Here is a 60,948-nt window from a genome sequence, read left to right as displayed (position 1 = left end):
TTTCAACAACAAAATAACACATCCCGGAAAACTAAACTTGCATCAGTTTGATTATGACCAAACAAAAAAAAAGCAGAAGTCAAACAAAAGTCCAGTTTTGATGCCGAAACGTTTAGAGTTTAGCAAACCAATCAAAAAATTTGACAGGTTATTTGCTGAAACTACGACACGTTTAAAGAACTTGAACAACAACAAAAATATGACCAAAATATAAATGATTTTTTTGAAAATAAATATAAATGAAATTTTTTGCATCTTTATGTTGTAATTGACTCACCGTTCAAGTTTGATTAGCGTGTTAAGAATCGTTAACATGAACAAGAAACAAGTTGCCAGACTTAGAAACAAGCTGTCAAACTTGAAAAACAAGCTGTGAGACTTGAGAAGTTAGTTAGAGACTTATAAGGTTTTATAATGTTTTATAAGGTATCCTGTTGAAGAGAAAAAAAGAGAAAAAAAGACTCTTGAAGATATTTTTTTAAACAATGAATATTGTATTATATTGTGTATGAGGCAACTTGTCTTTAAATGCTTGTACTCAGATCCACAATTAAATCAATGAAAATATTTTCCTCATTCTCTCTCTCTCTTTCTCTCTCTCAAATTCAAACATTACTCTCTCTCGTGTTCATCTTGTTCTTCATTTTCTCTCATGGTATCAGAGCTTTAAGCTCCTATACCTCTTACTCGCTTCCGCAAACACTCTTACTTTACTTCTCTCTTCCTCTCCAACCATCTAATTTCTCTGTTCTTGCAAGAATCTGTCTTTGTCCACTGGATAATAGATCTACTTTTGCTAGTGCTCATTTCTGTGGATCTGGTTCCACAGTTACTTAACTCAAACCAAACTCAAAAAGAAGTGATGGAGCAATACAAGCCTGTTATGATTCCGGTTACTCTAAAAGGAGGTAACTACATTACCTGGTCTAGATTGGCCAAAACTGCTCTTGGAGGACGAGGTCTATGGGAGCACATCACCACGAGTGAGGCACCAAGAAAGATCACCCAAGGAGCTGACGGCAAGGAGATTGTAGTGGTGGATGAAGGCAAATGGGGTCAGGAAGATCTCATGGTGCTGTCTTCCTTGCAAGGCTCGCTTGATACTCCAATAATGGAGGATTACTCTCATTGTGAGACCGCAAAGCAATTGTGGGAAACTCTTCACAACATTTATGGCAACACTTCAAACTTGACCAGGATCTTTGAGGTGAAGAGAGCCATAAATAACTTGCAACAAGAGGAAATGGACTTCACCAAGCATCTTGGGAAGTATAGCCAGTTGTGGTCTAAGCTTGACATGCTCCGGCCAAGCACAAACGACCCCAACATCATTGAAGAAAGGCGTGAGCAAGACAAAGTATTTGGACTGCTTCTCACACTCAACCCGAGCTTCAATGATGTCCTTAAGCACATATTGAGAGCTAAGGAGCTCCCAAGCTATGATGATGTGTGTGCTCAACTCCAAAAGGAACTCGGCTCAGATGGTTTGCTTGGTGGAAAAAGAGAGCTATCTATGGCCAACAAGGTGGAGAAGGTGGAGAATGCTGCAGCCAACAAAGCCCACTTCAAGCCAAGAGGTGGTGGAGGAGATAAACAAGTAACTTGTGAACATTATAAGAAGATTGGTCACTCCAAAACCAACTGCTGGATTCTCCATCCTCACCTCAGGCCAGCTTCATCTAACAAATACGATCAAGGTCGAGCTCATGAAGCTAGAGCTCAAGAAGGTTCTTAGCCAAACTATCCTACTATGCACATGGTAGAAGATGAGAGAGACATGACAACAACTACTCGTGTGGTTGGATCAGGGTCTCAAGCCACTTCTCAGTCATCCAATGAGGATACTTTCATCCGCAAGTCTGACCTTGAGGCTCTTATAAAGGCCCTCAATGCCAACTCTGGTAACCTTAGTAGTTATGCTTTAAACTCTATTATAAATGCATTTGAAACCACTAGACCCTTGATAATTGACTCATGAGCTTTACATCATATGATTAGGGATGTAAATCTCATTAGCAATGTCAAACCGGCTCTAGGGAGTGTTCTAATTGCAAATGGAGATAGTATACCTATTACTGGAGTAGGAAACCTGAAACTGTTTGATAAAGACTCTGAAGCACTTTATATGCCTAGTTTCACATCAAATTTGTTATCTGTGAAAAGAGCTAGTAATGATCTTAATTGTAATGTGATTTTTAGTCCTAATGAGGTGTGCTTTCAGGATATTGAGACCAGTAAGATGTTGGGAAAAGGTGTAAGCAATGGAGAGCTCTATGTGCTTAAAGACACCAAGCTTAGATTGGATTTACCTTATGCTTTTAAATCTACTTTTGTTTTAGCAAGTGATGAGTTATGGCATGCTAGATTAGGCCACCCTCATTCTAGAGCACTTGGATTGATGTTACCTAATCTATCGTTTAAGAATGAAAAATGTGAGGTTTGTATTCTTGGCAAACTTTGCAAATCTGTTTTTCCTAAATCTATCACTATCTATGAGAATTGCTTTGATTTAATTCATTCTGATGTTTGGACTGCTCCATGTGGATCTAGAGAAAACCATAAATACTTTGTCACATTCATAGATGAAAAATCAAAGTATATATGGCTCACATTGATTTCAAGTAAAGATAGGGTCTTAGAAGCCTTTATAAACTTTCAGAACTATGTCACTAACCATTTCAACTCTAAGATTAAATTTTTTAGGTCTGACAATGGTGGAGAGTACACAAGCTATGCCTTTAAAACTCATCTAGCCAAGCAAGGAATAATCCATCAAACAAGTTGTCCATACACACCACAACAAAATGGTGTGGCTGAAAGAAAGAATCGCCATCTCATGGAAGTTGCAAGGAGTATGATGTTCCACACCAATGTTCCAAAGAGATTTTGGGGAGATGCTGTAGTTTCCGCATGCTATCTTATCAACAGAATCCCAACCAGAGTCCTCAATGATATCTCACCATTTCAGGTATTGAACAAAACGACACCTCCGATAGATCATTTGCGTGTGTTTGGGTGTGTGTGTTATGTGTTGATACCAGGTCAACAAAGGAACAAGCTTGAACCTAAGAGTATCAAGGCTATGTTCATTGGATACTCACACACGCAGAAGGGATACAAGTGTTATCTACCAAATTCAAGAAGGGTGATGGTGTCAAGGGATGTAAATTTTGTGGAATCAAAGGGGTATTATGATGAGAAGGACTGGGAAAACCTTAGAGATATCTCACATGGTCCATCAGATAGGGCTAACAACCTGAGAACCATTATGGAGAACTTAGGAATCACTTAGCCTATGAGTAGTGAGGTCCTTAGAACCTTTCCATCCCCACTAGATGATGTTCACAATGAAGCAGTAGCACCAAATTCTGAGCAAGTCCAGCTTGATCCTGAGGGGGGCAGAGAAAATGACTCAGGGACATCCCATGATCAAGATGGACAAACAAAAAGGATACAGATCAGACTAGTGAGGAACAACATCAAAAAGATCAGGCTAGTGAGGAACAACCCCAAGAAAAGCATGGGGAGCCAGTGGTACAAGACCCAGTGGCAGAAGACCAACAAATACAGACTTTAAGAAGAAGCACAAGAGTGAGAACACCATCTCATTGGATCGACACGAGGGTGTACTTTAACAGCAATGCGGTCGCACATCCCATACAAGCAACCTGCTCAATGGCAACCTTTCCTCCACAACACCAAGTTTTCTTAACCAATATCGACCAAAACTTCATCCCAAATACCTATGAAGAAGCAATGGAAGATGATGAATGGAGAGAATCAGTGGGAGATGAGATGGGTGCTATGGAAAGGAATGATACATGGTTTGAATCGGAGCTACCTAAAGGCAAGAAAGCTGTGACCAGCATGCTACTCTTCACCATCAAATACCTTGCTAATGGAAAACCAGAAAGGAAGAAGACAAGGTTGGTTGCAAGAGGGTACACTCAGGTCTATGGAGAAGACTACCTAGACACCTTTGCACCAGTGGCCAAACTGCATACTATAAGGATCCTACTCTCTCTGGCCGTGAACTTGGAATGAGACTTATGGCAGATGGATGTCAAGAATGCTTTTCTACAAGGAGAGCTGGAGGATGAGGTGTACATGAAACCACCTCCTGGTATGGAAGACATGGTTAAGGCAGGAAATGTTCTAAGGTTGAAGAAGGCAATCTATGAATTAAAACAGTCACCAAGAGCCTGGTATCACAAGTTGAGTACAACTCTCAATGGAAGAGGGTTTGTAAAGTCAGAAGCTAATCATACTCTATTCACTCTCACAAGCAAGCAAGGAATTGTGGTGATATTGATCTATGTGGATGATATCATCATCACAGGAAGCAACAAGAAAGGTATCATCTCTACAAAAGCTTTCCTTAAATCTAGCTTTGATGTTAAAGATTTAGGTGAGCTAAAGTACTTTCTAGGGATAGAAATATGCCGCTCTAAAGAGGGGATTTTCTTATCTCAAAGAAAGTACACATTTGATCTTTTAAATGAGGCAGGAAAGCTTGGAGGAAGAATAGCTAATACACCACTTGAAGAAGGGTACAAAGTCTTGCGTGAGGGGGAGTTTGATGATACTCCATTTGGCGATTTCAAGCTCTATAGAAGGATGGTTGGGAAGCTAATCTATCTCACCATCACAAGACCAGACATCTGTTTTGCTGTGAATCAAGCTAGTCAACATATGCAAGCACCAAATGTTCATCATTGGAATATGGTGGAAAGGATCATGAGATATCTAAGAGAGGCTCCTGGTAAAGGTGTTTGGATGGGTTGCAATAAGAGTACAGAGATAGTGGGATATTGTGATGCAAATTGGGCTGGTGATAGAGTAGACAGAAGGTCAACAACATGCTATTGTACTTTCATCGGAGGCAACTTAATCACATGGAAGAGCAAGAAGCAAAAGGTGGTATCATGTTCAAGTGCAGAGGCAGAGTATAGGGCAATGAGGAAGCTAACTAGTGAATTCATTTGGATCAGGAACCTGCTAAGAGACTTGGGTATAGAAACAACAACACCAATCACAATGCATTGTGATAACCATGCAGCTATCCACAGAGCATCAAACTCAGTATTCCATGAAAAGACTAAACACATTGAAGTTGACTGTCATAAGGTGAGACAAGCTGTGGAGCAGAAGATCATTTTACCCTGCTATACTAGAAGTGAAGATCAGTTAGCTGATATCTTCACCAAGGCAGCAAGCACTAAAGTCTGTGAGTTCATTCATCCAAAATTGGGACTCATAGACCTCTCATGCCACTGATATCTCCTTCATGAAGTGTTCTACTCTTTTTCCTTGACTTGGGTTTTCTCCCAAAGGGTTTTACCTAGTTGAGGTTTTAATGAGGGAATACTTCATGGCTTCCAAGCTTGACTTGTTCCATATGGTCAAGCTTGAGGGGGAGTGTTGACACGAAGCAGAAACAAGCTGCCAGACTTGAGAAACAAGCTGCCAGACTTGAGAAACAAGCTGCCAGACTTGAGAAACAAGCTGCCAGACTTGAGAAACAAGCTGCCAGACTTGAGAAATAAGCTGCCAGACTTGAGAAGAAGAAGAGAAAAGAAGACTCTAGAAGATATTTTTTTAAACAATGAATATTGTATTATATTGTGTATGAGACAACTTGCCTTTAAATGCTTGTATTCAGATCTACAATTAAATCAAGGAAAATATTTTTCTCATTCTCTCTCTCTCTCTCAAATTCAAACATTACTCTATTTCTTGTTCATCATATTCTTCATTTTCTCTCAAGAATAACAAAAAGGTTTAATTATGTTCGACAAACTCATATATAAAACAATAGAAAACACAGGGAAAAGAGCTAATTAGTTAACAAAAATATAAAACGAAATTAGAAAAAGGATTAACGATCAACATAAAAAGATCTTTACAATATATCAAAATCATCATCATCAGAAGAAGAAGAAGAAGAAGAAGAAGAAGAAGAAGAAGAAGAAGAAGAAGAAGAAGAAGAAGAAGAAGAAGAAGAAGAAGAAGAAGAAGTTTACAAAAAAAAAAAAAAAATCATCAGAAGAACCAAGAGTAGAACCCACAATCTTTTTAACTTACACGCTAGAAATCTGTCATATTCATATGCAAAGCGTCTTTCCTTTTGTGTCCAATTTGATGCGACATAACACAAAAACCTTCAACAAAAAAATCTCTATTAGACACACCAATCCCAAAATCGAATAAAACAATAAACGTATAGGGGCTATAGGTAAGACTATAAAAGGGAAGAGGGAATGTTTTTCATGTTTTTGTATCTCTGACTGATGGATCCGTTTTCAGAACAATTCTAATCTATTTGTATTGGTTCTTAAAAATAAATCAACTCTAAATAGTGTTTAAGTTTTACTATAATCATTTATTAAGAGTAAAATGAACTGATGAACCAAATATATGAAATAATAAAAATGGTTATTTTATTTTTAGAATGGTTTGATTTTTTATTCAGTTTTAGAGCTAAAATCAAATAGATTTGAAAAAGATTTTACTCAAAGAAATTGAGTTGAAAATATAATGGGATTAGAGATGCTTTGAAATGATAGACTTATTCAATATATATATTTCATTAATTCTATATATCTATAAGCTGTAGATTGTTTATTAAGTTTTTAAAATTTATCGTGCATGGCGTAGGAGCAATGACGTAAAGATGATGACGCAGAGGAGAATCCTCTGATAAGGATTCGAACTTTAAACTTTAATTTTAAGCATGTGGTTCAAAACTCGGAAGGCAGGACCATATAAAGTTCATATTGTCTCGCCATGCACTGCTCCTATAAGGCTACACACGTATGTACATGTCTGGTCTAATACTTTGGAGATCCATTTTTATTTTATTTTGATTCAATGTATCGCATAGTCTTTGCTTAAGGCCTGTGATATTCCCTCTACAGGGATATCTTGTTATCGAAAACTTCAAATTCAAAAGATCTTAACATTAACATATAAATAGTAATGATTATACTGTAAACAATCCAGCAGGCTCAGCCAATTGAGCATCCTGACTTGAATAAAAATATATTCAGTTCTAAGATCTTGTTACACTATATACATATAACTTTACAAACGGTGAATGTGTGTCATCTGATCTTATGGAAAGACTCTTGGTCTAAGAGGAGGTTTACTTAAGCCTAAAGTTGATCATGTGGAAGTCACGTGTGTGGGCTTCTTTGGTTACATTCAAGTGAGGTCATAAGGGTCATTATCTTCGGCTGGATATTCTAGGTTTTGAGATCATCGTCCATCGTGACGATCGTAAGAGCATGATTAACCACAAATCCAATTAGAGTTGCTTAATGATTATTTTAGTATATAATTGTTGATAAGCACTTTAGATAAGAAACACCCAAATTTTGTGCTTCAATGCTAGTTGCTTATCTAAAGGTTCTTAAAAAAATTACTTTGGGTTAAAATTGCACAATTGAAAGATTAGGGGTCAATTAGAAAGGCCTGTTCTGCAAATCTTATAGTTTTGGGGTCAAAAAATAATTATCCAAAGACAAAGGATCGGACTTGAAAATAAGCCAAGAATGGCCATTGGAGCTCACGAGCTTTCTCTCCCGGATCTGGAGCACAATGGTGGAGGATCCGGCGACGGAAAAGCTTCATTCCATGGCGGAGGAGAGCTGAGACGGGTTACCTGGATCGAAGGATAGGAGACGAGCTGCAGAGGGCCTACGATGACGTCTCTGTAGCAGCGGAACATGTCGGAGATGGAGTTCTTGACCTTGGGCTGGATCTTGTACCGATCGAACCAGGCGGATCGAGCCAACTCGACGAAGACGAGAGGGAGAGGATCGAGCCAATTCGACCAAGATCCAACACCTGTCCCACAAGCACCCGGTTCTTCTACCTCCTCTTTAAGCACCGCTTTTCACATTTATCCCATTTTTCTTTTTTTTTTTAAATCTTTATTAAGCTAAGCATTCCCCCTAAGCACCCTGGTTGAAGATGGTCTAACAGAATGTGAGGAGAGGTCAAGATGAGATGAGAGAGCGAGAGCAATAGATGAGAGTGAGCTAGAGAGAAATGTGATTCTCGGTTTATCTAAGCTCAGAGCTTGTTCTTCTTCCTCTATTATACTTGTTGTAACTAGGATTAGATGTAATCGGAAAAGAGGAAGAAGAGGAGAGAAACGTCCGGTGAAGTACACTGTAATCACAACGTTTATAGTGGATTGGCTGAGAGACCGTTTCTCTCTCCGGTGATGTATAGCGGCTTCTCCACATCGGAGAAGTGCGGTGAACACCGGGTAAACAAAGTCTCATGTGTTCTTTATTTCTTTCTTGCTTGATTCCTCGATTGATTAGATCCAGTTAGGCTTGAGGTGATTATTGAACTGAGCCAAGATTATAGGATGAATCCTCAACAAGTGGTATCAAAGCCTCGGTTTAGGGCGATTCAGGGATTCATCGGAAACGGATCAAGATCGGTTCTGAAGGAGAATCAGAGAAGGGTCGGAGGAGTTGAAGTTTTGATCGCACTGTTGTTCGAGACTGAAGAATCTGCAGATGTTGCAAGATATGCAATGTCCAGTGTAAAGAAAGAAGAAGACGACGTCTGTTTGTGGAAGACGACGACGTCCGAGACGGAGGAAAGAAAAGGAAGATGCAATCAGAGCGGATGGTTTCTGATTTTGTGAAATCATATGGTTCAGTAAGTTAAGCTCTCTCATCTCTAGAGTTATAAGATCGTGTGAGTTCTGGATCAAAGAGACTTGTAAGATATGGTGTGGTGTTCACCTATGATGCAGGGGACGGCATATCATTGACGTCTCGCATACCAGCGGCGTTTCAGGGACGGGGACGGCGCGGGGACGGTGTGGGAACGTTTCCGAAACGTTTCAGAGAGGCTGGGGACGACAAAGGTTTCTGGGGACGGCATGGTTAGGTTTTGGAAACGTTTCCGAAACGTTTAGGATGTATAGTCGGCATAATTTTGTAAAAGTTTGATTATTTACTTTTTCATACTCTTTTTATTTGGATAACAATTGAAAAAAAAAGAAACACGTCTTGTATAAAACAATTAGGGTTATAAACTTTTAATCCATCTTCTCTTACTCTTAATCAAGCTCTTATTCTTCTTCTTTCTCACATCTAAGAAAAACACAGTAAGCATATCACAAACTCTGGTTTTGGTTTTTCAATGCTCACGTAAAAGAAAGTCTTAGACAAGATTAATATTAGATAGTATTTGGTTTGTTTCATGTACGTATGTGTTTTGGTTTGTACGTAAAAGAAGAGTATTAGACTTCTTTATGTTTATGTTTTTCTTACGTGTGTTGTTTATATAATACAAGCTTCTCACAATTTTTTTTTCTTTAAGATATTATAGTGATTTTTTATTTTATTTAAGATATTATTATGGTGTTTTATTTTATATGAGATTTATGCTTTGGTTTTAATATTCATATATACACATTTATATATATACATATATATATATAGACGTACCCATGCCGTATCCGTATCTATAAATTTTAGATTTAGCCGTTTCCCGTTCCCGCCCCCGTCCCTGTATCTGTCCCCGTATCCGTCCCGGTGCAACATAGGTGTTCACAAGACTGAAGTGTAAAGAATCAGATGAATCGGATATGTGATGTTGTCCTGCAGTTCTGAAACTATTTTGATGCTGGTTGTTTGAGGTGGATGTTATCTCAGGTTACAGATCAGGTCAAGGTTAGGTAAACATAAGGGATGAAATCTTGGTGGATCACAGGGAAATGTATGGTATCTTTGCGAAGAATGATCAAGACTCAGATTTGGTGTCAGATCGTGTTTTGTTCAGCTCGTTTGTGTGGTTTCAGAATGTTCAAAAGAATGGCAGTTGTGATGCTTATTAATCTCATGGTTAAGGGACGCCTTAGGAGTGAGATGGTATGTGTGTGTCAAAGGCTGTTCTGGATATTATTAAAGGTTTCAGGATTCAAGTCAAATAGAATTGCAGGGAAGTAATGGAACAAGATACTTTTGGTACTTTGAGGATTCAGGGCTGGTTCAGTGGGTTCAGAAACTTTGAGTTGCAAGTTCAGTCTCACAGGTTAAGGATCAGATTTTTGTTAATTTGAGAAGCTCAGGTGGTGATGATCTAGGTTAAGAGAAGGTCACAAGGATCTTGTAGCAGCAAGGATTATTTTCTGCATAAACGGATCAAGGCTGTCACATATGGCGTTGAGTGACATAATTCGATGAAACGGGAAGAGGCAGCTAGAGCAAAGTCAAGGTACATAAAATTGTAGGATCTGGTCAAGTGTAGGAGCTCAGAGCCGATAATGGAAGCAATTGAGGAAACAGCAGAGGTTCTGTGTTAGTTCAATTTCAAGAGTAAAAGTCAAGCTCATTGGGACTTGGGAGCATGGAATGAGAAGCTTATGTTTGTAAGGAGAAGGCGTTTGAGGCAGATTGCTTTAGAGGTATCAAGTATCAGCATGAGTTTAAGAAATCAGACATGTGTGTTCAGGTTGATGTCCTCTTAAGGTTCATGTCCTCTGGTTTGTTAATTGACACACATGGACTGAGTACTGACACGAGGAGTGGTGCAGTAAGATGGTGTAGCATTCAGAGGCTAAGAGAAGTTGCATTCCAAGATATTAAGGCAAGAATCAAGGCGCCATACTGGTAGTAAAATCAGTGGAAACGAAATCAAGAAGAGGAATCTGGTTTCAGGTTTATTTGGCTTTATCATGAGTCAAATAAAAGGTAGCTTGGGTGAGGTACTGTGAGCGAAAGAGGCAAGCTCGTGGTAGAGGTTTTAATTGTCTCACTCAAGGCGTTTCTGCAGACGGTTAGAAGTAATGATTTCTTAAAGAGAAAGACTGATAGAATATCAGTTACAAGGAGCCAAAGAGAAGAAACAAGTTTCTGGTCATGGCTCAAGAAAAATAAATCTAAAGACCTGGTTATGGTCTGGACAAGGAGGCTACAAATTCAAGACTTTGTAAAACGTCTCAGTTTTGGCTCAGGTTCTGTTTTTGGGAAGTTTCAGAATTTTTTTTTATTAAAGACATATTGAGGTTTCTTCAGTGATTAAGATTGTTGGAGCGTATGAGACAAGTGCAGAGGCCACAGGTTCTGATAGGTTAAATTCAGAAGAGTTTCACAGGGTTTAAAGTGTTATGTGAGGATGTGTTGTTGACAGAGACTATAACATGTTGGAGCACAGTCAGTTTTGTGATACAATATCAGATTGGGAAGCTTGGAAGAAGCTTACAACACTTGCTGGTTCTGGTACTAGTGACTAAAGTTGAATGGCTGCATAATGAAGATATATATATTTTTTTTGATAAGGTCTGGAATATTTTTCAGAAGCAAGAAGCCATGTTTACAGTCAGCTACACAAAGCAGTTAAAGGAATCAAAGAAGAAAGTGCAGGATGGTTATAGGTCTGAGAAGTGAAGCTATGTGTGAAGAAACACATCGTGGTTTTGAAAGTTTATTGTTTCAGGTAGAGCAGTGTCATGTTTCAGACAGTGTTCTCAGGTCTACTTCAGTTTGAAAAGGTTTCAAAGGTTCTGCGGATGAGCTTTCAAGAGCTACAGAGATTCAGGTTGGGTTTTGTGCAGTAAGAAGAGTAAAAGAGAGCCAAGTCAGTGTCAGCAGGTTGAAGCTCAACAAGTTATGGTCAGATGGAGTAAAAGGGGTTCAGCTTGTGGTCAGAGATGTGAAGAGGATGTCGGTAATTTCAGTATAGGTTCTCCACAGAAAGCATGGACTACAAGGACATCAAAGCAGAGTCAATACAGGTATGATAAATCAATATATAAAATACTTGTGAGGTGGTCTTTTGCAGGTATTCGTAGGGACTAGAGAGAACAGTTCAAGGTGGAGCTGTTTGAGTCAATTACCAATCTGAACAAGTTCAAAGAGTTCTCTAAGAGTAGCTACAAGGAGACAAAGAGCAAGTATTGCTGGTACTGTCACAAGAGAGCACAAGAAGGTTTGAGCTACTGAGAAATGAAGTTCTTGGTAACGTCTGGAACATGCAGGGGCGTTTGTATACCAAGGTCTGGTAAGGTTCGCAGGTCAGCGAAGCACAGGTTCTTTGCTACAGTAAAGGTGCCTTAAGAGTAGTCACAGGTTTTGTGACTATGAGACAGGGATAAAGAAGTCAGCAGGTGGTCAGATTGTTGTCTGAAGTTCTGTTGAGGCAGATTTGTTTGAATAGGGTTTGAGCAGAGAGTTTCTACATCGAAAGTCTTTTTAACCGGGTTGAGTTAGGCGGCGTGTTCTCCTAGTCAAAGCAGCGGTGCAGAGTGATGTTCAGGTTGAAAGTACATACAGATTGGTGTAGAGGAAAACTTCAGGATAAGCAGTGAGTATCTACTAGCTGTTGAGGTTGTCTACAAGGGTTTTTTGAGTCAAAGTGCTTCTGGTTTGAGGCAGCGATGATTCAAGTTCTGCAGGAGTTTCAAGCAAGCATTGTTTCAGGTTTTGGCAGATTATTTGAAGACCGTAATTGCAGTAACAAGTCAAGCATCATAAGCTGATCTATACTAGTCAAAAGAGAAAGCTTATGGAGTGTATGTTAAGTTGCTGGTGAGTGGTTTTCTCAAGTTTCCAGGCCAATGGAAGATCAATGAACAAGTTTCGCGTGACACAAGTCTGTGGAGTGCTGGGAAAAGAAACTTAAGCAGGCATGTGTGTATTATTGGCACAGGAATGGCATTGTGATTCCCATCACAACAAAGTTACATGTCTGGTTCATTGATGTTGATTAAGTGGTTGAAGACTGGGAGTTTTAGATACTGACTATATATAAGTCTATACTTATTTGGTTTATGAAATTATTTTGCTATCCTTAATCACTCTCAGGAATATATATTTTATCCTATGTTTGTCTCTTTTTTTGTCAAGTTATTCTATGTTTGTCTACATTCAAATAAAAAAATATATACATGGAATCATTTGGTTCATAAGGGTAAAGGATGTGTGTGTAAATAATAAAAAAATGCTATATGAAACTGTAAAAAGTAAACTGTTTAAAAATGCTATAAGAAAATAGAGAAAAAAAATAAAGGAGTAATCTGTAAGACGTCTATACCATTTGCAATGTAAAAAGGTCAAAAGTTCTTCCATTAACCGTAAAAAGGTGAAATTCAAAGTTGGAACTTGGAAGGAAGTAAATGCAATAATGCATGTTGCCTAAACTCGGACACTATGGGAGTTGACTTTGATTGGTCGGAATATATAATCTCACAAAAGCAACAACGGTCGAACCTTTTGTGAAGGGAACAATTTTTAAAAGAAAGTAAAACATACGCATACACAATAGTGGAAGCAGATGAATATTAAGAAACCCAAATCAAAGATGACCGGCGATGATTAAGGTTAAAAAGTCCAACCCCAACCGACACTTTTGGGAGGAAATACAAAGACATCGTCAGAGACCCACTCCATTATTATTCTATTATGTTTTGTCAAATATTGCAACACACAACACGTTTGGACTTCAGAATCAAATGTACAACGTATGGGGTTTAGCCTCTAGACCACAGTAAATGCCTAGTGTATTGCTGAAGGGAAGCAGATCCAAAGTGTTTGTGTCGCAAATGGCTTGAATCCCCTTATTGCCTTCTACAAAGCATCCAAAACTTGGGGGCATGGTGTATCTGTTATGAGTTTGATTTATGTTGAGAACAAAATTAATGTTATCTGATCAGTTTGGATGTGTTGGCCCAAACAGTTTACATGATTTAACTACTCAGCAACTTTAGTTGGAAAACATTCCAAATTCAAATTAAACAGTGTAATATCCAGGCCATAGCAGTAAGTACGCTTTTCCAGGACTCGCATAAAAAAATCCAAAACATATCACATAACCAAAGATTGCAACTAGGTGTCTGAAAGCTCAAATCAAATGGCGTGTATATCTCCCTGTTACTTCTCGCCCAGAAAACAATTGATAAGGTGTGTAAAGTGGCCAACCAGAAAATATTTTTATTGAGGTCATAATTTTATTTTTATTTTAAAATATACTTTTAATATCAGTTAAAAGTACTATTACATAAATCATGAGAGATTTAAATTTTTTTGAACTTTTAAGAGAAAACCAAAAAAATACAGTGCTAAAAAGTATTTTAGTGAAAAGATCTTTTATTTGTTATACCAGTTCCGAAAAAGAAAATTATTATTGAAAACTTTGCAACAAAAGTAGAAAATGATCTTAAATGTAAAACAAATAAAAAATTCAAAATTTTTAATGTTTAAAGAAAATCATTATCTGTAGAAAATATTTAAAACAATGAGAAATGGTCTAAGCTAAAAACATACAATCAAACATCTAATAAACAATGGAAAGATAAATAAGTTTGAACAAAACCTAGTTTGACCCATATGTTCAGCATAAAACCAGATTTTTAGGCCCATAATTATGTAAAGAAAAGGGTAAAAAAGAATGTCGACTGGGTGCAGCCAAGGCTTGATCGTGGGAAAGGGGGGTACAAGGCAAAGTTTTAAACCAACTGAGCACATGATATTAACGTATCTAAGCTTAAATATTATTTTCTTTATATTGGACTGGGGTCAGCTGAACCCCCCCCCCCCCTTTACCTATGTAGATCTGCCCCTGGGTGTGTATATGATACAGGCACAAAACCGAACCTCACAAGAATAGATTGATGGATCCAAACTGCTGGTCATATAACTCTTTCAACTTGGTCAGATGATAAACTTGAAGAGGATTTGCGGATTGAAGGTTGATTGAATCTCACAATCTGGTGGTCTGATGGAAGGATGTGACTGACTCTCTAAGTCTATGATGAATAAGCTATTTGACTCTCTCAAACAACTTAATTCACAGAAAAAAAAACAAATCAATTCAAAGACAAACTTTGAAAGGAAATTAACACTTTTACGTATAAACTTAGATGAAAGACGTGCCTTACAAATGGTGATGTTAATGAGCTTATATAATGCTCAAAATAAAAGAAATAGTAGAATACTTGCAACATAATTAAAACTAGCCGTTTGGAGTGGTTTGGAGGATTTGGCTGAAAGAAAGGGATTGTTTGAGTCTTGATAACTTAGGCATGAACTGATGACGCCTTGGAATATCCTGGTTCACTGAATGTATCTTCAAAGCTCCAAAGAATGATGGAAAGAGCCGTTGGAGATTTTTGACAGAAATGCTGCTTGAATCCAAATAAGGTAAACTGCTCCCCATTCTTATGCTCTTGATCTTCTGTGATTTAATGCTCTAATTATGTCTCCATGCTCCTCTGGTAAGTGTAGAATGTCTCATGGTCGCCATATGTTGTTTTGTTAATGATCAAACCAAATAATTGTCCAACTTTCCATATATGGCTCCGGTTTGATTTAATTGTATTTTCCAAGGATCCGTCTGATCCAGTGTGTGCTGGTGCTTCTTAAGAGGTTATGGAGTGCTTTTAGAAGTAGGACAAAGTCTCCTGGACGTCAACATTGAGTTTGACATATTACATGCTCCAGATCTTCTAAATAAGGCAAGTCAGACCACCTTTGACTTGAAAATGACATATTTTCTTTATCGTTAATCCTTTTGATATGAAACCACGTCACGTGCTCTTGTTAAGTGTAGAATCCATCATAACAGGTTTCATGAGTAAAATTCTCCTAGTTTGTAAGATATGGTCTTTTGATTGCACATATGTCATGGCCGGCTTTTTTTTAGCGTTTCACAGCTTCATGTTCTCCACTGATTTTTTTTTTCTGGTGTCTTTTTTCCATGGTTGATGCTGATTTGATGTCCTCATCAGTATATAGTCAGAGATATCGTTTCGTCATTCATGTCCATTATCTTACCTCCTAACCAGTGTTTTGAAACTCGACCCGGACCGGCGGTTGAACCGGTAAACCCGGTGATCCAAGATAAATCCGGTTTGGATTTTGTGAAAAACCCAAAATTTAAAAACACCCAAAAACCCGGAAAAACTCGGTAAAACCCAAAATCCGATACCGATTGAACCAATAAATAAATTTTACTCTTTTCCTTTAATTTTTAATTATGTTTTTAGATTCTATTTTATATTCTAAATTTCCAATTAAAAATTCACTTTTCACTTATTGCCGTCTTCCACTTCCTCTGCTGACCTCCACTGACTCTCTATCTTTTTCTTATTTTATTTTTTTTGCTTTTCATTATTTATCATATATAATACCTATTACACAATATTATTTGTGATTTTTAGATTTGGATGAAGATTTCACTATGTTCCCTGAACAAAATAAAGGGAAAGATGGTAGAGAGAACCAAAATTTGTTTATGTGATTTGGTGTTATTTTATTTTTGTTATTGACAATTTATTACAATGATGTTTTGATATCTTCTCAATTTGCATTGTTTTAACCATTCATTCTTGCACATGTTGATCATTTAGGATAGCATTTAGATATGTTTAGGTTGCATTGCATTACATATGTCCTTATTAGGTGATGGAGATTTCAAATGGTGACTTTGGAGCATCTAGAGATGGTTTGGAAGCAAAATTGGTGATTCTCGAAGAAGAGACGCAGAGGTTAAGTGTCCCAGCGGCCTCGTAACGTCCCAGCGGCCTTTTGGCCCATCGAGAAGCCGCTGCAAGCGCTGGAGAAACGGAGACAAAGTGTGGCAGCGGCCTTGTGCAGCGGTGTCCTGGAGCCGCTGGAGACGCTCGAGAGATGAAGACTCGAGAAATGGAGAGAAGTATGGGAGCGGCCTAACACAGCGGTGAACCGAAGCCGCTGGAAAAATAGCTCATCCCCTGCCGCAATTGTACTTGTCGCAGCGGTGTGATGCAAGGAAGTGAAGAAGCCGCTGCGAGTGCCTCAGCGGCTAGGTGGAGCTGTTTCATGTGGCCGCTGCGAGTCAAGAAAGTCAACATATTTCGTGTTTGACCAGATAATTACCAATTTGTGTTTTTGTTAACCCAGGTTTGTTGGGTTAAACCAAGTTCGACTTTAAGCTACTATAAAGGTCCTTCAGACCTAATTGTAGGATCTTATCTTGTTTTCTATCTAATCACAAAAGAACTTTTAGGTGAAATATCCTATCTTGATCATTTCTCTCTTGTGATTGCTTGATTATCTTGATCACTAATCATGATTAGCACCAAATCATCTTTGATTCTTGGGCTCATCATGGGGAGTAGTGAGTAGTCATTTTTGGATTCATGATTAGAGAGATTAAGGGTGATTAAGCTAGATCTAAGGTGTTTAGGTATAGATCAATCTTATTCCTTGCTAGTAGAGGGCTTTTAATGCAACTTTAGAGTTGGCCTCTCTAAAGTTGAGCTCTAGGCATTTCATACCCGAAAGGTGTTTGATGAAATGCCTGAACCAACTCTCCTAAGCTTTTAACATCCTTTACCAAAGGGATTTGTTGTTAAAGGTGTTAAGATGACTAGTAGACTTGAGATTAATGATTACTTAGATAACATTCAACCAAAGGAATTTGATGCTTGAGTTATCTAGGTAAATGAGCATTCATCTAGGGATAGAGTTTGCTTAGGATTGTGTCTAGGCCTAAGGTAGATATAGATTGGTTAAAAGTTGACACCTTTAGGTTGAATCTTGATCACCCAAGATCAATTCCCATAGCCCATGAGTTCTCCCTTCTTATAAGAAAGAAAGCTTTGTCCTTTATTGCATTTTAGGTAGTAATCTAGTTTCAAATCATCTCAAAAACTGGTAGCACTTAGATTAAGCATGGTCTTGCATTCCCTTTGCATCATAATCACTTAGGACTGGTTTGACATCCTATATATTACAACATTTGATTTGGGGCCTTGAAACCCCTATCATCATGTTTTACTTTTGGTTTATTTTGGATTTGAAGTTTAATTTATTATTCACATTGGACATTTAAATGTTTATGAATTTTATGTCTTGATTTTTTTTAAATGTCACTAATCTTAACTTGTTACAAAATTTTTTAATAGTCTAAACTATTTTGATATTTTGTATATTTATACATTTTATGTTTAAAAAAGACATTTGAGAAAATATTTAACTTTAGTTTATATATTTTTATTTTCGTAACTAATATATTATTATATAATAAAATAGGTTATTTATTAACCCACCGTTCACCCGCGGTCGACCCATTGACCCAATGACCCGGTAAGTCGTCCGGTTTGAACAAAACTACTATTCTGATAAACAAGGATGTTACATAAGTTCATATGCTTAATTACCCATTGTGTGTTGTACTATTCAACGGGAAATAGTTGATAACAAAGATAACGAGTTATTAGATGATGTTTATCAAAACTTGGGATTAAAGATGGAACATGATCTGGAACACTCGAGTATGATGTGGTGGTAATATATAGTAATGCTGTCAGAAATTAAAGGACGTACGTTACGTAAATCTCTTATGGTTATGAAATAGAAATATGATGTGATTCAAGACGTAAAAAAACGGTCACGTTCCTTCGCGTGTTTGTTTGCAGTTTTATATGTGGAGGACAAAAACTACTAGAGATTCAGTATGGAGATTGAGAAAGAACAATACTTGTCGTGCGTGTGATCAGAGTTTTGAAAGCCTGTGCTAATGTATGATCAAGTTTTAATAAACTCATTACGAGTATTCTCCATTGAAGTGAAGGTATTAAATACATAAGTCAAGTAGACGACTAGGGGAATGTACAATGCACCTAGACGCAGGGAATAACAAGTCTTTCTCACAACACCGTAGCTGCTCAACGCCAGGGCGCATAGTTTTTTCATTTTAATTTATTTTTGCCTCCTACTTACTAATCTAGCATTAAGTTTTTCAATCCATTTTATCTTCACCGTCTCCTCTTGTATTGTTTACATTTGTTTTCACGTTTTGTCGTTTGATTTGTCTTAGTTTTGGCTTGTGTAATAACTTAACCCTGTTCATTCTTCTTTCATTCTTTATTGATTGATATTTTTATCTCGCTTATCTCTGTGTTGCCACTAATTTGCTCGAATCATTTTTCATCATCTGCTTCGTATTCTTTTCATATTCATTAACTATTGTCTCCAATCTCTTTAAATCCTAAAAATCATACGTGTTCTTTTGTTTATTAAATCACATATTAAATATTGTTGAAACTATGTATTTATTCTAGTAAATCCTTACGTTTATAACTAAGATGATATGAATTAAAGACTGATTATAATTTAGTTGAAATTAAAGTTTAAAGTAGAAGTTATTAAACTTGCAATCTTTCTTTTTGTCATCCAAAATACCTTTAGTCAAATCAATTATATTGATTTAGAAAATCCATAAGCTATTTCAATCCCAAACAACCAAAAAACAAGCACATTTGTTATTGACACTACGACGGGTTTCCTTTACTATAAACATAATTGCTTATCACAACTTTTAATAAACCCAAATGTGTTTACAAAAGCTACTCATATAAGAGATTCATACTCATTTCTCTTTCTCTAATCATCTCCTATGTTAGTAGCTATCATAATACAATCATCATACAAAGGATATATCTCTTAGTTCCATATAGAACATGCAAAATGACTGTTTTCTGCAGACTCCATGATCACTGAGTATTATAAATATCAAACTCTGTCTATGGTCTATTTATACGTCGAGGAAATGCCTCGAAATGTAGCTTCCAAATAATGATTTCCAGGTCAACACATTGCATGTTAACCTCTACAATGGGATCAACGGATCTGCAGATACCGCTACATGTCGAGTCGAACGCAGCTACACATATGTTCCCTGCTTGTGTCTTTCATTCACAATCTGCAATTCTCCAAAGAACCAGAATCAATGTTAAATGAGGTAAAAGTTTTAGAGTCACAACAGACTTTGTATAGCCAAGCCCAATAAACCACGCACCCAAAGTAACATCCCCACTTGCCTATTTGTGCAGAAAATGACTTGATCATTATATAGTAGCACCGATAAGTTAGATGGAGAATGATGTATGAATGCAAAGTAGACAAAACAGTTAAAATCTTACTGATTATGGGAAATATAAGAAATCAATTCTCTTGAAATGGCGCATAATTGTTCAATAGCGTGTCATAATTACTTGTTCCTGTTCTCACCAAACTTCCAATTCTAAATGTATATATAAATCTATTAGAGTTATTGCCAACGCTCTGTTGCGATATTTGTTAGCTAAAATAATCCATCCAACATAATAGGAAAAAAAAAACCAACGAAATTGTAAAGCTAACCATCGGCTGAGATGCTTTTGCTGTCCTGACACATTGCAAGCTTAGTGATTTCACTGTCAAAAGCAACAAACTCAACATTCATATACATCCGAGACATTTATTTACAAATGGTTCCTAGCACAGAAAAGCATATTATTATGTTATGGATGATAAGTTTGATGCATAAATACAGTTTAGAATTTTTTTCAACTGAACATTTGTGCCTACTAAATTACCTTACAACACCCACTACATTGTGATTTTGGCATGTTAAAGCTGAGAATCAAAATTGGAGCTTGCGTTAGCATTTGGAACATGAAATATAGCACCATCAATTTCCAATGTTAATTCCATTGATAGTAGCTGTGCAAAAGAACTCTGCTAGTAAGGTAATCGTGATTAGTAATTCTTTACATCTTAGTGCCGTGCAACTTCAAAACGATAGACACTTACAATCGAGGGCTCTCAAAGATGGACTGCAAACCATCTAATGATATGCTTACCTCGTCGTATAAATAATCCATGTCACTTTCCTCCCACGGGTAACGTTGCTGGTGCAGCTCAATTACCTCCACCTCTTCCTCGTCATTAGGATGCTCTGCAATATACCCTTTGTATGGTTCAAATTTATGTCGCTAGAATCATCAGAGAAATAAATATAAAGTACCCTCCAAATCTTCTGGATCATCGACATTTTCTTTATTCAATGATCTTCATTCAACCTAACAACCATCAAAATAAAAAGAATGTGAGGCACATAATCTTCGAAATCCAAGTTTAATGAATGAAAAAAAAATTCAGGAAGACAGAAAATGTCAAACACTCACTGGCTTCTTCTTCTTTTACTTATTGGCTCCTGTAAATGAACTGTTAAAGCCATCATTATTTGCAGGAAAAAAAGATTAAACAAAGCAACTGATGAAAAAAACAAATATGTTTCACCGCACATAAACTCTTCTTGAACAATCAGGCAACATATAGTATGTCTCCCGTGTGACTCAGCTGAGTCCTCGATGACATCCTGAACGACAAATGTCTTCTTCTTCTTCTTCTTGGTTAGATCAAAGGGTGCAAGCTAAGGATGACCAAAGAAAATTAAAACCACACAATCATGATTGATCAGACAAAATAAAACAACCGATGATGAATTTATTAAAGATGGGGAGATGTAGAGACTAAAGAAGATAAACTAATTCATGGAACTCAAAGAGTCAATCTGTGTTTCTTAGATGAGTCATGAACCGCTGATTAAAAATTGAAAGCTCTAAACTTCCATTGAAGAGAACGCTTACAGACCAAAGAGGTCTATTGGGCCTTTTTTTAACGAAGCCCATTTCAAGCCCATTTCAAAACGTGAGTTATAAAGTATTTATTAAATCATTAGATAAAAAAATTAAGTGTGGATCCCACAGAGAAAACCGAAGAATCAAAAGTTTTCGACCTTCATAAATATATATTAGTTTCGACCATTAATGTACAAAGTATCCTTTAGTTTAGTGGTATAAATGTTGGTGTTTATAGATTTTTCCGTTAGGTCACTTCCAGAACTTTCACCAAACGCCAATCACCACCGTCTGATCTTAAATTTACACATGTACGCTCCAGATTTCATGGTAACAACTAAACCTCTCGCCTATAATAATCCCCCGTTGAGCCACCACATTATCAATCACTAAACACAACACAACAACACAAAACTCTTTTGTCTCCATCACACTTCTCTAAATCCTCTATAACCACGTGCTTCTCACCATGGCTCCGGAGCTTACACAGCAAAAGTTTAAGGGGTGTATTTTTGGAGTTTAAGGAAATTAAAACTTAAAAAAGTTTAAAAAAGTTTACACAACAAAACTTTAAAGAATTCATTTTGTTTAAGGAAATTAAAACTTAAACTTTTTTACATTTTGGTCATTTTGATATTTGAGGTCTATATTTGTCATAAAAAATTTTTTAGGTCTATATCTTAGGGAACAAATACTAATGGAATTTGTAAAATTTACAGAACAAAAAACATCAAGAAACCAAAAACAAAAATAGGAAGTCTGGTTAGTAACTCATGGCTTAGTTACTGTAAGTACTTATGGCCAAAGAGTTTGTATTTTTTTTCTTTTGTTACATGTGGTTAGTGGTTAGTGTCGTATTAAAGGGATTGCCGGATTGGTCCGTGATTAGTGCTCAATGGTTCATACAAATACTTGTGGTTAGGTTAGGAAGTAGGGGATGGAAGTTGTGATTAGTTAAGCTCAGAACCTGTGGTCAATAGGGTCTGAGGTTTTGTGGTTAGAGGCTGAGGATTTGTGGTCAGGATTAGAGGGGCTGTGTAGAAAGTCTGAAGTTATGTAGTCTGAGTAACTTTGGTGGATGTCGAATGACCTTGTGTACAAATCTCATATCCACAAAATAATACATCTATCCATAATTTTATTTGTGGATACAGCTAAAACCAATATATTGAAATCATAGTGGTGGATGGTGGTGGATGTGAACACACATTATGGCAACTACTTGTTCCAACTTTCAAATCTACTTTATAGGGATCAATCAAAAGCTATGTTCTAAAGTAATCAAGAACACACAAACTTATAAAACTGTTTCTTTGTTTTATTATCTTTCTTTGCTTTCTTAACTTTCTTATTAGATCTCTTACATTACGATCTCTATATATAGCAATAGGTTTCCTTATCTTTAACCTATTACATAATGATCTAGGAACCTTATCTTTATCCTAATCCTATTAGTATAAGCTATCCTTCTTTTCTTAATGAATAACTTATTACATAAGTAACCTTTGAAGCTTATCCAACATTCTCCCTTCTAAGCTTCAATCCATTTTCACTTAGGTCTTGTACTTTGATCAGCTCCCTCATCTCTTTGAACTTGATCCTTGCAAGTGCCTTGGTTAGGATATCTGCTTTCTGTTCTGTTCCGGGTACGTGTTCCACGTCAATCTCGTCTTGCTCGATCCTTTCTCGAATGAAGTGAAATCGCTTGTGAATATGTTTACTTCGACGATGAAACACATGATTCTTGGATAGTGCAATTGCTGATTTGTTGTCGACACGAATCAATGTCTTTTCAAGTTCTCTGTTCGTGATCTCACTTATCAGGTCTTGCAGCCACACAGCTTGCTTCCCAGCCTCCGTTGCCGCCATGAACTCTGATTCACAAGAGGATAGAGCAACCGTGTCTTGCTTCTGTGAACAGCAAGTTATTGGCGTTTCTCCTAGACAAAACAGATGTCCTGTTGTGCTTCTACCATAATCAGGATCAGTGTTATGACTACTATCACTATACCCAATGAGCTTCTTTGATCCTCCTAGCTTGAATGATAAACCATACCCGAGTGTTCCTTTAAGATATCTCAACACTTGCTTCAGTGCATTGCCATGAGTGGTTCTTGGCGAGTGCATGTATCTACTCAAGATACCTTCTGAGAATGCCATATCAGGTCGTGTGTGCATAAGGTATCGAAGGCAACCAATTCTTCTTCGATAGAGTTTCACATCAATCTCTGGCTCGTTCACTCCTTTAGAGAGTTGTAGACCAAACTACATCGGTATGCAAGTTGAATTGCATTCATCCATTGCTGCCTCTTTCAATATTCTTCTAGCGTAGGCCTCTTGATTAATCATCACGTAGTCCGAGCTCTGTCTTACTTCGAGCCCAAGGTAATACGTTAGTAGCCCTAAGTCAGACATCTCAAAGTTCTTCGACATGTCTTTCTTGAAATCATTGATTTCCTTAGCCGAATTTCCAGTAACAAAGAGATCGTCAACATATATAGCCACTATCAGAAGCTTACCTCTACTTTCCTTTCGATACATTGAGATTTATTTTGAGCACTTCTTGAATCCAAGTCGCTTGAGTATTTGATCGAGTTTTGTGTTCCATGCCCGTGGTGCTTGTCTTAGTCCATACAAAGCTTTGGAGAGTTTGAAAACCTTATGTTCTTCTCCCTTCTTTTCAAACCCTTCAGGCTGTGAAACATAAACTTCTTCGTTTAACTCTCCATGTAGGAAAGCAGTTTTGACATCTAGATGATGAATCTCCCATTTGTTTGCAGCCGACAAACCAATTAGAAGTCTTATCGTTTCTAATCGAGCTACTGGAGCAAAGACTTCGTCAAAGTCGATCCCATGCTCTTGTACATAACCTTTAGCTACAAGTCGAGCTTTGAATTTGTTGATAGACCCGTCTGCATTCCTTTTTACCTTAAAGACCCACTTGAGACCGATAATCTTGACTCCTATTGGTTTATCAACCAAGATCCAAGTATTGTTTTTGTTAATAGAATCAATCTCATCTTCACATGCGTTAGTCCACTGCTTGCTGCCTTTTGCTTCGTGCCAGCTCGCCGGTTCATCATTAATAGAGAGTAGTATCAACTCACATTCCAACTCAGCAAGTAAAGTATAATCCTCAAGGTAACTAGGTTTATTTGTCTGACGAGTTGATCGTCTTGCATCTTGAGTTGCAGGCTGCTCGTTTACTTCTTCCGCATGTGTAGGTTCTAGGTCATCAACAGGGTGCTCTGTATCTGTAGCGATGGTTTCTTCTTGATTCTCTCCAACTACAAACGGACCATTACCTTCATCCAGTGTAGCTCCCCACGTCATATGAAAGCTTCCCGAGTGGTTCTCTTCCTTATCATCTCCCTTCCACTTCCAAGTTGCTTTCTCATCAAATATCACGTCTCGACTTACTATATTCCGTTTAGTATTGGGGTTGTAGAGTCGGTAGGCTTTCGAGCCACGCTCGATGCCAAGATGTACAAGGGTTTGAGATCGATCATCTAACTTCCTTAAGTGAACAGAGTCCACTTTTGCGTGTGCAACGCATCCAAAAACCTTAATGTGACCTATGCTAGGCTTTCTTCCTTTCAAGCTTTCATACGGCATTCGATTCTTTAAAGCTCTAGTAGGCACACGGTTGATTAGATAGGTTGCATGACGAACTGATTCCCCCCACATGTAGTTTGGAACATTCATTGCTTTCAACATGCTTCTTGTCATCTCCATAAGTGTACGATTTGTTTTTTCAACCACACCATTTTGCTGTGGTGTGTAAGGAGCTGTTAATTAACGTTTGATGCCTTCTTTGTCACAGAATTCTTGAAACTCCTTGGAAGTGAACTCACCTCCTCTATCTGTACGAAGAGCTAGTATTTTCTTGTCAACATCCTTCTCCACAAGACTCTTAAACATCTTAAACTTTTCAAATGCTTCACTCTTTTCTTTTAATAAGATAGACCACATGTATCTTGTGTGATCATCGATAATCACAAACGTGTATCTGTTATGTGATGGCATTGCAGGGGATATTGGGCCACATAGATCCGCGTGCAACAGCTCTAGTGTTTGGCTCGATCTGTAAGTAGTTGCCAAGGGAAACGAGTGTCTTGTTTGCTTGCCAACCAGGCAAGAGTTGTAGATTTGCTACTTATGCAATCTCAGGCAGTCCTTGAACCATCTGTTGAGCCGCCATGTTCCTTATGGTCTTGAAACTGATGTGTCCAAGTCTGGCGTGCCATCTCCACGGTTCTTCATTTAACTTTGAGAGTAGGCAGTAAGGTCTTCCAACTTTGAGAGGGATTTTATAGAGTCTATTTGTGGTTCTTAAAACTTTTACAAGCAATCTACCACTTGGATCCCTCAACGTTAAGTAGTTCTCTTTCATTCTAATGTCGCAACCTTGTTCAGTTGCTTGACCCAAACTGAGTATATTACTTCTCAAATCCGGTATGTAATATATGTCAGTTAGCAACTTCTGTTCACCGGTTTTACCTTCAAAGAGTATGGATCCCTTTCCGTTTATATCCACACACGAACCATCTCCAAATTTTACTTTCCCCTTTATGTTTTCATTGAGCTCTGAGAAGTAGGATCTTTCACCTGTCATGTGGTTGCTCGCGCCATTGTCCAAGTACCACACTCCATCTTCTTTCTTACTTGGATCAAGTGTTGTTGGCAACACTTTCTCTTCATTAAGAAAAACTACTTCATGCATATAAAGATCTATGTCTGCATCTTCTGTTTCTGCCTTGTTGAGCTCTTGATCTTCTTTCTTCTCAGTACAAACAGAAGCAAAGTGACCTTTCTTCTTGCAATTGAAACAAACAATCTACGAGTAAACTCGCTTCTCTTTTACTTTGTCGCCATAGCTATTTCTTCCACGTCCTCTTCCTCTGCTGTTTCGACCTCTACCACGGTTCCATCCTCTGCCTCTCCCTTTGTTGCTTTCATTACTTTGATCGGAGTTTGCAAAGAGAAGGTTGCCTTGTTGTTCGTGAGTCTCTTCTCCTAGCACACGTTCTTCAAAAGCTTTAAGACGCCCAACAATATCTTCATAGCTTGTTTTGTTTAGGTCGAGAACTTGTTCTAGCGAGGCTGTGATGTGGATGTACTTTGTCCTCGGTAGACTGTTTAAGAAAATTTTCACCAGTTTAGGTTCATCAAGAGTCTGACCTAGAGAAGCTGATTTCACAGCAATTTCTGATATCTTGCCAGAGAAGACATCAATAGTATCTGAGTCTGACATCTTTAATCTTTCAAACTCGTTCATAAGGATTTGTAGGCGAGCTTCTTTCACAGGTTCAGCACCAAGGTTTCTGGATTTAATGGCTTCCCATATATCTTTAGGGGAGTCTTCCTCTCCAACCTGCAGAATTTGATTCTCAGGTATTGACTGAAACAGAAGTGCCATTGCGATGTCATTCTTCTCTTCATCGGTTGATCCAGGATCGATTGCCTCCCAAACCTTGTGAACACGTAGCAATACTTTCATCCTCTTCGTCCATACGGTATAATTCGAAGTGGATAGCATTGGACAAACAACTGCGGATGGTACAGAGTCACTTAGTTTCATCAGAGGTTTTGTATCACCCATCGTTTATGTTTCTTGAAATTCTTAGAGCAATAACCTAGGCTCTGATACCAAATAAAGTAATCAAGAACACACAAACTTATAAAACTGTTTCTTTGTTTTATTATCTTTCTTTGCTTTTTTAACTTTCTTATTAGTTCTCTTACATTACGATCTCTATATATAGCAATAGGTTTCCTTTATTTTAACCTATTACATAATGATCTAGGAACCTTATCTTTATCCTAATCCTATTAGTATAAGCTATCATTCTTTTCTTAATGAATAACTTATTACATAAGAAACCTTTGAAGCTTATCCAACATGTTTGTCCTCCTCAAAGGGAAGAAATGCGCTTTGCTTTAGTGGAAAGAGACTTCTAGGCTTTTTTTTTTAAATTTGATAATCCAGGACACTAACTGAATCACATTCACATTTGTTTATTTCTTTAGTTTTTAGATTTTTTCATGATACAAAAAAATTTAGTATTGAAGGTGAGGGGAAAATAAGATTTGTAATGGGATAAAACTGTTTTTTTAGTTAGGTGAGTTGGAAAAGGATTTTAAGTCAATACACAATTAGAAAGTATCCTACATATGTTTAAAGTATATGTAAATCATAAAGGAAGAGTAGAAAAGTAGGTTTAGTTGTAATTTTCTCTAACACTTTGAGGTATTTTGGCCATGAGATGTACTTTGGAGTTTCGACCTTCCTTTTGGTTTATTTTGGTCCAAAATTTCCTTCACATGGGAAGAAGAAGACTAAATAAAAGACGGTTCAATCATGACTTAATTTCATCATTAATTAGGTTTTTTGTTTGTAATAAATAGTTGGTAGGTTTGTGGATTGTTGGGCTACATCACCATCAACAGTTGGACTGAGGGGGAGTGGTTGATCCATCAGTTTGTGGTTCGAGCACGTGATTTGCTGTTTGGTAGTTAGGGACTTGAGTGTTGGTGTTGTCAGGTTCGGTGTGAATGTCACAATGTGCATAGATGTGGTTAGGGTCGGAGGTGTTGCAGTTTTTTTTTTTGAAACACAAACATTGATTACTCATTAATAGAGTTAGGTAACATTCAAATCATACAATACTTGTTCATCAGCCAGACATAGCTTAGCCAACAGATCGGCGTCTTTGTTTTTCTCTCTAGATATTCATCTAAAAGAAACAGATTCAAAAGCAAGAACTAGCTCGTTGATATCAGCTACGATACCATAGAGCTCCATGTGCATGACCTTCTTCTGCAGCGCCTGCACCAATTGTGTTGAGTCAGATTCACATCTTGCCCTTTCAATCTTCAGATCCCTACACTTTTGGAGAGCGGCTCTCAGAGCCAGGCCCTCTGCAATCAAAGGAGTTCTGACAAACTCTGCGGAGGTGGAGAAGCTCCTTATCCGACCTTCCATACTTATCGTCCACCCCAGTCCTGCAAGTAAAAGAGATTCATTCCAAGCAGCATCTGAACGAATCAGAGTACCTTCAGTTGGTATATCAGTCGGTGAGTTTCGCTTGTGATTATGAGTCACTGTTGAAAGCTGACTGAGGTTCCATTCCCTTGCTGCTGCTATTGCCCTGGTGACTGTTTCCTCAGGAGTTGTGAACTTATTGTTGAAGTAAACGTTGTTCCTTGCTATCCAGATATGCTAGAGGATCCATGGCGTTAATTGCTGCGAGTTCAGCCCTATTGGTGGGAGAACAACCTGATTGCGTAAGCTCGTCCAGCTTTCCCTTAAATCTAACAATCCGCTTGAGTCCATGCTTCTTCCATACGGAGTTAGCTTCCAAACTTGTTGCGCAAAAGAAAAATGGAACAGAAGATGAGTACTAGATTCAGGGATTCCACATCTCTTACACCTGTGATCTACAGCTATGTTTCTCGCTGTCAGGTTAGTCCCCACCGGTAGAGAGTTTTTGAAAGTTTTCCATAGGAACATCTTTATCTTTGGTGCTGTAGGGAGCTTCCACACCTGTTTGTTCCATTCAAAAGGATTTGCCATCTCCATGTGGAGGTCTTCGGGGAGTTGTGTTCTACTCTTTAAAGCAGCATAATATCCTGTTTTTGTTGTGAATTCCACTGTTTCCGAGCCTAACCAAATTTGTTTATCCGGAGCCCCCGATAAAATAGGTTTAATGCTTAGGATTTTTCTTGCTTCCGCTGGGCAAATGAACTGGATCTTTTGTCTATCCCATTCCCGAGAGTTTGGCATCATCAAATCTGCTACCATCAGTTCAGCAGTCGCTTCGGTTGGTGGTCCCATTGGTCTTTGCTGTTCGGTTAGGCTTAGCCAAGGATGGGACCATATCGTTATAGTTTTTTCCGTCTCCCAATGCCCATCCTAGGTTCCTAACTAGGAGATCTCTGCCTATAAGAATCCCGCGCCATCCATGAGACATTGAGGAGTGGTCTCCACAGGTTAGGAAGTCTTCATCTCTACAATATTTTCCAAGTAAAACTCTTCCCACCAGACTTTCCGGGTTGTGTAAAATTCTCCAGCTAAGTTTTTCAAGAAACGCATCATTGAAACACTGGAAATCTCTGAACCCCAGCCCTCCCTGTTCTTTGGGTAAAGCCATCTCAGACCATGATACCCATGCCATCTTCTTATTCCCCTCTCTATCATCCCACCAAAATCTCGTTAATGCCGATTGGATTTGTTTGCACACAGAGAGAGGTAATTTAAAGCAGGTCATGGCGTGCGAGGGCATGGCCGACAAAACACTTCTCAACATCACGGGATTCCCTGCCATAGACAACATCTTCGTCGACAAGCCTCGGGTTTTTTTCTGGATTTTATCGACTATGGAGGTGAATAGATCCTTCTTTTTCCTTCCAAAGTGCTCGGGTATACCCAAGTATTTTCCGACCCCTCCTTCTTTATCGATTTGCAGCATGCTTTTCACCATTGTCTTGAGCACCAGTGGGGTTTTCCATGAGAAGGTTATGGACGATTTCTCCGGGTTTATTCGCTGTCCCGAAGCTTCCTCGTACTTCCGTAAGATCAGTGAGAGGGCAGTACAACAATCTTTGCTGGCTCGTATGAAGAACATAGTATCATCCGCAAAAAGAAGATGATTGACTTGGGGACACCCCCGGGCAACTTGAATCCCGATCAAAGACCCATCAGCTTGGGCTCTACTGCAAAGGCCCGAGAGTACCTCACTACACATGATAAATAATTGTATGGTGAGAGAGGGTCTCCTTGACGGATTCCTCTGCTCGGTTTCACACTTCCTCTAGGCGAACCGTTAATGAGAAAGGAGTAGGTGACAGACACATTGCATGATCAGTCTTATCCATTTGGGATGGAAGCCTAGTCTTTGCATCACAGCTCAGATAAAGTCCCATTCGAGGCGGTCATAAGCTTTGCTCATATCCGTCTTGACCGCCATGGAGCAACGAACCTCTGCATCTGATGTCTTTAGAAAGTGGAGAACTTCATGTATGATGAGCACATTATTCGAGATCGCTCGTCCTGGGACAAAAGAAGACTGATTCTCTGATATGAGCGTGGAGAGAATCGGATGGAGCCTTCTTGTCAGTATCTTGGAGATGATCTTGTACTGAACATTGCATAAGGCAATGGGTCAGTAGTCACCGACAGCTTGGGGGCTCAGTATCTTTCGTATTAGCCTGATATGGGTGTCATTGATCTTTGGCGGTAGAGTATCAGATTCAAAGCAGGCTTGGACTTCAGCAACAATTTCTCCCCCTATCGCCTCCCAATTGGACTGGAAAAAGCTCGCCGAGAACCCGTCTAGCCCGGGTGCCTTATCTGCGTGAATTGAGAATACTGCATCTCCGATTTCCTGCGGTGACGGTTGTTTGATCAGAACTTCATTCACATCTGCACTGATGATTGGCCTTAGAGCTTGCGCTACTATATCATCACTGTTGCTTGCTCCTGCCGTAGAGTAAAGTTTGTTGAAATAGTTTGTGATTACTCTGCCTATTTCATGCTCCTTATAAACCGCTTTGCCCTCTTCATCCTCTATCACAGATAAGGTATTGGCTCTCCGTCTGTTTTTTGTCACTGCATGGAAGAAGCCGGTGTTTCAGTCTCCCAGTCTGAGCCACATCAATCTGCTTCTCTGCTTCCAATAATTTTCCTCTGCGGCATAAGCCTCTTTTAGCTCCGTTGATATTTTTCCAATGAGAGTCCGGTCATTATCTGAGCTGGTAAGAGCCGTTTCTAGTGCGGCTTTCTTCTCCTCAATGATGATTCTGCTATTTCGGTGTTGGTTTTTGTTCCATTCGGAGATAGCTTGGCGCATAAGAATGATCCGCTCTCTCACCAACTTATTGGTTGCCTCTTTCCAGACCTTGCTTACTAGGCTTTTGACCTCCTCATTGTCTTTTAGTCTATGGTCGTAACAAAACAGGCCTCTCCGCTTGTGCCTTACGTACTCAAAGCTGGAAAGTAGAGGTTTATGATCTGAGGCCTCATAGGCCAGATAATGGCTCCTAGCAGTAGGAAACATTTCTGCCCAGGTTGAGTTCGCTGGTGCTCTATCTAGGCGACATCTTACAAGATGATCTCCTCTTGTTCCTCTCCAAGAAAGTGGGTCACCAGAATGGTGAAGATCGTGCAGGTCCCCCTCTGCGTAAAAAGTTCGTAGATCGCTAAAGGATCCTTCGTCTCTTGGAGGAGCTCCCACCTTTTCCTCATTGTACAAAAGATTGTTGAAATCTCCGGTAATGAACCAAGGGGCTTCTCTGCTATTTGCGTTCTCCACCAGATAGTTCCAAAGCATATTACGTTTGGGTTTATCAACATCTCCATACATAAATGAAGCATAAAAAGTTTTTCCTTGAAATTCAATTCAAGTGTCAATCAAATTTGGCGATGAATTCAACACTTGCACTTGATTCCAGAATAATCGAGCCCTCCGGCTCCATGCCCTGTTGGCGAGATCAGGTGATGATGATCGTACTGCAGTTGTTCTATTTCTTTTAAAACGAAGCTATCTTGGTTCTTAGATTCTGTAAGGAATAGTATATCGGGATAAACCGTACGTTTTAGCTCCCGTAGTCAATGGACTGTCCAGGGGTTCCCCATCCCCTGGCAGTTCCAGCTCAGTATGTTTAAGGAAGAGGAGGAGGTGGATCCCGAAAATCCACCCTATTCCTTGTCGACTTTGGTATCATACTTCTTAACGGTACATTGTCCGAGCTTTGTGTCTTCTCTGAATTGTTTGAGGACCCCTTAGACGAACTAGGTTTGCTTCTAATTCGCTTTGGGACCTCTGTTGGCTTTGCCATCTCTGAACCCAATGTACGTCTGCATAGAGGAGGCTTGGCGCTTTGCACTTTCCTCTTGCGTGAGCTGGCTCCAATCAATACTTTTGGGCTGTTTGAAAACTTTCTTTTCCCTGATGGTCTTCCAGGTTTTCTTTTCTGCATTTTCAAGGTCTCTTGCCCTTCTCTTAGGTCCTCAATTGGTATTCCTAGTCGAAGCGCTGCAGGGATTCTTCCAGCAGGACTCGATGGTGCCTCATAGTTCTCCCTGACTGGAGGTGAGATCTGTTTATTTAAGGATGCTCTGACCATTCGCGCAGCTGTTTCCTCCAGTTGGCATTTTTCCTCAGCCTGTCTTAACCTCTCCTGCCTGGCCGCGCTTTTTGTGGGGCCTGCGCACTTAGTATATTGTGCCATTGTTTCTCTAACTTCTCCCAAAGCTTCTTCTAGTGCACCTTTATCGATTTGATTGTGCTCCCTCTGAAGGGGAGACCCCCTTGCAGTAGGGCTTGCCAATGCCTTTGATGAGGAAGACTCCTCTCCACGTAACCCCACTCTTTCACAAGAGGTGTAAGTTGCATTGTATAACGGACCATGCTCCTCTGGTCCTCTTACAGATTGGCGAACTTCAGGTTCTAACCTTCTCACCTCCCGGTACACTTGCTGTCTTGAGGTGTTGCTGTAATTTTCTCTCGTCTGGTAAGGGTGGTACCTTGAGGAAGATTCCAGATTCCTTCCTATGTCCCTCCAAGATTCCTTGCCTTCTCTATAACTGTGGGGGTTTTGACCATATCTTCTATCCTCTCTCTGATGGTAAGCCGCTTGATGCTCCTTATTGTATGATTCTCTAGGGGTGTTCTCTTTCCGATACTCTCTAGCCTTCGAGACTGATGAGCGCACTTCATATGACTGTATCTGAGAGGCTTCTTTGGTCGCCCTCTGATTTTCTCAGTTGTTTGATTTTCCCATAGATACCTCCTGCGAGGCTTTAATACCTTAGCTTCCGCTCTTGCTACCAGACATTCTTTGATCTCATGATCTAGCCGCAGGCATTTCAGGCAGTGCTTGTCCAATCTTTCATAAACCAAAGTAGTGTTGACCTCATCTCCATTAGGAAACTCAACAACCGAGTGCTTTATCAATGGGAGCAGACTGATGTCCTCAGGTTTTACCACTAAAACCAACCGCAAGTGCACGGTAGTGTGCAGTAGTATTTAGGGATCGAATTCCACAGAGGCGAAGGTTACACTATGAATCTATTAGAGTAAAGTCAAGCTAAAACAAAAATGATTGTGTGTTTTGTGGTTTTTAATTGTCACAACTTTTAGGTAATAAATTGAAATGAAATTTAATTTATAGATTAAGACGTTAGGCATCGGGTAATTCTCGGGAATGACATAAATCGGGAAACAAACATTAAACAAGGGATATGTATTAGAACCGTTCTTTAACTCAAACAGCTTAAGTAATTTAGCCTACTCTCGCAGTACTAAATCCTATGTTTTAGAATCTTAAATATCAACTCTCGCCATATTCATAATTCTAAACACGCATTTTAACAGGTTTGATTTGTTCACAAGTTCCATAACAACAACTCTCGTTGGTTACGAAGACTTGCTCATCTAGATTCTTTTCAGGAGTTTAACTATCACTTTTGGTGTGTTGAACTTCCTAATGATCATGAACTAGGTGTACATTCTAATTCAAGCTTTAAGATCAACCTAGATGAAGAACTAAATGATTTACCCCTTTTTTAACACATCAGTTTCATGGATTCATGGGTTCCTTTGAATCACCCTAGCCTAACTAGTAGATTACTCACACATGGAACCAAAAACACAATACATAATTGGGATTATTATAGAAATAAAGAAATTTAGAAAGGCTTCTCTGGGAAGAGAAAGGGATTCTCTTCTTCTTCTTCTACAAATTTCAAACTCAAGCAAAGCTTCAAACTAGAAAAAACACTCACAAATCTATTTTCTCTCAAGTTTTGATCTCTAAGATGGTGTGTTTTCTTATGGAGCTCGCCCCCCTATTTATAATCGGCCAAGGACCCTCCTTTTTCGACAAAGGCTCCAATTTCATCATGAAAGACGAGTGGATGCAGTAGGTGAAGTGGAGGAAGTGGGTGAAGCTGGACACAGCGAGGATGCATCGATCGATGGGTTTATGGGCTTTAACGCATCGATCGATGCATTTAAAAAAACTCTCGGCTCATGATCTTCCATCGATCGATGGGTTTTTCAATCAAAACTTATCGATCGATGGATTCTTTTCTCTTTCTTTTCTTTGCTTCTCGGTTCGATCCGTTGTTCGTTCTGCGCTCTAGCCCCTTCAGAAGGATATGAAAATCCCTTGAAATTCCAGTATGCACATGCCAATGGTTCCTAACGCGCTCAATCACCTAGATACCTGAAACACGAATGAAAAACTACAAATAATCGAGAAAAATATAATAAAAAATATATAAACAAGTACCAAAAACCTAGACACATTACAGACCGTCCACATGGACTCTCATTCTTGCCGATACCGCTGTGATCTCCGCTTTTTCATAGAGGCCAATGTCTTCTCCGATACACTTGACCTTTGCTTCTGTCCATAAATGAACAGGCAGTCCTTGCACTTTTATCCAAAAAGGAATCAGCGACGGGAATTTAGGTGAAATTGTGGGTTCCCATCTTTGGAGTATAGCCATCCATCTAGCATAATGGTATGGTCGTTTCTCCAGAACCGAGAGCAAGTCAGCTTCTAGTTCAAATTGGAACTGGAACATACCATTACCCAGGTCCGCCCCTACTGGTTTGAATTCAGTTTTCCAATGGTCTGTAAAAAACGGTATCAAGGACCAAACCTTTTGGACTGACTTGTTGGTAACCCTTCCTATGAGGGTGAGATGATGTTTACGAAGTAGATCTGAGTTATCAGGAGCTGGTGTCTTCTTTATAGCAGTACGCAGTGGTAGTTGAGAGCTGAGGTCCAGACCTTTCCCTTTCTCAGCTGAAGAAATTCTTCTGTGAGCCATCTTGGTTAAAAGGATTCCGCTTAACACAAGTTGTATCTTATCGGTGTCTTAGACTAGGTCTTGTCGGGTAGAAGCAAGACTCAGTTGACGGTATTTTGATAGTCTTTGTGAAATCCAAGAACAGAACTGTTAAGGAACCAGAACCAGGAATCCCCGGTATCAAAGCAAATCTGCTTAAAAAACTTTCTCAGAACCAGCTTTTTCCATCTTGTAGCTTTTTGGTTCTGGTTGAGTAGAGCTTAGAAACCATCGGAGTCCTTCCCATCTTCATCTGCGCTCGTCGTTTGGTAAGATTTGCGGTGCGCGGCGGTCCCTCCGACCAAAGTCGGGGGAAGAACCCGGAGTATAAATGTCAAGACTTCGAACGGACCGGGGGATACTTCTCAAAGGGGTAAAAATTTGAAATAACAGAGTTTTGTCTTATGGGTGGAGGTTAGGAAGTGGGAAAGTTTAGGCTTTCAACCTTTGGATACAAACTTCCTCGGCAGCTGTGTCTGGGAGAAAAGTCGCCTTGCTGTTTATATTAGTATACTTGCCCCTCTTTATGAGGGTTTTAGGTGTTGTAGTTATATGCTGAGAAATTGTGGTCATGGTTAGAGAGGGGAGGGGGGCGGGGGGATGCTGACGTAATGTTGTGGGGTTGAAGGTTATGTGGTTAGGATCAGTAGTGATGCTTAGAGGGTAGATGTGTTGTGATTAGGCAATATGGATGTGTGGTTTGGGTCAACGTTTTGGTGATCAGTTGTAGGTATGTGGTGGAGAGGAAAGATCTGTGGTCAGGGTTCTGATGGAGAGGAAAGATGTGTCTGGGTTAATGTTACAAAAACTTTGTTATGTATGATTATTAGTTGTGGTCAGTTGGTGAAAACTTTGTTTATGTTGTTGCTTTTGTTTCTGCATTTTAGAATATATGGTTAAAGGACTAAACAGTTATGGATAAAATACTAAAATGATGTGCTTAATATAGAAGCCAAAAGCAGAAGTTTACTTAAACCGAGTAAAGGGTGGCGTTAGGTTTAACATATTAAAAGTTTAGAGAACAGAAGACCCCTTTGTTACAAAAGCTAAATGTAGAGGTTGTGGTGATCAAGCGGGTGAGCCTGGTTGTGCTGTTGGATAGGTAGGCAGGATGATGGACTTGTAGATGTCAAGAGCATATTGTTTGCGGAGCTGGTCAACCAAAGTGTCTGTTATACCTGACATGTGTGGGGCTGGGTCACCAAGAGCATGCATCTCTATGAATTTGATGCTTACAGGTCCACAGTCACCGGTGTGTGAGTTTTTGGTGAGGGCATGCTTCCTGGACCAGGTGAATGGAGAATCGCCTGTAAACTGTGACAGTGGCGGAAAGGCGATTTTGTTGATGACAAATGGTAGCATTTTGAGAACTGGATCAAGGAACCGTTTAACCTTCCTGTCATTGTTTAATTCTGGTAGAGGATCCAAAACTTCCACTAAACGCCTTGGTAGATTGATAGCCAGGCCAACCCAGTGCCTGTCAGCCCATATCATTGGGGCGTAAATTGTGTGGACATTAGTGATTGATTTTTGGCCAGGCAATAGTACAAGACTTGAAAGACGAAAATCCGTTGGGAACCGATCTTTATGTTTGGCTCTTTCAAACTGCCAATGCTTCTTTTGAATGTAAGAGGTGAGCCAGGGTGAGACAAAGATGCTGCTTACGCCAGCAAGCATATCTTTGTGATGCTTCCCAACAGTGTACATAAGGATTTCCATGTGCTGGTATGAAATTTGTTGTTAGAATGGTGTAAGAAAAGATAGAGATGTTGTTTGAAATTATATGGTTAGAATACTTACGGTCTAAGCAGCCGTGGCACGGATACGGGGACTGGAAACGGGGTCGGGAACGGGGACGGAAAACGTCAAAACCAAAAATTTTAGATACGGGTACGGCTTAGGTACGGCAACAAATATAGATATACATATATATATATATAATCAGTTAAACATAAAAGTAAGATAAAATCTATATTCAAATTTAATTTAATCTTTTTAAAACATTAGAATAAACCAATGTGATGGCGAAAGTATTTGTTTCTGAAAATATTTCAGAAAAACACAGTAGTTCAGTTAGTCAACATTTGATAATAAGTTTGACTTCTCTAGTTTGGGTAAAGAAACGTGTTAAATTTCATTACTTGAATTTCATGACTTCATAAACATATAATTAGTTTTTCCATTTCTATTAATGAATGGTAAAATAGTCATTGACCCTTTATCTTCTCCACCCAGAAGATCTGCAACCCAAATCTATGGCCACCAGAAATTTCATTACTTGATATCTATGTTTCCATTATCTCATTTTGATTGCTTTTAACAAGTAAATGATAGATGTAACCTTCTTAATCATATCTCGAGCAAAATATCAAGAACATGGCTTAGAAATGTTTCTGAGACGACTCGGTCAACTCACAGATCCGTCCCCATATAAGTCTTTGCCGTCCCTGCATTACTCGAGACGTATTGGGGACGTTTCGAGGAGTACCCGTGCCGTACCCGTCCCCTCGCCGAACCCGGTACGTGAGACGGCACCAACCCGACGTACCCGTGCAACCTAGCTTACGGTGCTGTCGAGTTGTTTCTGAGGAGTGGACAGTTCCAGGAGAAAATTGTTGGTGAAAGTTGTGGTGGTCTGAGGGTAGATGTGCAACCTGAAAGCATGAGTAAGCTTGTAAGCTATAGGGAGGAAGCGTGAAAGATGCAGAGGTAGGAGCAAATTAGTGTTGATGACTTACACATTTTTGGAGGCTTTGATAGTCTTGTAGAACAATTCCCAGAGGTTATTGTCGACGTAACCTATAACAGTTTTTGCTGGAACAGTTTGACATTTGAGCAAATGTGTAGCCAGAATGCGTTCAGGCTCTGTAGGTATATGTTTTGGTTTTTTCCTTGCCTCACAAGAATCACTTAGGCAAACAAGCTCATCTGGTATGTATGGAGTGTTTGAAGTGGTTGCCTGCAATTAACACTTAGTGAGTTATATGTTATGGTTAGGTAGTCTTAGAAGTTTGATCTGACCTTTGGATTGAAACCTGTGTTATGTCCAGGAGAAGTTGTAGCTTTTGCTGTGAATGCATTAAGAACAGTAGCACGTGCATTGAAGCCTAGGCCCTTTGGGGATTGATTAGCTGCTGGACCAGCAGGTGTGTCAATGGATTGACACGTGTGGTCAGGATTCTTTGGGCTTGGAGGGTCCCTTTGCATGTGGTCAGAGATGTTCTGGTGAGAAGATGAGGATGACTGACCACCGTAAGAAGTTTTGGTGGATGAGACTGGTGCTAAGTGGTGGTCAGTAGGGAAAGTAATGTGGTCAGGAGTGCAGGTTAAGTGGTCGTGGTCAGGGTTTAGTGTTTGTCCAGCAGGGGATTGACACTTGGGGTCAGGGTTCACGGACCTGTAAGCATCAATTCCTTGGTCTTGCGTCTGTGTCATACTCCCTTTACAGTCTACCAAGGGGGTGCATCTCCCAGAGAGAACCTCGATTTCCGTATTGTTATTAAGGAGCACTGGACTTTCGCACGACTGGTTCTGTTCGTTATTAACTTCCCGTGAATGGTTTTCAAGTAGTTCAAAAATTAACTTCTCAATTAGAGTACGCTTCGATGAGGCCTCGGCAGGAGGGAACCAGTTCAAATAGAGCTGGAAAACCAGAGAAAAACATGATCAGCAAATCAAGAGACTGAAGACTACATTTAGAAACTATATGTTTCCACTCTTTGGACCCAATTCATGATATCAAGAAGTAAGCAGAATATTCTACCCTAACTGGGCTGCAAATAGACAACTTCTACACATAAAAACAGATAACACAACTAGCCAACATCAGAGTAATCGATAGCAAGAAACCTCAGTTTGACAAAGCTTATTTATTCAACAGTGACAAAATGAGAAACTACAACCGAATGTATGAAGCAGAACTGATCTGTTCATGTACTCAACATCATATTTTAAGAAAACTGGAACTCTTAGGGGCTCTGTAACATATATCACTAGAGCCCTTACATGACCTACAATACATAGCAATTAGAGAACAGACTTACAAAGTTGGAAGCATTATGTATCTTGAAAGGACTAAAATTCTGGGGAGCTTCAGCAAGAAATAGCTCGAGATAATGCAGCAGAAAGAGGCCACAGTCATATGAGTTTTCTTGCTGTGGCACCTGAAATAGAAAGAGCAAAAACAGATGCATAGATATCTATTATATAAAGAACAGAAAACGAGGTTTCGCAAGAGAGGAAGTACGTTTAAATGGGCCTATGAGGCAAAAGATTTAAAGACTAGAGGCCAGACCTCAAGTGAGACAAAACGCAAATTCATGAATCTAACAGAATGTAAACGAGAGAAGATGATTATCGAAAGAGTTTGTTATTCATCATAAAGATTCTGTTACAATGAATGTTCTTTATATAGAGCGTGTGATAGTAAAGCAAACCGGAATACATTCACCTAACCCATATACAATAACCAATATATGATTTAGTGTAAACCGGACTTTCTATCTTAATACCCCTCCTCAAGATGGCAAGTACAAACTTGTTAGAGACATCTTGCTAATAAGCTTGTTGAACTGAGTCGGATACAACGGTTTAGTGAATACATCCGCAATCTGAAGATCAGTTCGAACATGCAACGTTTTGATAAGCCCCTCCTCAATTCTATCCCGGACTTGATGACAATCCAACTCTATATGTTTGGTGCGTTCATGGAAGACAGCATTATTAGCAATGTGGATTGCAGCTGTGGAATCACAAAACAAAACCACTGGACCCTTTTGAGGCACCTGCAACTCATGAACCAAACTTATGAGCCAAATGAGCTTGCGAACCGCAAAAGCCATCGCTCTGTACTCAGATTCCGCAGAAGAATGGGAAACAACATGTTGTTTCTTAGATTTCCAGGAAATGAGAGAGGATCCAAGGAAAACGGTAAAGCCAGAAGTAGAACGTCTAGTATCTGGACATGATGCCCAGTCTGCATCAGTAAAAGCTTGTAGAGTAAAATCAGAGCTAGCGGAATAGAACAAGCCAAGTCCAATAGTACCCTTTAGATAATGCAACACTTTGTAAGCAGCTTGAAGATGAGATGCCTTGGGAGCAGACGAGAACTGACAGAGTTTGTTGATAGCAAACGTAATGTCAGGTCGAGTAATGGTTAAGTACATCATCTTACCAATCAAACGACGATAAACACTTCCATCTTCAAGTAGAGGCTCTGGAGAATGTTGAGCTAACTTCAAACTAGGATCCATAGGAATACTTGAAGGCTTGCAGGCCAACATGCCTGTTTCTTCAAGAAGCTCCAGTGTATACTTACGCTGACACACTGAGATACCCGTGTTTGATCTCGCAATTTCCAAACCAAGAAAATACTTCAATTCACCTAAATCACGTAGCTTAAAAGCTTTCTTCAAATCATCTTTAAGTCTTTCTGCCTCCGCATCATCATTACTGGCGATGATTATATCGTCAACATACACCCATACAGCAAAATACTTGCCATTATTGTTCCTCACAAACAATGTATGATCAGAGTGTGATTTCTTAAACTTCAACTTCCTCAAGGTAGAGCTAAATTTAAGAAACCACTGTCTTGAAGCCTGTTTTAAACCGTAGATTGATTTCTTCAGACGACAAACTGGGTTAGGAGGCAATGTAGTACCTTCTTTCGGAGTATAACCAGGAGGAAGAGCCATGTAAATCTCCTCAGTTAACTCGCCATTGAGAAAGGCATTAGAAATATCCAATTGACTGAGCTTCCACTTCTTGGCTGCAGCAACAGCTATCAAGTTCTTCACAGTAGTCATTTTTGCTACTGGTGAAAAAGTATCCACAAAATCAATTCCTTCTCTTTGAGTATAACCCTTAGCTACCAACCTCGCCTTATATCTCTCCAATGTGCCATCAGCGTTTAACTTCACTTTGTAAACCCAACGACACCCAATTGCATGTTTACCAGTAGGAAGAGAACAGACTTCCCATGTATCTGTGCTTTCTAAGGCTATTAATTCTTCATTCATTGCTTTCAGCCACTCATCAAACTTCTTTGCCTGCGTGAACGAACTCGGCTCAGCATGAAGATTAACAGAACAAATATATGCCTTATAACCTTCTGACAATTTATCATATGACAAATAATTTGCCATTGGATAAGGTATCTCCGTCGTATTCATGTTACAGAAATAATCCTGTAAGTACGCTGGAGGTTTAGAAGTACGTTTACTTGTCTCTGCATCAGTTGTCTGTACAGGTTGATCAGGAGTATTAAGACTAGAAGGAATGTTCACTACTGCAGGAGACTCTTCAGCAACATCTGCAGGAACTCCATCTGTCACTACTGAATCAGACCTTTGTACAACAACATCTGCTTGAGAGTTCTGCACCCCAACATCCTTCTCAGAGAAAAAATCCAAATCAGAATCAGAAATATCCTGAGTAAATGGGAAAATGTCTTCATGGAAGACTACATTTCGAGATATATGAGTTTGATGAGTCTCAATATCTAACAATTTGTAGCCTTTGTATCCAGAAGGATAACCAAGAAACACACAAGGCCGAGCTCTTGGTTTGAACTTATGTCTGTTCTTGGATGATGTCGAGCTATATGCAAGACAACCAAAGACACGCAGACCACTGTAATCTGCTTTCTTAGATGTTAAAACTTCAAAAGGACTCTTGTTCTGCAACAACGGACTCGGAAGACGGTTTATGAGAAAGACTGCAGTAAGCACACAATCCCCCCAATGCTCCAACGGAATCCGTGCTTGAAACATAAGAGCCCTGGCCACATTCAGTATGTGTTGATGCTTCCTTTCAACTACTGAATTTTGTTGTGGTGTTTCTGGGCATGAGTGAAATGACAGAATTCCTTTGCTTTTGAAAAGATCAGTAAACTTCAGCTCATTGGCATTGTCTGATCTGACTCCTTTCACCACTCCATTATGTTGAGTCTCAATCATTTTCAAGAATTCCGGAAAGATTCGCAAGACTTCATCCTTCGTTCTCATAAGATATATCCATGTAACCCTTGTATGATCATCCACAATGGTGAGAAAATATCGATATCCTTCTGCTGTTTGAACTGAGAAAGGACCCCAAGTGTCAATATGTAGAAGTTCAAAAGGAGTAGTACACATATTGTTCTGAGAATCAAAGGGTAAATGCTTCTGTTTTGCCAATGGACAGATAGGACAATGAAACTGATCTTTATTTTTGTGTTTTAAACCCAATACATGAGTAATGAAATCAGTTTTCTGAATAGATGGATGACCCAATCTATTATGCCAAACAGAAGAATCAAAAATAACATTGGAACAGAAAGCAATCTTCTGGTCAAAACTCTGACGAACAGTGTCCATATCAAGCACGTACAGATTCGCTATCTCTTCACCCTGACCAATCATCAGCCCCTTGATAGGATCCTGTACCATGCAAGACGCTTGATCAAAAACAACTCTGTAACCCAAATATTTAGTTAACTGACTGATACTCAGGAGGTTAAGACGAAAGTTTGGAATAAACAGAACGTTTTTGAGAATCATAGAATCAGTCATCTTGATTGTACCAATGCCTGCAATTTGAACTCCCAAACCAGTAGGTAAAGTCACAGATGAATGAACAGCATTAGACAAATCCGCAAATAATTATTTGTCATGACAAACATGATGTGTAGCGCCACTGTCAACTATCCAAGATTCAGAAGACAGTATGTTTTTGGTAGCCTGTAGAGCTCCTACAAAGTGTAGGGTAGATGAAGAAAATGCCATACCAGGTAAGGCGGTGATACTGCCTTGAGATGTAGAAGCGCCAGCATGAGATTGTCCTGTCGTCTGGAGTTGATTATTGAAGTACTCAATCACCCCTTGTATCTGATCTTTGGAAAGATGATTAATCAACCCTGTAAGGTTTTCAACTTCACCAAAACTATCAGTATTTGGAACAGAGATTTGAGCTACAACTGGTTTTGAAGCTCCCGTGGTCTTTGATGAAGCAACAATCTTTTCAGATTGATTCTTTTGCTTATGTTTGAAACCAACTGGATAACCATGTATCTTGTAGCAGGTATCAACCGTATGACCAGTATAGCCACAGTGACCACAAATGGGTTTGTTTTGTTGATGTTTAGAAGGATAAGAACCTTGAGTAGCATTCACAGAGCCGTGAGTATCCTGATTGACCACATTGAAAGCAGTCGCATTCTGAATAGGATGAATACTGCGCTGTCTATGGTCTTGATCAAGTAAGTGATAGATTTCAGATAAAGCAGGAACATGTTTCTTCATGATGATCTGGCTGCGAATAACGGAGTATGAATCATTCAAACCAGCCAAGAACTTGATCACCTTAGCATGATCCTCCTTCGTCTTCATCACGTTACAACAGTCACATGTTTGACAAGTAGTCTCACAACTAGCTCCATCAAGTTCATCCCATAATGTCTTCAATTTTGTAAAGTAAGCAGAGAGATCCATCGCTCCTTGCTCAAGAGCCCAAATCTGTTGAGACAATTGATACGAACGTGGAAGGTTTGTGATGTGAAAACGCGTCATCAAATCCTTCCAAATTTCTGAAGCATCATTGAATCGCAATATACTTTTGTAAATCGATTTAGAAACTGAGTTGAGAATCCAAGACTTCACCATCGAGTTACATCTAGACCAGATCCGAAAAGTTGGATGAGAATCACTTGGCCTAGCTAAAGATCCATCAATGAAGGCAAATTTGTTCTTCGCATCTAGAGCTATAGTCAAAGCAAGACGCCAATTATCGTAATTCGTGCCATCAAGGATCTCAGATGTAAGCGAAAGGCCTGGGTTATCACCACTAGTGAGGTGAAACGGAGAGTGAATGCTATCAGGAGATACCGTAAACGGAAATAGAGAAGCTGGAGGTGCCGGAGGTGCTGGATCAGCTACAGGTTCCGGTGTTGATGATCGGCGAGTCGACGAAGCGGCTCTGTTTGTCCGACGAGTAGATCTACGAACAACCACCATCGAAGATGATGAGAAAACTTCCGCAAACGAACAGATCCGTGATATTGATGATCGATGATACGTAAATCAAACGAACTATCAACGGAGAAGATACGCCGGAAAGGATCGGTCGAGAAGTTAGTTCTCGAGCTCTGATACCATAACAGAATGTAAACGAGAGAAGATGATGATCGAAAGAGTTTGTTATTCATCATAAAGATTCTGTTACAATGAATGCTCTTTATATAGAGCGTGTGATAGTAAAGCAAACCGGAATACATTCACCTAACCAATATACAATAACCAATATATGATTTAGTGTAAACCGGACTTTCTATCTTAATATAATCTGGTAGAAATATCATCCGATGTCCCCTTATGCCTCTCCTTCCATTCCTCGCACAAGTAACTTAAATCAGCAAAAAAGTTGTTATCAACAACTCTCCCCAGGTTAAGACTTGAGCATGAATATAGTTCCACACATAATTCAAAAGCATCAGAGCATAGAATTACAGCATATTCTCCAACTAATAAGGAAAAGAGAGCATCAGGAAAACAAATTATCACCCCCTTCGAGGCTTAGAAGATGAAACTGAAATATGGCTGTGAGGCAGTTAACATACCTTTGGACTAGATTCTCAAGCCCTGCATGGCTCCCTTTCACAGAATCCATATGTAATATGCATGGAACTTTTGTGGAGTCGTCGAAGTCTAAACCTGCAGGATATGCAACTTAATATAATAAAGTGAATGATCATGACTTTGTAATAAATAGAGTATCATGTGACATTACCTGTACAGTTAGCCACTTCACCAGGATGACATATGATTATCAAAATCCAGTGAAGACTGTCATTAGCATTTAGCAGTGTCAGATTTTGAATCCAATACAAATCGAACATAGATAGAAAGTGCCATAACAAAATTCATACTTGAAGTTCACCGGTACGAATATGTAGTCCTTCCCAAACATGTCCACCTTCCTTGTCCACTTCCGGACACGTAGAAAAGTAGCCTTGCCATCAGCTATACTCGATGGATCTTTGTCGAGATCAGCAAGTTTACGGAAAAGGAAGCTGTTGAAGAAATGGAGTCTCGGTCTTTCCTCCCCTTGAATTTGATTCTTCAAATAACTGGGAATAATTGAAGAATACACAAAAACAGTAGATGCTATTTGTTAATATCCAAGTTAAACAAGGTTAGCATCACAACAAAATTTCAATATGACAACAAGATCTGGAAAGTGAAATTGTGAATTATGCTGAGACCATCAAGCAAAAGTGAGAGATACTACAAAGCATGGCAGAGTCTATTCTATGTCAACATTCCATCAGAGAGGTTAAGTTTAAGAACTTACTTAATATAGAAGTCAATGATTGTGTCATTTACAAATGTCTCTGGCTGCAAGAGGTCAACATCACTTTTGCAAATGGAAACAACATATGGATCTCCCTTTGGATAGATAACTTCCTCAAATGGTTCATCAAAGCTGAAAGAGGTTTTGGTGGGTGAGGCTGGTGTTAAGTGGTCAGTAGGGAAGGTCATATGGTGATCAGGGTCATTGTTTAGGTGATTGTATGCTGCTACATCTAGGATGTGGTGATTTTCTTCCTGCAGCAATTGTTGTATGAATTTGTTTAGCAGAAAGATAAAAGGTAAGTTGGCACTTAATTGTGTAGAATCAGTTACCTCGTGAGGAAGAGGAGGAAGTACTTGATCATGTTTTTTGCCTGAGCTGCAGGTTGTAGTGAATTTGGAGTTCCTAGCAGAGCGGAAACCATGTCTGCGCGATAGTATTTTTTTAAATAGAGAGGTAAGAGAAGTGAGATTGGCAACCTGAATGGACAAGTGGTTGACTTGTTCTTCTAGCCTCTTATTGAACAAACGTTTGCGTGCTGAGGAAATTTTTTTCCCCTTCTTCTTCTTAGGTTTCAGAGACAGTTTGGTTGGGGCAACTGTTTCAACATGTTCTACAGACACCCCCTTCTTCTTCTTAGGTTTCAGATTCTTCTTAGGTTTCAGAGACTGTTTCGTTGGGGCAACTGCTTCAACATGTTCTACAGACACCCCTTTCTTCTTCTTAGGTTTCAGAGACAGTTTAGTTGGGGCAACTGCTTCAACACGTTCTACTGAAACATCTCCACCTGGCCAGTCCAGGGAGTAGAATTCGTTTTTCTGAGCAATGAGGTTCTCCATGTAGCTGACATGCTCGTCTTCTACTTCCTCGTCGATGACAGGTATAGGCTGAGTTAAGGGAATGAGTGGAGTTACTTGGAGCTGCATGTTTGGGTAGTTAATCAGATACAAAAGAGTAATGACTGATGATTTTAGGATATAAGAATCTTACATCTGGGTTAGCTTCACAAAGGAGGAAATCATTGAGATAGATGGATGAATGTGGTGGGAGATCTCCATCATTATTGATGTCCATTATAGTAAGGGAATTAAGTGGTGCTGGAATCTTTGTTAGAAGGAGTGGGATTGCTTGAAAGGCAACTAGTTGGAGCGCTAGAGGGAATCCCTGCAATTTGTATGTTTTCCGCTTGAGATGTTGGATGAGAGTTCCAACGGGGTCCTTCTTGTCCAAAGGAGGTTTCATACAGTATATAGTCTTTAGAAATGATTCTCGGCCCCATGGAAACTGCAGGAAAGTGTTGACATCTTCAACCACCATTTGCACATATTTTAAAGTAGGCCGGGCATACTGCTTGTGGGCAATGAGGACGCCATCAACAAGCATGATAAGCGCAATTCACAGCCTTTTCTCATACTCCATTTCTGGGTCATCTAAAAGCATCTCTCCAAGTTGAGAAATTGTAGTACCAGAGTCATCACCTATAAATTGTGAAGGAATGTGAGGATAAAGAGATGTAGACGAAGAACATTGAAGAACAGAGAGAGAGTGAGAGAGAGAGAGAGAGTAGATCTGAGAGAAACTCTATCCCCTTAATTCAAATTATGGATCTGGATACAAGTCTTTTAAAGGCAAGTTGTCTCAGTACACAATACAATAAAATATTTATTGTTTAAAATATTCAATTGTCTCCTTCTCTCTTCTTTTTCTTCTTTTCTTCTCAAGTCTGGTGCTTCTAAACTCAAGTCTGGTGCTTCTTATAAAGCCTTATAAAATATTTATAAAACCTTATAAAACCTTATAAAACCTCATAAGTATTTTCAAGTCTGACAACTTAATTCTCAAGTCTAGCTGCTTAATTCTGCTTCATGTCAACACTCACCCTCAAGCTTGACCATGTGGAACAAGTCAAGCTTGGAAGCCATGAAGTATTCCCTCATTAAAACCTCAACTAGGTAAAACCCGTTGGGAGAAAATCTAAGTCAAGGAAAAAGAGTAGAACACTTCATGAAGGAGAGATCATTGACATGATAGGTCTATGAGTCCCAATTTTGGATGAATGAACTCACATACCTTAGTGCTTGCTGCCTTAGTGAAGATATCAGCTAGCTGATCTTCACGCCTTGTGTAGCACAGCAATATGATCTTCTGCTCCACGGCTTGTCTCACTTTGTGGCAATCTACCTCTATATGTTTGGTCCTTTCATGGAAGATTGAGTTGCTAGCAATGTGTATAGCAGCCTGGTTATCACAATGCGTTGTGATTGGCGTTGTAACTTCAATTCCCAAGTCCTTCAGAAGTCCCTTGATCCAAATCAACTCGCTTGTGAGCTTCCTCATAGCTCTATATTCTGCCTCAGCACTTGAACAAGACACCACCTTCTGCTTCTTGCTCTTCCATGTTACCAAATTGCCTCCAATGAAGGTACAATATCCAGTAGTTGTTCTCCTATCAACTCGATCTCCTGCCCAATCCGCATCACAATACCCAACAATCTCAGTGCTTCTATTGCTTCCCATCCATACTCCTTGGCCTGGTGCCTCTCTTAGGTACCTGAGAATCCTCTCAACAATGTTCCAGTGGTGTACCTTGGGAGCTTGCATGTGTTGGCTTACTTGGTTTACTGCAAAGCATACATCTGGTCGGGTAATGGTAAGATAAATGAGTTTTCCCACCATTCTCCTATAGTGCTTTACATCTTCATATGACTTGTCTTCAATCTCCCCCTCACGCATCACTTTGTATCCTTCTTCTAGAGGTGTTTTGGCAGCTCTTCCACCAAGATCTCCAGCCTCATTTAGTAAGTCAAGGGTGTATTTCCTTTGAGATAGAAACAACCCTTCTTTAGACCTACACATCTCGATCCCTAGGAAGTATTTGAGCTCTCCCAAGTCCTTGATATCAAATGAAGCCTTAAGGAACGCTTTGGTCGAGATGATCCCTTCTTTGTCACTGCCTGTGATGATAATGTCATCAACATAGATGAGAATGACAATGATTCCTTGCTGGCTAGTGAGGGTGAATAGGGTATGATCAGCTTCAGACTTGACAAAACCTCTTCCATTGAGTGTGGTGCTTAGTTTGTGGTACCACGCTCTTGGTGATTGTTTCAAACCATAGATGGCTTTCTTCAGCCTCAATACATTTCCTGGTTTGGTAAGGTGTTCCATACCAGGTGGTGGTCTCATGTAGACCTCATCTTCTAACTCTCCTTGTAGAAAAGCATTCTTCACATCCATTTGCCACAGATCCCATTCTAAGTTCACAGACAATGAGAGTACAATCCGTATCGTGTGAAGCTTAGCTACTGGTGCAAAGGTGTCAAGGTAATCTTCACCATAGACTTGAGTGTAGCCTCTTGTAACAAGTCTGGTTTTTTTTCTTTCTGGTTGCCCATTAGCCAAGTACTTGATAGTGAATAGTAACATGCTTGTGACAGCCTTCTTGCCTTTGGGGAGCTCACTCTCAAACCAAGTTCCATTTCGGATCATGGCACTGACCTCATCATCTACTGAGTTTCTCCATTCCTTTATCTCCATTGCCTCCTCATAGGTCCTCGGAATATACTCTTGATCTATATTGGTGATGAAGGCTTGATGATCTCTTGGATAGTAAGCAAGGGAGCAAGTTGCTTGAGTGGGATGGGTACTGCTTGACTGTTGAAATACTTCCAATTTGATGGACGCTTTCTCACCCTTGTGCTTCTCCTAAGCGGCTGGACCTCTCCAACAATCTCAGCTTCAACTTCATTTTGTTGATCTGATTCATCTTGTTGTTGGCTTTCATCCTGATCATGAACCTCTTGCTCTTGATCAGTAGTCTGCGGATCCTCTTGACCCATGTGTGGTTCCTCTTGACCAGTAGACAAATCCTCTTGATTCCCCCCTTCAGGATTAGGATGAGAAGCCTCTTCAGCCGCATCCATACCATTGGCTTGATCTAAACTATTTGCTGAACCAGTAGTTCTTTCATTTGGTGTCATGATGATACCTAGGCTCTCCATGATAATCCGTAGGTTGTTTGCCCTATCTGAGGCCCATTGAGATAGATCCTTGAGATTGTCCCAACTCTTCTCCTCATAATAGCCTCTAGATTCCACAAACTTGACCTCTCTGGATACTAAGACTCTTGTTGTCTCTGGAGAGTAGCATTTGTAACCTTTTTGAGTGGTAGAATACCCAATGAACACTGCCTTTGTGCTTCTGGCCTCAAGTTTGTTCCTATGATCACCTGTTTGCAATACATAGCACAAGCACCCAAATACCCGTAAATGGTCAATAGATGGTTTTCTTTTGTTCAATACCTCATAAGGTGTGGCATCATCAAGGACTCTTGTTGGAGTTCGGTTGATGAGATAGCATGCTGTCATGACTGCATCACTCCAGAACCTCTTAGGCATATTGGTGTAGAACATCATGGACCTGGCCACTTCCATCAGATGTCGGTTTTTCCTCTCAGCTACACCATTTTGTTGTGGAGTGTAAGGGCAGCTGGTTTGATGGCTTATTCCATGCTTGGCCAAGTGGGATTTGAAAGCTGTGCTTGTATATTCTCCTCCATTATCTGACCTGAATACTTTGATCTTAACATTGAAATGATTAGTTATGTAGCTCTGGAAGTTTAGAAATGCATCTAGTACTCTATCTTTAGATGGTATCATAGTCAGCCATGTATATTTAGATTTCTGGTCTATGAAGGTGACAAAATATCTATGATTTTCCCTAGAATTGCATGGTGCAGTCCAGACATCAGAGTGTATAAGATCAAAGCATTTCTCATAGATAGTAGATGACTTGGGAAACACAGTCTTGCAATGTTTGCCAAGAATACATGGTTCACAGCCATCATTTTTGAAATAAACATTAGGCAATAACAGGTTCAGTGCTCTAGAATGGGGATGGCCTATTCTAGCATGCCACAATCCATCATTTTCTAAGACAGGGATTGAACTAAAAGCATAAGGTAAACATGATCTAGTCTTGGTGTCTTCAAGCAGGTACAATTTCCCTTTAGTAACACCCTTTCCGTATTAGCCTGATATGGGTGTCATTGATCTTTGGCGGTAGAGTATCAGATTCAAAGCAGGCTTGGACTTCAGCAACAATTTCTCCCCCTATCGCCTCCCAATTGGACTGGAAAAAGCTCGCCGAGAACCCATCTAGCCCGGGTGCCTTATCTGCGTGAATTGAGAATACTGCATCTCCGATTTCCTGCGGTGACGGTTGTTTGATCAGAACTTCATTCACATCTGCACTGATGATTGGCCTTAGAGCTTGCGCTACTATATCATCACTGTTGCTTGCTCCTGCCGTAGAGTAAAGTTTGTTGAAATAGTTTGTGATTACTCTGCCTATTTCATGCTCCTTATAAACCGCTTTGCCCTCTTCATCCTCTATCACAGAAAAGGTATTGGCTCTCCGTCTGTTTTTTTGTCACTGCGTGGAAGAAGCCGGTGTTTCAGTCTCCCAGTCTGAGCCACATCAATCTGCTTCTCTGCTTCCAATAATTTTCCTCTGCGGCATAAGCCTCTTTTAGCTCCGTTGATATTTTTCCAATGAGAGTCCGGTCATTATCTGAGCTGGTAAGAGCCGTTTCTAGTGCGGCTTTCTTCTCCTCAATGATGATTCTGCTATTTCGGTGTTGGTTTTTGTTCCATTCGGAGATAGCTTGGCGCATAAGAATGATCCGCTCTCTCACCAACTTATTGGTTGCCTCTTTCCAGACCTTGCTTACTAGGCTTTTGACCTCCTCATTGTCTTTTAGTCTATGGTCGTAACAAAACAGGCCTCTCCGCTTGTGCCTTACGTACTCAAAGCTGGAAAGTAGAGGTTTATGATCTGAGGCCTCATAGGCCAGATAATGGCTCCTAGCAGTAGGAAACATTTCTGCCCAGGTTGAGTTCGCTGGTGCTCTATCTAGGCGACATCTTACAAGATGATCTCCTCTTGTTCCTCTCCAAGAAAGTGGGTCACCAGAATGGTGAAGATCGTGCAGGTCCCCCTCTGCGTAAAAAGTCCGTAGATCGCTAAAGGATCCTTCGTCTCTTGGAGGAGCTCCCACCTTTTCCTCATTGTACAAAAGATTGTTGAAATCTCCGGTAATGAACCAAGGGGCTTCTCTGCTATTTGCGTTCTCCACCAGATAGTTCCAAAGCATATTACGTTTGGGTTTATCAACATCTCCATACATAAATGAAGCATAAAAAGTTTTTCCTTGAAATTCAATACAAGTGTCAATCAAATTTGGCGATGAATTCAACACTTGCACTTGATTCCAGAATAATCGAGCCCTCCGGCTCCATGCCCTGTTGGCGAGATCAGGTGATGATGATCGTACTGCAGTTGTTCTGTTTCTTTTAAAACGAAGCTATATTGGTTCTTAGATTCTGTAAGGAATAGTATATCGGGATAAACCGTACGTTTTAGCTCCCGTAGTCAATGGACTGTCCAGGGGTTTCCCATCCCCTGGCAGTTCCAGCTCAGTATGTTTAAGGAAGAGGAGGAGGTGGATCCCGAAAATCCACCCTATTCCTCGTCGACTTTGGTATCATACTTCTTAACGGTACATTGTCCGAGCTTTGTGTCTTCTCTGAATTGTTTGAGGACCCCTTAGACGAACTAGGTTTGCTTCTAATTCGCTTTGGGACCTCTGTTGGCTTTGCCATCTCTGCACCCAATGTACGTCTGCATAGAGGAGGCTTGGCGCTTTGCACTTTCCTCTTGCGTGAGCTGGCTCCAATCAATACTTTTGGGCTGTTTGAAAACTTTCTTTTCCCTGATGGTCTTCCAGGTTTTCTTTTCTGCATTTTCAAGGTCTCTTGCCCTTCTCTTAGGTCCTCAATTGGTATTCCTAGTCGAAGCGCTGCAGGGACTCTTCCAGCAGGACTCGATGGTGCCTCATAGTTCTCCCTGACTGGAGGTGAGATCTGTTTATTTAAGGATGCTCTGACCATTCGCGCAGTTGTTTCCTCCAGTTGGCATTTTTCCTCAGCCTGTCTTAACCTCTCCTGCCTGGCCGCACTTTTTGTGGGGCCTGCGCACTTAGTATATTGTGCCATTGTTTCTCTAACTTCTCCCAAAGCTTCTTCTAGTGCACCTTTATCGATTTGATTGTGCTCCCTCTGAAGGGGAGACCCCCTTGCAGTAGGGCTTGCCAATGCCTTTGATGAGGAAGACTCCTCTCCACGTAACCCCACTCTTTCACAAGAGGTGTAAGTTGCATTGTATAACGGACCATGCTCCTCTGGTCCTCTTACAGATTGGCGAACTTCAGGTTCTAACCTTCTCACCTCCCGGTACACTTGCTGTCTTGAGGTGTTGCTGTAATTTTCTCTCGTCTGGTAAAGGTGGTACCTTGAGGAAGTCTCCAGATTCCTTCCTATGTCCCTCCAAGATTCCTTGCCTTCTCTATAACTGTGGGGGTTTTGACCATATCTTCTATCCTCTCTCTGATGGTAAGCCGCTTGATGCTCCTTCTTGTATGATTCTCTAGGGGTGTTCTCTTTCCGATACTCTCTAGCCTTCGAGACTGATGAGCGCACTTCATATGACTGTATCTGAGAGGCTTCTTTGGTCGCCCTCTGATTTTCTCCGTTGTTTGATTTTCCCATAGCTTCCTCCTGCGAGGCTTTTAGTGCCTTAGCTTCCGCTCTTGCTACCAGACATTCTTTGATCTCATGATCTAGCCGCAGGCATTTCAGGCAGTGCTTGTCCAATCTTTCATAAACCAAAGTAGTGTTGACCTCATCTCCATTAGGAAACTCAACAACCGAGTGCTTTATCAATGGGAGCAGACTGATGTCCTCAGGTTTTACCACAAAAACCAACCGCAAGTGCACGGTAGTGTGCAGTAGTATTTAGGGATCGAATTCCACAGAGACGAAGGTTACACTATGAATCTATTAGAGTAAAGTCAAGCTAAAACAAAAATGATTGTGTGTTTTGTGGTTTTTAATTGTCACAACTTAATTTTAGGTAATAAATTGAAATGAAATTTAATTTATAGATTAAGACGTTAGGCATCGGGTAATTCTCGGGAATGACATAAATCGGGAAACAAACATTAAACAAGGGATATGTATTAGAACCGTTCTTTAACTCAAACAGCTTAAGTAATTTAGCCTACTCTCGCAGTACTAAATCCTATGTTTTAGAATCTTAAATATAAACTCTCGCCATATTCATAATTCTAAACACGCATTTTAACAGGTTTGATTTGTTCACAAGTTCCATAACAACAACTCTCGTTGGTTACGAAGACTTGCTCATCTAGATTCTTTTCAGGAGTTTAGCTATCACTTTTGGTGTGTTGAACTTCCTAATGATCATGAACTAGGTGTACATTCTAATTCAAGCTTTAAGATCAACCTAGATGAAGAACTAAATGATTTACCCCTTTTTTAACACATCAGTTTCATGGATTCATGGGTTCCTTTGAAACACCCTAGCCTAACTAGTAGATTACTCACACATGGAACCAAAAACACAATACATAATTGAGATTATTATAGAAATAAAGAAATTTAGAAAGGCTTCTCTGGGAAGAGAAAGGGATTCTCTTCTTCTTCTTCTACAAATTTCAAACTCAAGCAAAGCTTCAAACTAGAAAAAACACTCACAAATCTATTTTCTCTCAAGTTTTGATCTCTAAGATGGTGTGTTTTCTTATGGAGCTCGCCCCCCCTATTTATAATCGGCCAAGGACCCTCCTTTTTCGACAAAGGCTCCAATTTCATCATGAAAGACGAGTGGATGCAGTAGGTGAAGTGGAGGAAGTGGGTGAAGCTGGACACAGCGAGGATGCATCGATCGATGGGTTTATGGGCTTTAACGCATCGATCGATGCATTTAAAAAAAACTCTCGGCTCATGATCTTCCATCGATCGATGGGTTTTTCAATCAAAACTTATCGATCGATGGATTCTTTTCTCTTTCTTTTCTTTGCTTCTTGGTTCGATCCGTTGTTCGTTCTGCGCTCTAGCCCCTTCAGAAGGATATGAAAATCCCTTGAAATTCCAGTATGCACATGCCAATGGTTCCTAACGCGCTCAATCACCTAGATACCTGAAACACGAATGAAAAACTACAAATAATCGAGAAAAATATAATAAAAAATATATAAACAAGTACCAAAAACCTAGACACATTACAGACCGTCCACATGGACTCTCATTCTTGCCGATACCGCTGTGATCTCCGCTTTTTCATAGAGGCCAATGTCTTCTCCGATACACTTGACCTTTGCTTCTGTCCATAAATGAACAGGCAGTCCTTGCACTTTTATCCAAAAAGGAATCAGCGACGGGAATTTAGGTGAAATTGTGGGTTCCCATCTTTGGAGTATAACCATCCATCTAGCATAATGGTATGGTCGTTTCTCCAGAACCGAGAGCAAGTCAGCTTCTAGTTCAAATTGGAACTGGAACATACCATTACCCAGGTCCGCCCCTACTGGTTTGAATTCAGTTTTCCAATGGTCTGTAAAAAACGGTATCAAGGACCAAACCTTTTGGACTGACTTGTTGGTAACCCTTCCTATGAGGGTGAGATGATGTTTACGAAGTAGATCTGAGTTATCAGGAGCTGGTGTCTTCACTATAGCAGTACGCAGTGGTAGTTGAGAGCTGAGGTCCAGACCTTTCCCTTTCTCAGCTGAAGAAATTCTTCTGTGAGCCATCTTGGTTAAAAGGATTCCCCTTAACACAAGTTTTATCTTATCGGTGTCTTAGACTAGGTCTTGTCGGGTAGAAGCAAGACTCAGTTGACGGTATTTTGATAGTCTTTGTGAAATCCAAGAACAGAACTGTTAAGGAACCAGAACCAGGAATCCCCGGTATCAAAGCAAATCTGCTTAAAAAACTTTCTCAGAACCAGCTTTTTCCATCTTGTAGCTTTTTGATTCTGGTTGAGTAGAGCTTAGAAACCATCGGAGTCCTTCCCATCTTCATCTGCGCTCGTCGTTTGGTAAGATTGGCGGTGCGCGGCGGTCCCTCCGACCAAAGTCGGGGGAAGAACCCGGAGTATAAATGTCAAGACTTCGAACGGACCGGGGGATACTTCCCAAAGGGGTAAAAATTTGAAATAACAGAGTTTTGTCTTATGGGTGGAGGTTAGGAAGTGGGAAAGTTTAGGCTTTCAACCTTTGGATACAAACTTCCTCGGCAGCTGTGTCTGGGAGAAAAGTCGCCTTGCTGTTTATATTAGTATACTTGCCCCTCTTTATGAGGGTTTTAGGTGTTGTAGTTATATGCTGAGAAATTGTGGTCATGGTTAGAGAGGGGAGGGGGGCGGGGGGATGCTGACGTAATGTTGTGGGGTTGAAGGTTATGTGGTTAGGATCAGTAGTGATGCTTAGAGGGTAGATGTGTTGTGATTAGGCAATATGGATGTGTGGTTTGGGTCAACGTTTTGGTGATCAGTTGTAGGTATGTGGTGGAGAGGAAAGATCTGTGGTCAGGGTTCTGATGGAGAGGAAAGATGTGTCTGGGTTAATGTTACAAAAACTTTGTTATGTATGATTATTAGTTGTGGTCAGTTGGTGAAAACTTTGTTTATGTTGTTGCTTTTGTTTCTGCATTTTAGAATATATGGTTAAAGGACTAAACAGTTATGGATAAAATACTAAAATGATGTGCTTAATATAGAAGCCAAAAGCAGAAGTTTACTTAAACCGAGTAAAGGGTGGCGTTAGGTTTAACATATTAAAAGTTTAGAGAACAGAAGACCCCTTTGTTACAAAAGCTAAATGTAGAGGTTGTGGTGATCAAGCGGGTGAGCCTGGTTGTGCTGTTGGATAGGTAGGCAGGATGATGGACTTGTAGATGTCAAGAGCATATTGTTTGCGGAGCTGGTCAACCAAACTGTCTGTTATACCTGACATGTGTGGGGCTGGGTCACCAAGAGCATGCATCTCTATGAATTTGATGCTTACAGGTCCACAGTCACCGGTGTGTGAGTTTTTGGTGAGGGCATGCTTCCTGGACCAGGTGAATGGAGAATCGCCTGTAAACTGTGACAGTGGCGGAAAGGCGATTTTGTTGATGACAAATGGTAGCATTTTGAGAACTGGATCAAGGAACCGTTTAACCTTCCTGTCATTGTTTAATTCTGGTAGAGGATCCAAAACTTCCACTAAACGCCTTGGTAGATTGATAGCCAGGCCAACCCAGTGCCTGTCAGCCCATATCATTGGGGCGTAAATTGTGTGGACATTAGTGATTGATTTTTGGCCAGGCAATAGTACAAGACTTGAAAGACGAAAATCCGTTGGGAACCGATCTTTATGTATGGCTCTTTCAAACTGCCAATGCTTCTTTTGAATGTAAGAGGTGAGCCAGGGTGAGACAAAGATGCTGCTTACGCCAGCAAGCATATCTTTGTGATGCTTCCCAACAGTGTACATAAGGATTTCCATGTGCTGGTATGAAATTTGTTGTTAGAATGGTGTAAGAAAAGATAGAGATGTTGTTTGAAATTAGATGGTTAGAATACTTACGGTCTAAGCAGCCGTGGCACGGATACGGGGACTGGAAACGGGGTCGGGAACGGGGACGGAAAACGTCAAAACCAAAAATTTTAGATACGGGTACGGCTTAGGTACGGCAACAAATATAGATATACATATATATATATAATCAGTTAAACATAAAAGTAAGATAAAATCTATATTCAAATTTAATTTAATCTTTTTAAAACATTAGAATAAACCAATGTGATGGCGAAAGTATTTGTTTCTGAAATTATTTCAGAAAAACACAGTAGTTCAGTTAGTCAACATTTGATAATAAGTTTGACTTCTCTAGTTTGGGTAAAGAAACGTGTTAAATTTCATTACTTGAATTTCATGACTTCATAAACATATAATTAGTTTTTCCATTTCTATTAATGAATGGTAAAATAGTCATTGACCCTTTATCTTCTCCACCCAGAAGATCTGCAACCCAAATCTATGGCCGCTAGAAATTTCATTACTTGATTTCTATGTTTCCATTATCTCATTTTGATTGCTTTTAACATGTAAATGATAGATGTAACCTTCTTAATCATATCTCGAGCAAAATATCAAGAACATGGCTTAGAAATGTTTCTGAGACGACTCGGTCAACTCACAGATCCGTCCCCATATAAGTCTTTGCCGTCCCTGCATTACTCGAGACGTATTGGGGACGTTTCGAGGAGTACCCGTGCCGTACCCGTCCCCTCGCCGAACCCGGTACGTGAGACGGCACCAACCCGACGTACCCGTGCAACCTAGTCATGGTGTAATCTTCTAGATTTGTAGGTAGGCTATATTCAATGCCTGAAATTTTATTTCGGTTTCAAAAACCGTATATTTTCTACAATAATGGTTAAGTTTTGAAGTTCTCGACTCTAGCAGAGATATTTATGTTATAAAATCCAGCTTCGTATATTCAAATAAACTGTATAAATGATTGTTAAATTAAGGGTCATTTTCCACTACATATTGTGCATTGTAGCTTGAGGTAATTTCAGTTCTAATCTATAGATATCTCGCACCTGGTCTTTGTCTATTATTTACTCTATATGTAACCTTTCAAGAAGACAATATTTAATGCTGACCTTTCTGTTTAATATGGAAAATTTGAATTTAGGTGTTAGTTTTGTTGATTAAAGGTGCTCTCTATATCTTTTAAAGACTTTGTAAGACAATAGAATTAGATGGTGCTCTCTATATCTTTTAAAGACTTTGTAAGACGATAGAATTAGATTTGGCATGTTCTCATGTGACATAGTTCTTGTAATTGGTTTGTTGCCTAAACCACTATTGGCCCTTTTTTGTTATGTCTGAATGTGATCTTGATTTTTTTTTTTTGTATGGTCACGGATAATACCATCTCTACTTTTGATTTTAAATTTTTTTGTTGGTAAATTAAAATTATTTTGAAGAAAATATATGTCTATCTTAAACTACACCCAATAAAGGGCTCATTTATGTCATATCTATAACTAGTATGCGTGTGGATAATACTTTTTCTGAAGTTACTTTGTAAATATTTGGATTATATGTATTTTGATAAGGCCATATAGTATTTGTTTTAACCAACTTAAACAATGAGTTGACAGAAAAAAACCTAAATAATGAATGATTTTAAAGTTAATTTTGTTCTATGCTACGTAATGATTTGATTTTACTCGATAAGGATGTTTTAAGCTATCTTTGCTATGAACCCATGGATTGTTTTTCTATTGTTAGAGCATGGTTTATTATTCTTTCAAACTAGTATATAAATTTGTTTGATTCAAATTGACTCTCCAAATTATCTATTATCTGAATTTCATAATTTTACTTTAGTTGTTGCATCATAGACTGTTTCACAATTTAATTAATGGATAAGTTCTATTTTTAAACTTGCATGCTTGATTTTATTGATTTTGGCATCATCTGTGTTTTTATTAAATCAGACACTTGAATCTATATATTCTTGAATGGAACCAACACGACTTACTTTTTATTTATTTTTAGTACAGAGTCAGGTCAATCAAGACGGTGATGGATTTTTTTTTTAATGTCAAGTCAGTGATAGATTCACCTCAAAGAAATTAGGACCGGGATTAAAAATGTAGTTTTAATTGTTTTTCTTCAATCATGCAACGTTAGATCAGAAACCTTCAAAGTATAAACTCTAAGACTAAACATTTTACATGAGAGAACCCAGCCGACGACCTTAGCACCATATGGCATATAGCGAGTTCGTGGAGAGATCCAGAACTTCCAAGCTACTAAGCTTTAGCCCACCTGTGAGTATTTAAGTTGCAGTTTATGGTTTTAAATGTATTATGCCCTTTGGTGTTAACGTTTTTTTTGCAAATTAAGCAGAGAATCTTGCTTGATTCATGGCTGCCAAGTAGTTTTATTTAAATGTTTCACTGTAGTAAATAAAATGGACATGCACATGAATGTGCATGCAGCTTAATTAAATGTCTAAAGAATGTAGACTTTTGTTGTTGCAAAAAAATGTAAAATTTTCCAACTACAAAAAGAAAGCTAATTATAATAGATTACTTACGGACAAAAGATCTAGTAGTGGTTAAAAGATTAGTATCAGAAATCATGATGGCCGTTTAACTCATAAATCATAGTGATTTTCTATTTTAACCTTTTTACATCAAATTTTCTATTAAAATTTGAGTTATTGGTTTGAAAAAAACCATAAATATATTTTTGTAATTTTATAACTTTTATTTTTTAATTTGGTTTAACCATTTCAATTGTATTTTTATATAAATTCAGTAGACTTAAATATGACATTTTATGAAAATAAAAAAAATTATATTATATTTAATAAAAAATATTTTAAATATGTTTCTTATCACCTAATTTTATATCTATATATACTAGAGATTGATCTACACGTTCGCACGGTGTTAATTTTTTTACTTTTTATAAATTAATATTTTTGTTTTTGATGATTAGTGTTATATATTATAATATAATAGGTGAAAATTCAGACCTTGCACGGAGTGAGTTGACTAAAAAAGACTTTAAATTTTAGTTAGTAGATATTAAAAAAGTAAAAAGTCATAATGACAAATATACATGTTATATAACACAATGCCACAACTTTTGATATACATATAGAATGAAAAACAAACAATTTGGGCTTTTCGAAGAACTGGGATATCCGGGTTAAACGAAAATATTTAAATTAACAGTAATAGTCTTCTTAATAAACGAATATGTTATAGTTTTGCACTATTTTAAATTGCTTTGCCTAGTTCTTAAAAATTGTGGTTGAAAAAAATAATCTGAAAATAATAATGAGAATATTACGTTCAGAGTCACTTATGTACTTATGAATGTCAGCCCAAGTCACATGTTTATACAAGAACACTTTACCTTAAAGATCTGTTAGGACTCAGCTTTTCTAATTGACTCTCAACCAGGAATTTCTTTAACTATACAAATAAATTGGCGGGCTTCAGTCTCAGCCATTGATCTTAAAAAAAAAATGGACGACCCAGTTTCAGCTATCCAGATCAAGACAAGACATATATCTGCTTCCAGTCCACACCCTTAGATCTGTTACTGTACTTTTCATCACAGACGGTCCAGATTATTCTAAGATTTCACCTCTTCCCAAATTTCTTCACCGTCGTAATTTCAACTTCTTACACCTCTCCCTCACCTGGATTTACCATCGCCGTTCACCGTTGTGGAACACAAAATCATCGCCAATCCCTCACGTACAAGGTTTGTTTCTCTTTTAAACTGGATGATTAAGGTACTCTTACTGCTAATCATGTACGCCTTCTCCTCTTATCTTTTTTGGTTTCAGCCGTCGTCCATGGCGGAGCATTGTATGGTCATCGCCGGCAAGTGGGAAAC

The 60,948-nt window shown here is 39.3% G+C and overlaps 2 protein-coding genes and 1 long non-coding RNA gene across 3 annotated transcripts; 1 reads left to right on the top strand and 2 right to left on the bottom strand.

Moving 5' to 3' along the window:
- Positions 1-5,542: 5,542 nt before the first annotated feature.
- Positions 5,543-12,852, top strand: LOC125585322. Its single transcript, XR_007322234.1, has 2 exons — positions 5,543-8,679; positions 8,777-12,852. It is a non-coding gene; the product is annotated as an uncharacterized LOC125585322 (long non-coding RNA).
- Positions 12,853-22,927: 10,075 nt separating this feature from the next.
- Positions 22,928-23,575, bottom strand: LOC125586055 (secreted RxLR effector protein 161-like). Its single transcript, XM_048755845.1, has one exon. The coding sequence runs from the start codon at positions 23,573-23,575 to the stop codon at positions 22,928-22,930; it is 648 nt and encodes a 215-aa protein (XP_048611802.1).
- Positions 23,576-25,571: 1,996 nt separating this feature from the next.
- Positions 25,572-27,017, bottom strand: LOC106378889. The gene is made up of 2 exons (XM_013818942.1): positions 26,280-27,017; positions 25,572-26,231 (listed from the first exon to the last, which is right to left on the bottom strand). Exons 1-2 carry the CDS (start codon positions 27,015-27,017, stop codon positions 25,572-25,574), a joined length of 1,398 nt encoding a protein of 465 aa, XP_013674396.1.
- Between the last annotated feature and the right edge of the window lie 33,931 nt (positions 27,018-60,948).

The sequence above is a fragment of the Brassica napus genome, chromosome C4 (assembly GCF_020379485.1).
Source record: "Brassica napus cultivar Da-Ae chromosome C4, Da-Ae, whole genome shotgun sequence".
Lineage (NCBI taxonomy): Eukaryota > Viridiplantae > Streptophyta > Magnoliopsida > Brassicales > Brassicaceae > Brassica > Brassica napus.
The sequence above is the reverse complement of the archived record's forward strand: the minus strand, read 5'-3'. Positions and strand labels throughout refer to the sequence as shown.

Excerpts from the sequence above, each read along its gene's own strand:
- LOC125586055 (XM_048755845.1), bottom strand. The coding sequence starts at position 23,575 with ATGGCATTCTCAGAAGGTATCTTGAGTAGATACATGCACTCGCCAAGA.
- LOC106378889 (XM_013818942.1), bottom strand. The coding sequence starts at position 27,017 with ATGGGTGATACAAAACCTCTGATGAAACTAAGTGACTCTGTACCATCC. Across the intron at positions 26,232-26,279 it reads GAAATAGCTATGGCGACAAA|AAGAAAGGTCACTTTGCTTC; the intron begins GTAAAAGAGAAG and ends TTCAATTGCAAG.